Genomic DNA, 69,844 nt, shown 5'->3' with positions numbered 1-69,844 from the left:
AGCACAGGTGAAGAAGAGATCTCCTATGAGTTGTTTTGTCCTCAATCCCAGAGGTCTTGCAGCAATAGCACATCTTGTGTAACAGGACATTTGTTGGAGATGGTATACATGTTATCCAACCGGTGAGCTGGGATCGGCAACGGCTATGACAAGGTTGATTTGGGCGGTCGTTGAATCACCAATTTGGTAATGGACTGGAGTGTTGATCAAATTGGGTGATGGATTATTCGTGAGTTGTGTCATTTCGATTGCCGAATTGATCAGGTGGTGGTTTTGCTGGATTCTAAAGCGGTTATCTAATAGAATAAGAAAAAAAACTCTAGTTTGGGCTTCCATGTTTCTTGTTTTTCTCTTTAAGCCTCTATGCTATTTATACCGATCATGGATTTCAGGATTTCCAAGAACTTTCTCCTAGATTGATTGACTCCATGGTTGATCTCCTATTAATTGATAGTCATAGGAAGCCCTGGTTGCTTGCTCTTAGTGTGAGAAGGAATTCCAGTCCAAATAGAATGACTTGTTGAGTCCCAGTCCAAGTAATCAATTCGTTTTGAAAGCTTTATTCATGAAGAGTGGAGGTCATTCAACAATAATAGGAGGACAACGTTTGCTAGAAATTTCTTGAATGGTGATTTAATAGTTGAGTCATTCCTCAATCTTAGTAAAGATGGATCATAGATGGGATGGATAAAATTTCTGACTCAATCACAATGGGTATATCAATGGAAGAGCTCTGTGATAGATTAGATGAGCTGACAAGGTTGCAATGATACCACTCGAAAAATCAAAAAATTCTCAGATGGTGTCAGCAACGTTAATATTTTTTTACGATATAGAGATGTGTTGAAGCATGACAATGAAGCTATAAAATAATTATGTAGTAGTTGCTCTGATACCATGTATAATGAAAATAATTTTAGTCTTTAACACCAAAAGACTTAAGTTGAATGTTGACAAAAAATATTCAAAAGAGAGGAACATTTACCGGTTCTTCTATGCTAAGGGTTGCTGCAACCCTTCTTTTTGAACCCTAAAACAAAACAAACTGTCAATGGAGTTCTATTTAGTATCTGCTTTTCAAGTTAGATTCTTTCCTAAAGTAGGAACTAAGAAATTTAAGTTTACAGTTTTTATTTCTTTAGAAGTTCTTAACTAGAATTCTTCTTCTAGTTTTAGTGTGAGAAGGAATTTCAATCCAAATAGAGTGACTTGTTGAGTCCTAGACCAAGTATAATCAATTTGTTTTGGAAGCTTTATTCATGAAGAGTGGATGTCATTAAACAATAATAGGAGGACAACGTTTGCTAGAAATTTCTTGAATGGTGATTTAATAGTTGAGTCATTCCTCAATCTTAGTAAAGATGGATCATAGATAGGATGGAAAAAAATTTCGACTCAATCACAATTGGTATAATCAATTCATTTTGGAAGCTTTATTCATGAAGAGTGGAGGTCATTCAACAATAATAGGAGGACAACGTTTGCCAGAAATTTCTTGAATGGTGATTTAATAGTTGAGTCATTCCTCAATCTTAGTAAAAATGGATCATAGATAGGATGGATAAAATTTTCAACTCAGTGGAAGAGCTCTGCGACAGATTAGATGAGCTGACAATGTTGCATTGATACTACTTGATAAATCAGAAAATTCTCAAATGGTGTCAGCAATGTTAATACTTTTTTGCGATATAGAGATCTGTGTTGAAGCATGACAACAAAGCTATAAAATAATTATGTAGTAGTTGCTTTGATACTATGTCCAACGTTAAAACTAAAATTATTTTCATTGTACATGGTATCAGAGCAACTACTACATAATTATTTTATAACTTAGTTGTCATGCTTCAACACAGATTTCTATGTCGCAAAAAAGTATTAACGTTGCTGACCCCATCTGAGAATTTTCTGATTTATCGAGTGGTATCAATGCAACCTTGTCAACTCATCTAATCTTGTCCAAAGCTCTTCCACTGATATACCCATTGTGATATAGTCTAAAATTTTCTCCATCCCATCCATGATCCATTCTTTACTAAGATTGAGGAATGACTCAACTATTAAATCACCATTCAGGAAATTTCTGGCAAACGCTGTCTCCTATTATTGTTGAACGACCTTCACTCTTCATGAATAAAGCTTCCAAAACGAATTGACTTGTTTAAGGCGATATGACTTGTTAAGACTTGTTCCAAATAAGATTGTTGAAATCAAGCTCACATAAAAATATGTGTTGAAGGATGACAATTAAAATAATTATGTAGTAGTTACTCTGATACCATGTATAATGAAAATAATTTATAGCTTTTAACAGCATAAGACTCAAGTTGAATGTTGACAAAAAATATTCAACACACAATGATTCTCAATTAAATTTCATTTCATTTCAAAGAAAGTGTTACAAAACAATCATTATAGCTCTAGTTAATCTTTAGATCTTAAAATGAATAGATTTGGATTGATGTTTATGCAAACCTCGTTCAACAACGCGGTAAATCATCGGATGGCGCGGCATCGATAAATGCACAATTTTTTTTTCTCCGATTGTTCTACATCTCACTAGAGGGAAAAGAGAATAAATTGCAAGAAGGTGCGCTGTTTCGGGGATAACAAACATGAAAGCATGCTTAATAGTAAATATAAAAAGCAAACAGCAATGATTGTTCTCAATGTGAAGACTAATTAAAAGATCAAAACAAAAACAGTAGATTTAAGGAAATCCAAAATTGTGTCAAATGTTTTAAGTCATGAAATAAAGAAATACTAGTATTTGCACTAGGAAGAAACAAATCCATGGTGTTAGAGATTGGGTGGACTGGGGCGGGATGAAATATTGGAAGACGGATAACGTTAGGGAAGCTAGTTTTTTTGTCATACATATTATGTAGGCCCTTATAACATTCATTTGAGGTCTCACCTCTAAATTATTTTATTATATTAAAGAATAGACCCACATAAATTTTGTGGGGCCCACACATATTTGAAAAAAAAGGGGTAAATTATTGATAATGATTTTTTTTTCGACAAAAAATAGGTAAAATTAAAGCAACAATATAGAAAAAAAATATATACACATGACTTCAACCCTAAAAAGTTAGATGCAAGCCAATATTTTCTTTGGTAGAATATATAAACCAAATTATTTTTAGGTAAGAGATGCAAACCAATGGCAATTAGTTACCTACTAACTATAGATATTTTATTCACAATTCAAAATCAAATAACAAAAATTGCAGAAGAAATAAAGAAGGGATAATTACTGTTACCCCCTTGTACTTTGATTTTATTACTACTTTATCCCCAGTACTTTTTAAAATTACTATTCCAACCTTTAACTTTGTCAACAATTATTAATGCCCCCTACCGTTAAGCTCCGTCAGTTTCTTGATGATGTAGCATCTATATATTTTTTCCAAAATCCCAAAAATAACCCTACAATTATCTTTTTACTTATTTGCTCTTTTTTTTAAGTTATAATACTACCCTTAATAGGAAAAAAATTAACTTTAATTTCACTTTTCTTTTTTAAAAAGAAACCACCAAATAAAGGAAAGATGTGATTTTTTTTTCTCTAAAAATAAATCACCAAATAAAGGAAAGATGTAATTAAATATAAACTAAAATATTAAGAAATATCAAATTTAATTCAAAGCTGAAAATTGAAAATCACCTCTAATATATGCTGACATTATGTATGTTACCAAATTTTTTATCAATTAGATCTTATATACTAATTGTTTGTAAAACTTCCATCATGGTGATTATGAAAAATTTAAGTGGAATATGAAAGTTTCAACAATCATAAATATGTGGTCCCACCAAATCCAAAACTAATTATAAAATATAAGATTTTAAGGATATAATTGACATGCAATATAGTTTTTATAAATGAGGGTAATGCCATATTTTTTACTTCTTAATTTTAAGGGCAAAATAAACATTTTATATTTGATGTTAATAACCACTTAACATCTTTAGAAGTGAGGGGGGCAATAGTAATTTCACAAAGAAGGGGGTTTGATTAGTAATAAAACCAAAGTATAAGGGGACAATAGTAATTATCCCAATAAAGAAACATATAATATAAAATTAAATAAAAAGAATAAAATAAAGGAGAAAAAGATAAACGATAAATAAATTGAGAAAGAGAAAAAGTACCTAATTGTGGAGTAGATTTTTTTTCTTCCAAATTTTCTTAACCCACGCTTATAGAAAACGAAGAGAATATATAAAAAGAAAGAAAAAGAAGAGAATAAATAAGAAGAAAAGAGGAGAGAGGAGAAATTATATAGAAGAGAATAAATAGGGATTGAAGAATTACTTTCTAATTATGAATGACATTTTGATTTTTGAATACATAATAAGATGTTTTTTCAAAAATTTCCTTTAACTAGATTTATAGAAATATAAAAGAATAAATAGGAAGAAAAGATAAGAGAGAATATTAGGGAGAATAAATAGGGATTGAGAAATTAGTTTTTAATTAGGAATGAAAATATCTCATGATATCATACGATATTAGCTGATATGTATTCATATTTGACCCAACTGATACGATACATCTCGATATGTCTCTCCATTGAATTACACTAAAATACATTAGTCAGAGTGATATAATATTCAATACATGACGATACGTCTCTTAAAATCACCTAACCGATACGATACTTGATACCGATACTTTAAACCTTAAATCCAATCTAACTTTACTAAAGAATAAGAGAGGCTATTTATAGTCAAAAATTACAAATTCATTCTTAAACTAAGAAACTTGGAAAGCAAGCAACCTAAAGTAACTGGCCAAAAACTAGGACTCTTAATTAGTAAAACTTCCTTCATAAATTACAACTCAATGACTCTTAAAAAGGAAACGAAGACAGACTTACTCACTAAGACTGTAAATTAAAATTTAAAAACACAATTAAAAGCCAATGCAAAGCTGTTTTTTGTTGAAACCAACACTTCTTAGTGAAGAAAATAGTGGGTTCGACTCTCGCTAAGGCATGTTAGTATCCCATCCCCTGGCTTAATAAAGCCCCGTTGAACAAAAAAAACATAATTAAAAATTCAGAAATAATTTTGACCTAACCATACTCGAATTAAGGGGCGAAAATGACCATAAGGGGCAAAAATGACCATGTTGCCCCTTTGGTTAGTTTCGCCCCCTGTTTGGCCCTTGTTTCAAATGGGCGTAACCCCCTTCTAGGCTCTTTTGGGGCTGCCTGGGGGCTCGATACATCATACATCATGTCCCTTATCAAGCTCAACAACAATGAACCCAACAGCCCATAAAACCCCCTTAGCCTTAAGACACTTTACACATTCAAAAGTGTGATTTATTTTCTGAATAATTTGAAGAAGTATTATAACATTTAATTTATTTTCCCGAATTATTCGTAGAAGTTATTTATAAGATATTCTTGACATGGCTTGCAAAACATGGATACTTGTAAAACAATAAATATGATCTTTAATTGAACTGGATTTTCATAAATCAATAAATCAAGTTGAATAACCTGCAATTTGATGGATGTACTAATTCATCAAGTTGAATAACTTGCAATTTGACTAGTTTCTAGGTTTTGAATAATTCGACTTTCAAAAGGACTAGTTAAAACAAGAGAATGAGAAATTCACTGGGTTTTCAGAAATGCAGGACAAAACTTCCAATAGAAATAATTCTGGAATTTAACACACTAAATTCAATGGCTGATGAGCTTGCAGCAGGGTCACAGGTATAGGGAAAGTATCAGGTTTCAGAGAAAAGCAAATAATTTTCATTGGCCTAAATTACCAGTTGATGAACAATGCAAGGAGTTAATTGTCTTTTGATTTGAATCTGATGAACTGATTTGAGATAATGAGAGAATCTTTGAGAGGATAAGATTCTTAAAACCCAGAAAGGCAGAAGAAAGGAAACTTCTTCTTAACCGATCTTCAGATTTTGAAGACTGGCTTCCTTCCATTGTCTCTTGTGATGAATTCCTGGAACCTCTTGGTGCATTTGAAGAAATCAATGGTTGGAAATTATCACGTTTGTTTCTCAGATATATTTTTCTTCTATTCTGTGTTGTGCCGTAACTTATTGTCAATGTTTTTGCCTTTGATCTTCTTAAAAGTCATTTTCTCTGTCTGAATACCACCTACTCAGCTCCGAAAGACTCATCATAAGCATCTCCCAGTGGACTGCATTCCTCCTCGTTTTAGTTCTTTGACCAAAGGTTTCGGTTGATAAGGAAATGGCCGCCCAAGAACATAATTGAAGACACTAGTTCCTTTGGTTTTGATAGTTCAATCTATCTGTTAGACAATTCTGTATTTTGAGGACTATAACTCTTGTGTAATTATATCAAGATAGTGTATGTTGCATCATATAATCAAAGTTTGTGTTTGCCATCTATTTCTATATTTGATGTTTCCGATGTTTCATCGTGACATCGATCTTTGTTGTTTTCGACACAAGGATAAATGAATTAACTACTAGTAGGGTCTTGATGTCATGGACCCCACCTTGCCCTAGTAAATGGGGAGCATGACAAGTGACGATTCTGCGGATTCACATCCTCTCTAATTCCTTTCCTTACAATTCCCTGTAATTCTTTCTTAGGATTGTGCTATTTGGCATTTAAGTAATTCAATAAAATTCAAATTTATGAGTGGGTTTAAATAAAATTTGAATTTAGTTTAAATTGAGTAACCGTTGGATCACTTAAATGCCACATGGCACAATCCTATGAGGGAATTACAGGGAATTGTAGGGAAAGGAATTACAGAGGATGTGAATCCCGATTCTGCTATGTATAGAAGTATGGTTCATAGGATCCACATCCTCTGTAATTCCTTTCCCTACAATTCCCTCCTAGGATTGTGCCATGTAGCATTTAAGTAATCCAACGGTTACCCAATTCAAACTAAATTTGAATTGTATTTAAACGGATCCACATCCTCTGTAATTCCCTTCCCAAATTTCGCAATTTTGCTTGTGGCATTTAAACAATTCAAAGGTTATCCAATGACTAGATTTAAATAAATTCAAATTTATGGGTGGATTTAAAAAATTCAAATTTAGTTTAAATTGGATGCCGTTGGATTACTTAAATACCACATGGTACAATCCTACGAGGGAATTGTAGGGAATTGTAGGGAAGGGAATTACATAGGATGTGGATCCATTTAAACCCACCCATAAATTTGAATTTTATTTAAACTCTAGTTTGTTGGGTGATTGTTGGATTACTTAAATGCCACATGGCACAATCCTGAGGGAATTGCAGGGAAAGGAATTATAGAGGTGTCACATGATCAAAAACACATGCTATTGGTGTCACATGATCAAAAACACATCCTTCCTACAATTGCTTTCCTTCACACAAAAAGACTTCTGAATTGGTGTTACGTGATCAAAATTATATTATTATTATTACGAACCTTGTCAGCTATTCTAATCTCTCGCAGAGCTCCCATTGAGATTGAATCGAAAATTTTTTCTATTCTATCCATGATCCATCCCTACTGATATTGAGGAATGACTCGACTATTAAATTACCGTTCAGGAAATTTCTGACAAAAGCTGTCCTCCTTATATTGTTGAATGACCTCTACTTTCATGAATAAAACTTTTAAAACGAATTGATTACTTAGACTAGGACTCAACAACTCATTCTATTTAGACTGAAATTCCTACTCATACTAAGACTCGAAGAGGAATTCTAGTTTACAACTCTTAAACAAATAAAAACTAAAAACTTGAATTTCCTAATTCCTATTTTAGGAAGGAATCCAACTTGAAAAGTAGATATTAAATAGATTCTATTAACCGTTTGTTTTGTTTTTAAGGTTCAAAAAGCAGGGCTGCAGCAGAACTTAGGCGTAGAGGAACTGGTAAGTTTGGGTTTGGGGTTTGAATGGCTTGGGAAACGCGTGTGTTCAATTGGGTTATTCGGCCCAGGGGCTTGCTTTCAGTCTCTAAATTGTAAGTTGTAACTCGCACCGGACTCACAACACGGATCGGTGAGAAAGCGTTGATTCGGCTCAGGGGCTTGTCTTCTTCTTTCTGGTCACCTCATCCACAGGTAAGGTATCCGAGTCTCCTAATTCTACCAATCGTGTTTTTGTTTATTGTGCCATTGATTTTGCTGCGGTGACATCACTGTTTATTAAATTTTAGAATTATTTTTTATGATTCCGAGAAGGGTTTCTCCTAGATTTTAGCTATTCATATTACACCAATCGTATCGCTAAGTAAAAATTGAGTCTCTGCTGTTAATAATGTTACTATGTTAGAGGGTGCGCTACATGGTCAAGCTTTAACTCGTCAGCTTACTTTTGGACAAAAAAAAAAAAAAAAAAAAAATGTTGAAAGGTTACTATTCCACTACAAAAAGGAAAGTCTTGTTCATTAAGTTATAATGCACTCTAAAAATTCCTGTCAAAAACATGGAAAGAATGAGTCTTTGCATACTTGAATATTTTAATTCCTAATTAGGACTTGACCAAAGAAGGAAAAACTAGGGGGAAAAAAATCATATTCAAAGAAGGAAGAGAGAAAAATCCAGTTTTTGAGTATCTCTGTCCAATTTTGATTAAGTCTTTCATCGGATGGTTTTTTGGTGTCGGATTGAGCTGATTATTGGAAGAGAGCTTCATGACTTCTTGATATTCAAATCCAACGGTGGAATTGAGAATTTGATGTCTTTAAGTCAGTACGATTTGTATGCCCAAAACCCTCTTTGGTTGAGTCAAATTAGGAACTCTGAGTTTGATTCAAACTATGTTAAGAATCATATCCCATGTAATATAAGAAATTACTCTATAAAAAGAGAGCATACTCCAATAAGAGAAAACGTTTTTGGAGCTTTGGAGGAGTATAGAGTACGAATTTTGGAGACCTTGGTTAGTTTTGGAGACTTGGAGCTTGGGAATAAGTTTTTCCTCATCTTCTTTCAATGTTCTCAAACTCTTGAGATATTTTTATTTTCTAGAATGAACTAATTTAATTTTTCTAGCCTATCTTTGAATTTTCACTCTTGAATTCATCAATATAATTCTGAATAAAAGACCCAATAAACTTTGTGAAGAGAATATGCAAGACATGAATGATATTTATTAGGACTATAACTCAATTTCCATTGAAAGACCTTGGACTTCTTTGTAGGTAGAGGATCATAAGGAAGGATATGTGGATTGCCTAAGTGAAGAAAGATGAGATGGAATCTCAGCTTATTTTATTTTATTTTATTTTATTCAAATCATATGGCCGCGTGGTGAATGGAAAAATGCAGCCCCATGAGTCATGAAAATCATTAGCTTGATTCATATTCTTTTTTCATTTTATTTTATTTTATTCTTTGAATATCACAACTCTGGTTTGAATTGTGAAGTGTTTACTGACCATTGCAGGATGGAAATGACTCCCAATCCAACTCAAGACAGGTTGAGTAATCTGCCAGATGGTATTCTAGAAAACATATTTTCAAGTTTGTCAACTAAAGATGTGGTGAAGACTAGTATTTTATCAACTACTTGGAGATACAAATGGATCTCAAGTCCATATCTTGTATTCAATGATGAATGTTTACCAGATTCATTTGGTGGGTTTGGTCATAGTAAACTTGTTGAAATTGTCAATCATGTTCTTCTAACTCATAGGGGCCGAATCCTCACATTTAAAATCTCTAGTTCAAAATTGGAAACTTGTCCGCCAGAGATAAATAGCTGGATCTTGCGCCTTCCATCAGTTTCTTTGACAGAACTTGAAATTCTATTTACTGGGTACTTCTGTCCTTATAGTGTTCCTCCATCTTTTTTCTCCTTTAAGCACCTGACTGATCTAACACTCAGTGACTGCATCATCCCAGTTCCTCCATTGACGTTTGAAGGCTTTAGATGTCTTCAAAGTTTGTTTCTAAAATATGTTAAGCTTTCTGATGCAACATTGAAATGTTTGCTTTCTTTCTGCCCGGAGCTAGATGACTTGACATTGTTTGAAATCAATGGTCCTACTCATATTCAACTTAGCAATCCAAAACTCAAATACTTATACATCCGTACAGCAGAACCATCATCTTTCATTACACCAGTTTGCTGCAAGTTTGCACTTCCTGATCCGTTGGGGTTTAGATGTCTCACAATTTTGATATTCATAAATGTTACACTCTCTGATGAAACATTGGCAAGTTTGCTTTCTTCCTGCCCTGAACTAGAAAAGTTGACATTGGTTGAAATTGAGGATCTTACTTATATTAAACTTTTCAATCCAAAACTCAAGTACTTGGACATCTGGGGAAACTTATTCATTAATACATGCCATGAGGATTTAAAAAATGTAGTTTCTGCAACTTTTGTACCAAAAGATATAATTCATCCAGACGGGGTGGAGCACTGCAATTTCGGTCATGTTCTTTGCTTTCTGCTTGGTGTCGAAGAGCTTTGCTTGGGAGACTATTTTCTACAGGTAACATATCTTTATGATCTTGGTATTTATTTCACCAATTGCACAAAGTCATTAATGCTTACTTCTCTTTGCATTTTCTTACAGTCCTTGCCCTTTCTTGGTGTGCCAAGGAGGCTTCCATCTACTTTCTATCAGTTGACAACAATTGATGTAACAATAAATGTGAACGACAGGAAAGAGATTTTAGGTGCTATTTGTTTGCTTAATAGCTCCCCTAATCTGCAAGAGCTTTTCATCCAGGTATCTTATGGAACCATCTATTTCCTCTTTAGCTTTCCCGTTATTCTTTTCTCTAATAAACTTATTTGATCTTCCAGCTCCGACATAATAGGCTATTTCCACTTCATCCTTCAGTAGATCTGCAAGAAGTAGAGGATCACTTTGAGTCTTCATTCGACGAACTCTTGGTTGTTACTATTAATAATTTTGTTGGAACAGAAGTTGATTTGGCAATCACTAAATTTATTCTTGCTAATTCTTCAGTGCTTGAGCGAATGCAAATCAATCATAGTTTTGAAGACACTATTAAATTTGTGACTTTGTCGAGAGAGTTGTTGCGGTTCAAAAGAGCTTCACCACAAGCTGAAGTTGAATTTTAAGTTAAAACTTGATGCAAGTTATCTAAGCTGATTATCGCTTAAGTTCTGTTCAAGCCTCTCTTTTTTTTTGAAGTGTAGTCTATATATTATGTCCTGTGAAGCAATTGAATCCAGAAAAGTAGTTGTAAAAATGGTTTTTTTTTTAATTGATTTTAGTGAAGACGAAACCTTTGAGGGAAATCTCTGAAGGTGGTTATAAAGTCATCATGGTAACGTTGGGGCTTGAGAAAGCCTGCCTCGGATGAACAAATATGTGCGTGGTGGTTCCATGTAAATTTCTGCTTAGAAGCTTATTCTCAATGATTGTATTTACTGTTAATCTATCAATAGTTGATCAATATTGTTATGAATGTAATTTGCTAGTCTTCTTAGTCTCCCAACTCTATAAGGAGACTAGCAGAGAGGGGGAGTTAAGAGTTTAATTTCTTGTAAAACTCTTACTCTTTTCTATTTAAAGATAATGAAACCACACCCCAGAAGTAAGTTGATTGGAATTTTCTTGCCGTGGATGTAGGCTTCACAATGAATGCCGAACCACGTTAATTCTTGAGTTCTTGTGTAAATGTTGATGATAAATTCAACAAATACCATGATGCAAATCAGGTATATTTTTGTTGCTGAGTCTAACACATCTTTGCTTCCAAAATGTTTTGCTTGATGGATCAATTTCGCTTTCTATTTACAGAAAAAAAATGCAGGCTTCAAGTCAGGAACCCCAGAGAACACCAACAAGATATAGTGAACGACTGGAGTTCTTTAAATTATTTGAGTGCTAAAAGCCATCTGGTATGGTAGAGATGACAATTTTGTTGTTCTATGGATCTTGACAAATGCCAAACTCTTGGAATTGTTGCAGTAGATATTTGACCAACCAATGATTAATCAACAAAAACCCTTACCTCAGATTTTCTTTTTCTTTTTGTGAAGTTACCTGATGGCTATTTAAGTGTGGTCAAACAAGTTTCTCATCTAACTAGGGAGTCTCTCTTTCTAAGTAAAAGGTTATTAGGCTAATTGACCATTAAAAATTTTAGATTTTGATTAATGTTGCTGCAGAACTCAGTGAGAAATCAAAGGTTAGAAAGGTTCTGATCTTGGTCTATTAGGGAGAAATTAAAGGTCATATCCCCTTCTGTGTTTTATTTTCTCTTTAGGTACTCACTCATTCTATAGATATTCTCTTTATTTTCTTCACCATACTTTAATAGAACTAATATCACTCAAAGAGGGATCAACTTGCATGATCTCATATAGTACACTACCATAAGGTAAGCATGGCGGTTTGTGGTTAGATTGGAGAGTTGTGGGGAGGGGGTGAGGAAATCAAACCCAGTTGCTGGAGAGTGAAAAGTTACGAAATCTAAATAACAGTTTCTGTTTCCTGTAAACTCAGGCCCATTACCGTGGATGCTGTTCTCAGTTGGAGTCTGTGCAAGCTGATCTTCAGGAGGTAAAGACAGTATTTGACTCTCATTTGAGAATTGATACAAGTGAACTCCAATCAATCAAACCAAGTGAAGGTAGAGGGGTTTCACAAGAGCATCAAACCGACTTCTCAGCAGTACTGAAGCAGGTCAGGAATTGGGTGAAAGCATTTTGTGATGCTGTGTGGGACTCTACTACGGAATAAGGAGGTTGTAGTAGTGTAATTTGGGATTCTGGGGGCATGTTCATTCAGGCAAAGGCGACGGCATCTTTTGGCTATTCAACGCTTATCTTTAGAATTTAACATTAGATAAGTGGTGTTATTTTCTGATTGCTTAGTTGGTGTGTCGACTCTTAAGGGCCAGGTCCAATCTCTTCATTAGCTTAGTTCCAGCTTTTTAAAAGAGATTTTCAAGATTTTTGTTAGATTCCATTCAGTTGTGTTTCATTTTGTGTCCAAGTCAAACAATGCTCGAGCAGATTTTATAGCTAAAGGGTCCAAGAAATTTAGGTCAAGCAGAATTTGGTGGTAGTCTCTACCACTCTTCTTTGTAGACAATAATTTTTCTGTCTCTAGCATTTCTCTAGAGAACTAATGTGAATCACTTCTTGACCAGAATTTGGTGGTAGTCTTGTTATCTCAAGACTTTCTGTTTTGAAACTCTTGAGATAACAAGAAATTTAGATGCACTTATTTTTTTATTTATTTTTTTTTGGTATCTGAGGTTCATCCGGGTCAGTTTGTGCGCACCTTGATTTTATCCTTAGGGGATGCTTGTCGTCCGCAAGGGTCAAACCCATGACCTCTCTGTGAAGTATGAATCTTACCACTCTACCAACCCTGTATTGACAATTTTAGAAGCACTTATTGCCTCTCTATGAAGATCCTCTCAGTCTTGATTGAGTTGATGGCTTGATGCTAGCTAGCTCATTATTTTCATCATTAACAACCGAAGGAATGTAGAATCCCTGCCCATCATCATATATAATAAGTATAAGAACAATATATGAAAGGCCAAAGTACACGAATTTCCAGTTAGAGGTCATATATATTTCTTTCTATATATATATATGTATATGACCCATTAATACACTTTTTTAATTGTAAGAGAATGAGCTAAAGGGGGTTAAGATCTCTAATATACAACAATTAAAGCTCTTCTTTATGATTAACTGCAAACCCAACCTTTGTGTCACATTCCTTTAGATCAATCTCTAATGCATGCTCTCCTCCAATAGGAGCTAGCATGCTAGAGACTTAACTGCTCTCACCAAGCCAATGTCTACTCCGTGGTAATCTTCAAACCCTTTACAAGAAAAGCAAAATAAAATAAATTAAAAAAGAATGTAATATTCAAACCCATAGAGGCTGACATTTGCAAGATTTTAAAGGTCAGAAAATGGCCAATGTATTTTTTGGCCATTATGAACTTGTCAAAGTGACGGAGGCCCCATAGGCCGGTGGGGGGGGGGGGAGTGGGAAGAGAATGTGAATGGTAGTGTGGTAGGGACAGATGTTTGAACCCATAACCTTCTTGGACTTACTGCATCCATAAATGAAGCTGCACCATTGTGTGAGAAGCATATCTACTTTGTGCTAGATCTCTGGAGAGACTGCTTCAGCAACTCTCAACTTTGAGATCTACCACATGAATAATGAGTCTTGATTCTTCCCTTGGTTATAGGCCTTTTAGAACACCCACTTATGTTTTTCAAAATAGTGGACATGCTCAATAAAGTTAGTTATCATTGGTAAAATACTGAAATCTATTTGAAACTTCTTGATTTTTTTTTTTCATTTTGAATGTTCATTAGATTTATGTGGACCTTGTTGGCATGAAAAGAATCATGAAGCAAGTGTGTCCTCGATGCCATTGTATCGTGAAGCAACTAACCACCCTAGCTCTTCATGAACCTATAGATCCAAAATATTGCCTTTTAAATTGTTGAGAGAAAAGGCTAAATAGTTAATCTTATGGTTTGTCTCAATTTATCTTAATGGATTTTGTCCAACAGTAATCCAACAGATCTTATCAAAAAATCCAGAAGTTTATTAAGGACATTATATTTCTGCAACCAAGGTTCCCCTGAAAAATTAATTTCAATAAAATTGTCTTCCCACTGTTGTTGCAACAACTGCTTTGAAGGCTCATAGCCGAGGTTTAAAGTATCAGTATCGAGTAGTGTATCATAAATCGAATTCGCACTATTTACCGTACATGGGTGAATTTCATGTGGATACCATATGCCGTTACCAAAATCTAAAAAGACATCAAGCCCATCACTAACATCATTCAAAGACCTGAACCTGCAAATTATGTCGGTCTCTTTTCTCCTGAAAAACCGATATCAACAATTTCATTTGTTTTTCTACGGTAGTTTTTAAGGGGTTGTATGGTACATTCACAGTATATACTTATTTTGTGTTGTCAAAATCTTGAATGACAAATCGGTTTAAAAAAATATAGTGAACCGGACGTTTGGAACACATTTTGCTTGTGCAATGCGGGCCACGAGGAACACTTGACGGGGAGTGGGGTATTGATGTAATTTGACCTAATGACATTAAAAAGACAAAAACAGCCTTCCCAAATCACTCTTCCTTATGCAACCTCGCGGTTGCGAAGCCGTAAGCCCTGACCAAGGACTCTCTCGTATCTCTCCTTCACTCTCGCCGTCTATCTCTCTGCAAACGAAGTCGTGAGCTCCAACGAAAGCCGTCTATCTCTCTGCAACCGAAGCCGTAAGCTACCTCATTCGTTGAGTACAGAGAAGTCTTCACCAATTTCAGGTTCGTTATCCACTCGTTCGAGTTCCATTTTAATTTTATTTGGATGCTCGTTGGAGAAATTAGATCATGGACTTGAATCGTGTGATTGTTTTCATGTTTTGATTTTAACTCTGGTTTGTCTCATCAGCGACTCTCTGGTTTCCACTTCTTCATCTTCTTCACCCACGACTTGAGGTAATTCTGATTTTTTGGCTCTGCTTACACTTTTTTTTTGTGTGAAGCACCAGCTATATTTTTAGCTAAATTTTGCTTCTTTCTATTTCTGTTATTTGTTTCTTTGGCATATGGTTCGTTTCAGTTACTAATTGTTTATTTATTAGATTCTCAGTTGGTTCTATCATTCGTTTTCTCTAATATCTGGTTTATATCTTCTCTTTTGTTTTTCACTGACTAAACCCAGCAAAAGTGTATGTTTACTGAACTTTTCTCTTTCCTGGTTGGAGTCTGGTATAGAGTCATAAGCTTAGAATCCATGTGCAACCGTTTATGCACTTCCCATCCTTGACCTTTTGTTGGATTCTCTCTGTGGCTACAATATTATCGTGGAGCTGTCAACTGTTGTTGCTGTGCTGTGGCAGCAACAATCAGCCTCTTCTGATTATCAAAACCATATTGATGAAATGTATGAAACTTTGGGACTATTCATTCATGAAGGGCACATGAGAAAAGGGAGACAGGCAGCAGGTGATAGGGGGACAACCAATATGCATATGGCAGCAGCCCTTACTTGGGCAGGGAATGTTGGGCAGGTGTAAGGCCAGGATTGAGGGAGTGAGTAGAGTTGATCAGAGAGGACTGTTTTAGGGAAGAGAGGAAGGAAGAATAAGGGAGTTTTTGCTGTGTAAGTTTTAGGGCTAGAAGGTCTTGCAGGGGAGGGGAGCTCTCGGGTGATGTTCTCAGGGATTAAGCTGTAGTTGCTGTTGATTGGTTTTGGATACAATGGAATGCGGTGCTTTGTTTTATTGTTTATCAAGGAAATGAATGAAATTCAGGCATTGTTTCTATTGAAATCTGCTGTTTCGGGTGTATGAATATTAAGTATTGCTGCTGTTTTATCTTGCCATTGCCTGGTGTTGATGTGTGTTTCTGTGATCGAATAGGTTGCTGTAATCCAGGGTCAGGGTCTTAATAACCTTCAACTTTCTTGATATGTGAGTAAACCCGATTGAAAAGAGGATTATTCATGTTTGTTTACTTCACTTGTTTATTAGTTTCGACAATCATAAAAACAATGAATTTTGTTTTCTTTGAATTTGGTAGTGCTCTAAGATGGGGAGAGTTTCAAAGAAAGCTAAACAAGCAGATGGTTTACCTGAGAAAAAAAGACGACTGGAGCACAATATCTCTGTTTCAGAGGATGAAAGTATTTCAGAAGTTGAAATGGTTGTTTTGACATACATAATTTTTTTAGCTGTATTTGTGTCATTGCATCCTCTCGTGGATTTTACCAATTTGAAGCTGTGTTATGTAGGAGGAGGAACAGGAACAGGAAGAACCAAACAATCTACAGGATGCTGAAATGAATGGATTTTCAGATGATGAGGGTGACTCGGAATATGAAACTGTTGTTTTCCTTATCTGAAGTGGCTTCTTCCTATTATTGTTATTGTTTTCACTTCAATGCTGACCAATTCTGGTTTTCCCATATTGAAGGCAGAGGATGAGGAGCAAGAACAAGAGGAAGAAGGCGAGCAGGAGGAAGACCATGGGAGCCAGCAGAATGCTGAGATGGAAGAACTTGAAAATGAGTATTCAAATCTTCGTAACCAGCAGCTGTAAGATTTCTTACTGATTGAATATCATTATTTTGAAGAAGGTAACAGATACTCGTTGTACAGGAGCATCCATAGGCTGTTCATTATTTTAGCCTTGTAGATATGCTACTATAGTGCAGTAACATGTAATATTAATGCTTTTGTACCAGAACCATAATAGGTTTAATCCAAGGCAGGATAAAATTAAAATCCTCTGGTGAACAAGAAAGAGAACAATGGAATCTCTAATTGGTAGGAAGAGGATGATAAGGTCTCAAAGTTAACATTGAAGAAAGGGAGCAATGGGACTCAAGACTAGGAGACAATAACCTTCTGAAGTACCAAATGGGTCGAAGACTTTTCTTGCGAATGGATTGTACACTTTTCTTGAATGTAGGATAGATACCAAACACAAGACACAATCAGAAACAAGAAAAAAGAGATTGGTCAGCCTTTAGTGTTTTAAACACCCTAGATTTTCCTCAGAACGATGATGGGTCTCCTCTTGCAGGTGCTGCTGTTGATGATGTGCACGTGCGGCAATGAATGTGATGCTGCAATCTTGAGAAATCAATGTGAACAATCTTTTGGAAGTCCCAGCAACCTTGTAGAATTTTTGAGATTGATTGGAGTGAACTAGGGTTTGGAACCAATAAACAACAGAAGGGGATGGGGAATGTGTTAAGTACCTGAATGAGGTTACTTAACAAGGTGGAATAACTCAAGAAGAAAAACGAGACTTTGAATAAAAGTTGAATAAGAAACAATATAATCTACCAGCAGTAGGTGATTCCTACGGCTACCCAAGAGCAATGGCTCTCACATAAACTTCTCTCTATATCCTTTCTACTCATCCTCCCCCCTATTTATAGCAATTACATTCCTATCGAATTAATTAACAAAATCAGCCTACTTCGAGTAGGACTCTTCAAAAGAAACCTAACTGTAATGTAACTCTAACCTAGATGTATTATGACTCTTGACTCTCTAAATCTAATTCTAATAACCTTAACGCAGAAGGACTCTTCATGCTTCAAATTTGCCGATCGCTTGAATGCACTAGGACTCTGCTGAAAATGACAGGACTCTCTTCACTCTTCAAACTGTTAATCGTTTCCTTGGGAGTGCTTTCCTTGTCGAATATAGACTCTTGATATCAGGGGCTTATCAATACTCCCCTCCAAAAGTTTCACCTTGTCCTCAAGGTGAAAATCTGGAAAGTGGGACCGTATTTCAGCATAAGATTCCCAAGTATTTTCACAAGGCGGCAAATCCTTTCCATTGAATCAAAACCTCCAAAGAACCCTTGAGTAGAGAAACGAATGTTGAGCAAGGCTTCGGGTGTGAGCTGCAACTCGCCATTTCCCCGCAAACAAGTTGGAAGCGGCTGCGGCTTAATGTGCTGCCCAAAGGCTCGCTTCAACTCGTGAAACGTGAAACACCGGGTGGATCCGTGAATCATCGTGAAACGTAGACGATAGGCGACTGGGTCCCACCGGCTCAATGATCCGGTACGGCCCATAGTAGCGATGGCTGAGTTTCTCATTGGGCCGTTTGGCGAGTTTCTGGAAGCGATAAGGTTGTAGCTTAAGAAAAACTTCATCCCCCACTTGATAATGCACTTCCCTACGCTTTGAATCCGCGGAATTGCACATCCTATCTTGGGCCACCCGCAGATTTGTTTTGAGATCCTCCAACACCTGATTGCGCTTTCGGAGGAACACATCAACCTCATCCACTTTAGATCGACCATCCTCCCAACACAGAAGAGAGGGGGGGTCTCGTCCATACACAACCTGAAAGGGAGTCATTTTTGTGGCTGAATGAAACGTCGTATTGAACCAATATTCGGCCCACGGTAACCAATTAATCCAGTCTTTCGGTTGGCGAGCGCAAAAACATCGTAGGTAAATTTCAAGGCTGCGATTTACCACCTCTGTTTGACCATACGTTTGAGGATGGTAGGCACTGCTGAACTTGAGGTTGGTACCCGCTAATTTAAAAAGCTCCATCCAAAAATTACTAAGGAAGACAGGATCTCGATCGGAGACGATGGTTCGAGGGAACCCATGCAAGTGGATAACCTCCTTGCTGAACGAGATAGCCACATCCTTGGCGGAATAAGGGTGTGAAAGAGCGATGAAATGCGCGTATTTGGATAGCCGGTCAACTACAACAAGCACGGTATCTCCACTCTTAGTCCTGGGTAACCCACCAATAAAATCCATGCTAATGTCTTCCCAAATGCGATCTGGAATTGGTAGTGGTTGAAGGAGTCCAGCGGGTTTCATGGCTTGATATTTACTGCGCTGACAAGCATCACAACTAGCCACAAATTCGAGGACAAGCAGCCTTCATTCCTACCCAAGATACCACAAATGCTAATCGCTGTAAGTCCTCAAAAACCCCGAATGCCCACCGAATGGGGTAGAATGATACTCGAAAGTAATTTGGGAATTAATGGTGACCCATCGGGGATGACTAACCGATTCTTATAGAGTAAGGTGCCCTTTTGAAGCCGGTAGTCGGGGTAGTCCTGGGATCCCTTCAAAGAAGGCTTGAACGATCTTCCGGTAACGGTCCGAGGCGTGTACCGCTGTATCTAGTCCCTCACTTTCCCCGCCAAGTTGCTGTTGTCATCGAATAAAGTCGCTTATCATCCTCGCGACCTTCGCGAGAGAGCATCGGCGGCTTTGTTTTCGCTACCCTGACGATACAATATCTCAAAATCAAATCCCAAAAGTTTCAAGACCCACTTTTGTTGATCAAGAGCCACAATGCGTTGTTCCAAAGAAATATTTCAGACTTTTCTGATCCGTTCGTACTTTGAAATGTCTCCCCATCAAGTAATGACGCCATTTTTGAATGGCAAGTACTATTGCCATTAGTTCTTTCTCATAGACAGACTTGGTTTGTGCGCGAGGGGACAACACTTGGCTCCAAAGAGGCAATGGGATGGCCCTCTTGCATCAAAACCGCACCCAGCCCAAAACCCGAAGCATCGCTCTCTACCAAAAACTCTTTCGTGAAATCTGGCGTCACCAATACTGGAACGGTTGTCATGGCTGTCTTGAGGGCATTAAACGCCGTCATTGCCTCGTTACCCCACTGAAATGCATCTTTCTTCAATAAGTTTGTGAGTGGAGCGGCAATTTTACCATAATTTCGGACGAATCTGCGGTAATATCCGGTTAATCCTAAAAACCCTCGCAAGGCTTTAAGATTGGCGAGTTGGGGCCACTCCACCATGCACTTAATCTTCCGTGGGTCCGCCGTGACTCCGTCTTTAGATATGATATGTCCTAAATACTCCAAAGTAGCAACCCCAAACATGCATTTTTTTCGGTTGACTACAAGGTGGTGCTGTGTGAGAAGTATAAAGGTGGTTCGCAAATGGGCCACATGTTCCTCCATGGTCTTGCTATACACCAAAATATCGTCAAAGAACACCAAAATAAATTTTCGCAAGTGTTCTCGAAATACCTCATGCATTAGTGATTGAAATGTGGCTGGAGCATTCGAGAGCCCAAACGGCATCACCAGGAACTCGTAATGCCCATTATGTGTACGAAAAGCCGTCTTTTCTTCATCACCTTCCGTCATTCTAATTTGGTGGTATCTTGCTTTCAAATCAAGCTTGGTAAACACTGTGGCTCCGCCTAGCTCATCCAACAGTTCGTCAATTGCAGGAATGGGAAACTTGTCAGGAACTGTGAGTTTATTCAGGGCACGATAGTCCACGCGTAAACGCCATCCGCCATCCTTCTTTCGAACCAACAAGATCTGGATCAAGTAAGGACTCACTAGGTCGTACCAATCCTGCTGTTAACATTTCCTGTACCAATCTTTCGACCTCGTTCTTTTGAGAATGTGGGTAACGATAGGGTCGAATATTAGGTGGGTTACTCCTCTCGGCTAACCGTATCTGGTGGTCTTGCTTCCTTCTTTGCGGCAGTTCAGTTGGTTCAGCAAATAATTGAGCAAAGTCGGTTAATAAATGTGACACCTGTCGTACTCTCTTGTACCTCTATATCGTCTCCGACGGGATGCCGAGGTTGTAGCCGTATCCATCACCACCGCTTGAACCGATCGTAGCACACTCTTCAATGTTGTTTCTAATCGCAGCAAGGTTGGATCCCCATTTAGTTTCACGGGTCGTCCCTGCCACTCAAAGCTCATGGTTCTCAAGCGCCAATTACTGCGTACTTCCCCTAGTGTCTGCAGCCATTCTACGCCCAAGATTATATCAATGCTACCCAAATTGAAAGGGTAAAAATTTTGCACAAAGACCTCGCCGCCTAGCTGAATCGGAATCTGTCGACAAATCCCCGTACCTTTGCTAATCGTCCCATCGCCCAAAGCAACCTGAAATTTTGTTTTCTGGATTTCCAATCCCAACGGCTCCACCAACTCTTGAGCGACGAAATTGTGCGTTGCTCCACAATCGATCAGAATGATGACTTCATAGCCATTTATTTGTCCCGTTAGTTTCAGTGTGTGTGGTGAATCGATCCCCACCAAAGAGGTATGCGAGAGTTCCGTCTCAAGCACCGGCTCCATATCGTCATCATTGATCACTCCTTCCGCTGCTGCAACTTCTGGACTATCATCGTCGTGGAGTAACAGCAACCTTAGTTGCTTCAGAGGGCATCGATGGCCTTTGGAGTATGGGCCGTCACACCTGAAACATACCCCTTTGTCCATTTTATCTTTGATTTCTTCCTGGGATAACCAACGTGAGCGTCCTGAGCTCCCCGTCGCAGCTGTAGTTGCAGGTCGAGATTGTGAAGAGGAAGACGCGGGTTCACTTATTTGGTTTGGCCGAACTGAACCGTTAAAGCTTTGGTTCATTCCGGTTCCCTGAACCGTATTGGTTCCTTTAATATTGGTGTTGGGTGGGCTGAAGTTAATAACACGTGAGGTTAGATTTTGGGCTGATTGAGTGGGCTGGGCCAAAAGAGGTTTCTTATTTTTCCCCACTCCATTTTTGTCCTCCACGGCTTGGGCCAGGTCCATTATTTGGCCCAAATTGGTGAGCCCAAATAATCGAACTTCAGCCCTTACTTCTTCATTTAAACCAGCGAAAAACACCCCCTTCAACCATTCTCCATCTACCGCTCCGGCTGCTGCTGCTAATTTCTCAAACCCTTCTCTATATGCTGCAAACGTTCCACTTTGCTTGTGATTAATCAATGCTTCTTGGGGAGTCTTCAGCTGTGCTGAGTTAAATCGATAGATCATTGATTCTTTCAAGTTTCTCCATGATGACAATGGCTGCTGCAGTTCTCGGAAGCGTATCCATCCTAGTGCTGCACCTTCAAAACAAAGGGTTGCAGTTCTGAGTTTCTCTTCATCGCTGAGTTTGTACAGATCAAAGTACCTTTCAGCTCGTGCGATCCATCCCATCGGATCTTCCCCCGTGAAAATTGGCATCTCAAGATGTCTAGGAAGGAAGTCTCTCGGTTTCTCTGGTTCGATCGTACGCTTGCTGTAATCTGGAACTCCATCGGTTCTAGTCACCTCCGGCATTAAGGTATGCATCTCTGCTGATTTTCCTTGCGATAACATGAACCTTAATTCATCTCTAAACTCATCATTGGCCTTTTCTCCTTTCTCTATGTTTTGTGCTAGGAGTCCCACTTGACCTTGAATCTCTTTCACGATACTTTCCAATTCCTCTACCCTCTGCTCCATTCGACTCTTGACCATTCCCCTAGAATCGATGGCTCTGATGCCAATTTGTTAAGTACCTGAATGAGGTTACTTAACAAGGTGGAATAACTCAAGAAGAAAAACGAGACTTTGAATAAAAGTTGAATAAGAAACAATATAATCTACCAGCAGTAGGTGATTCCTACGGCTACCCAAGAGCAATGGCTCTCACATAAACTTCTCTCTATATCCTTTCTACTCATCCTCCCCCCTATTTATAGCAATTACATTCCTATCGAATTAATTAACAAAATCAGCCTACTTCGAGTAGGACTCTTCAAAAGAAACCTAACTGTAATGTAACTCTAACCTAGATGTATTATGACTCTTGACTCTCTAAATCTAATTCTAATAACCTTAACGCAGAAGGACTCTTCATGCTTCAAATTTGCCAGTCGCCTGAATGCACTAGGACTCTGCTGAAAATGACAGGACTCTCTTCACTCTTCAAACTGTCAATCGTTTCCTTGGGAGTGCTTTCCTTGTCGAATATAGACTCTTGATATCAGGGGCTTATCAGAATGGAATGGGTATCTCACCCATCCTCTCTCAGGATTTCAACAATACTTTCAATGAATTTTCATTCATTCATGTGTGGAAAAAGCTGTTACATTTACATAGCCTTAATGGCTGAGTAAATTAGTAACTAAATTTTAACTAAGACTCTCAACGAATCTTGGATTCCCCAATTAGGATGACTACTCGGTTAAGAAATTAATTGAATTACTACTTAAAATAGAAACTATCATCAACAACCACGATTTTACTGCTGATTTATGGTAATCTGTACATTTACTGTGCTTCTTGTCTGTGTCATTATTGTTTCTTGTTTCGAGTACAGCCTAGATACATACAGTAGCATTGCTTAAAATTTTGACTTGCATTGTTGAGGCTTGGTCTTGAGGTAATGATTGACAACCAGCTTCGTAGAATGGGATTGTACAAAGCAAAAACAGTAGCTTCCTTTGCGGGAATATTTTAATGCATGAATGTATAAGTGCATGATTTCTAGGTTGTCAAATATTTAAAGTTTCAAACCCTGGTAGTTGACACCTTGATGCTCAGCTCAAGTAAGTGACATCTGTACAATTTTTTATATTTATAATAAACAATCATTGTGGTTCGTAATAATGAACTGAGTGAGTTTCAAAGGCAACTATACCAACAGATGTTACTCAATATGTTCATACCCACTTTCTAAATTCTTTTCTTCAAATAGGTCAACGATATACTAGAAGTGCTGTAGTTGGGATTTAGTTCCCTTTTTCGACTGATGAGTTGATCACTTTTGATTCTCATAATACAAATCATGTTCCTTTTAAGTGTATGTATTTTCTTCCTATTTTTTTTATTCAGGGATCTTTTGAAGAATTTGAAGCACCATAAGGATGATGATCTTCTGAAAGGCCAGGCTGTGAAGAATCAGAAGGTGTGGATCAACCTAGCCAACTGATAGTTACTCATCAAATTTACTCTTAATCATGATGTAACATGATATTTTTCAATGATGTACATCTTTGCCTTTCAAATGCTTTTATGCATTTGTTGGCTACTCGCTATAATTTGGTTTGTGGTTCTTGATTAGTAGTTTCATTTATTTGTATTATTACAGATTGTGTAGCCACTGACATCAATCTATACTTACATGCTTTTTTTTTTTTTTTGGTAGAAATTATGCTTGCTGCTTTGCTAATATTATTCTACTTGTTTCTTTCTCCCAAGATTCTCTGGGACAAAGCACTCGAGTTAAGGTTTTTGCTGCAGAAAGCATTCTCAAGTTCAAATAAACTCCCACAGGTTTGCCTTGGTTGCTACCTGTAAACTTAGGACTTCCAACATTGATTTTGTATTAAATGATTGCTTTATATTGTAACATTGTTGTTATTGAATGATTGAAAACTTCTTAGGAGCCTCTTAGATCTTCATTCATTGCAACAAATAAAGCAGTCGACGAAGCATATTCAGAACTTATAACGTCATCAAACCAGACTTTGGATTCTTTGCTGCAACTCCAGGAGGTAGGACTCTTTCAGGCATTGATGTCAGTTGCTTCTTCATAGATTTTGAGTATTTTTGTGGTCAGTAGATGCACCTACTATTATGTAAAGTTATCATCAGCATTGCCAATTTAGAGATTCGACAACCAGGGGTCTTGGCCTGTTTGTGCGATGGCTGAACCCCAAAAGCATGTTTAATTTTATTTAGGATAAGTGGTGTTACATGAATGTGTATTGAATCTATTGATAATGATTAAGACTGCAAATGCAATGAAAATGGATATTGTTAAATCCTAACAAAAGCCAAGTGAGGCAATATTTGTTTGTTTAAGTAGTGATATAAAAGGAGTCAAAGGACATGGTAAAACAAAAATTCTGAGGCTGAAGGACCAAGGAAGTGCAAAATTTTATGTTTGAAGACTTGAATGAGTTCTGTTTTTGGAAGAGAATCTCATAAAATATAATAATATGATAGAATAGAAGGGCATACCCAGTTCATAAGGCTTTCACAATTGTGGGTTCTAGGAATAGTGCATGTAGCCTTGCCCCTCTTTTGCGAAGAGACTTTAAAAAATGTGGACTCAAAACCTGTGACTGCTTGATCAGAATGGAGCGACCTTATCATTGCTACCAAGCTTTCTATAATATACTATAGTTTCTTTTTTTATTCCTTTTAGTAATTTGTCAAGACATCACTTAGGTTCCACCTTGGGGACAAGAGATTTTTTTTGGGGGGGGGGGGTTGGAAAGGAAACTAAATGCCTACTCTTTTTGTGTTGGTGATATCTAGTGAAATTTCTTTGAGTCTTTCCTGTTCATATTTTGCTGCTATCTTGATGGCTTTCCTTTTATTTGTTTATTTTTACAGGCATTACTTGAGAAGAATCCTGCCATTGGTGAAGGTGCAAATGGTATGGCATCATGTATTTCTTGTATGATGCTTAATGTTTTGTGTTTATGAGTCTTTCCGTAATTCCAGGCTAATTGATGCAGTACAGCCTTGGACTGTCTGAGGAGACATGAATGAATCTAGTTTTATTTCCTACTTTGTAATTATAATTGATGACAAATCCACATCTTCAATTTGTTGGTTTTTCATACTAAATCTTTATGTTACGGTAGACACACAATCAGGAACCAGTGGCTACGATCCAAGCCAGCGCAACATTGGTCTTGTTATGTTCCCCTATTTGGCAGTAACTGTTGGAAACATTTTCTGTGGATTTTTAGAGGATGGGATCCGTGATTTTAGATATGACAGTGTACCCCCACCCACCACCACGAAAAAAGAAAAAGAAAAACCACCCCACGTACAAACGTTATTGTGGTCCGGTTGTTTTTATCCTCAATGAGAGTTTGCTTTATCATCTGTGAGAAACATTATTGTGGTCTGTTTGTTCTATCCTGTAGGAGAAAAGTAGTGTTCTATATTTTATAAGTTCTATGTATGCAGAAATGCTGATATTATCTGTTTCTACATGGGGATATTGAAATTATGTGTTCTTTATCAAGGGAACATCAAGGGTTCTTCAAAAGATAATGCTGAAGCATCTAAGAATTTGGATCTGGAGAAGGACGCCGAATGGTCGCAGATATATCAAATGCATTTGAGGTAATGTGCTCACTTACTGGATGCTTATTCTTCCAATCTTTCATTTTGTGCTTATCTAAGCCATTTTGTTAATCACAACTTTTAGGGAGGAACGTATACAAAGTCTAGCATTCCTCTTTTGATTTGGAAGTTGGTTTCAATTTGTTGGTTCAACTAGCTTTAGATGGGTTGACTGGCAAAATAGGATTCATGTAGTCAATCGCATTTAGATTGGAGAAGGCTTGGTCTAGTTGGCCTGAGTTATATTTTGGTTGTCCATTACTACCACAAACCTTGTCTATTTTAGTTGCAGTAGTACAAATGCATCAGTGATTCTTCCTAGCTTATTTCTAGTGCTATTTACACTGTTTCACTCCTGCACACCTTCATCATACTATATTATTTGTTTTTTGTGACTTGCAGAATAGCTCCATTTAGAAACAAGTCAATAGATAAATGGCAGAGAAAGACTGAAGTTGCAACTGGTGCGGCTGCTTTTAAAGGGAACCTAAAAGCTTTTAATCAGGTACATCTCAAAGGCTGGCTTATGCATGGTATTCATGAACTGCAAGACTTACCCTTTTACTGAACTAGAAGACTTAACCTTTTACTATACCTGGGTGCAGAATATTAGCGAACAGGTTGCTGATTATATAAGGAACCCAAGTAAAATGCTAAAGAGCATGCAATTACATAGGTCAACAGTGGGTGTCGTGGGATCTGTAAGTCTTCTATGGTACCAGCTGTTCGTATCATGTTCTACCTTCAAATTTTTAACCATGCGTGATTACTTGATTGTGGCTCTTGCAGGCTCCTGAGGCAGAACCCAATGTTAAGGAAAAGGTTGACTCATCTTACTTCAGTGTACTTAAGTTCTTTTTTTTTTTTTTTTTTTTTTTTTTTTTTTTAAATTTAATTTGGTGCCTCTTATGATTTGAGGTTGTTCTAAAGAGTAGATGAAAGGATAGCTTCTGTTAAAAAAGAGAGAGAGATCAACCTGCGCCTTTGATTTTAGACCACCGGCAGCGCAGAACGAACTAATCTGTGACCGGCAAGTTTTCCAAAACGGAACTGAATTGAATTGTTAGTTAAAAAAAAATGCTTGCCAGAGAAAGAATGTCGATTTTCCCACGTAGTTCGTCGGTCAAACCCACGATTCTATTCTCATAGTACAAACCGACGATTCTATTCTTAGAGTAAAAAAAGAGGAAAGAAAGAAAGAAGAGGGATAGCTTGTGCAGTTGTATAAGTGAGTTGTCAGTTTTGTTTGTCTATAAACATTCTGACATTGAGGGGAAATTGAGAAGCTTGAACTTCGCAAAATGGTCAATGCTCAGTGGTGTTAGAACAAAAACTGAAATTGGGGTAGCAACGCTAACTTTTAGCCATTTATCCATTCATGATGGCATCCTGATCCCGGAGTCCAAAAGAAGATGAAATACTTGAGGCAACCAACTGACATTCCCAGGCATTTCATATTGAGTTCCAATTTCCCTTTAAGAACTCATAATGCTTGAATGTATTTTTATGTTGCTCTATTTTTGTTCTGCTTTTATTTATGGTTTATAGATTTGCATAAATTGATGAATACTCTTGTCGTCCTATCTTGTGCAACCATGACATTTGTTTATTTTAATTTTTACCGTCTTTAGGATGTAACTGTGGATGGAGACCCTGAGCTTTTGGATGATTCTGAGTTCTATCAGCAGCTCCTAAAGGAATTCTTTGAGTCAGTCGATGAGAACTCATCTGGTATGCCTTTTCTCTTGCTACTTTCCTTTCTTTGAGAATTCTTTCCCCATGTACCAGTTATGTTGGTTTGAGTAATAATGTGGCTGGGGGAAGGTCTCCTACAACAGTGTGAGAAGCCATTTTCAGAATATCTCCCATGCTCTGTTAAAAGCCGTTGTGTATATGGGAACTTTTTAATATGTAACCGAGAGACAATTCAATGAAATTGAGTCAATTCAGTGAAACTATTGAATTGTGGAAGTATCATAAGTTCAGTTGTTGAATGGTCTCCTATAAAATCTCGAGGTTGGGATGTCTGGATGTTTCCTCGGGGGTTGTTTCAGACATGTCCAGAATTGATGATGTGTTGCCATAATAGATAGTTGGTCAAGGCACGAATGAAGCACTAGTTTGAAAACTACAATTGTTTTTACTTTTCTACAGAGACTGCTTTCTATGCTTTGAAGAGATTGCAAACCAAGAAGCGCAAGATTGTAGATAGGCGTGCTTCAAAGAGTCGTAAGATCAGGTTATCACGCTGCTGACTATGCTGGCTTCACCACATGGATACCTTAATAAGTTTTTTTCAAGTCTTTTCAGGGAGTTTCTAAAATATTCTATTGTTTTTTCCAATGATGTAGGTATCAGGTTCATGAAAAGATTCTCAACTTCATGGCTCCTGAACCTATCAACCAGCCCGCAATGGCACCAAAATTGTTTGAGAACTTGTTTGGCTTGAAAAGCCAACAGAGTGCATCTGTGGCCTAGTCTGCTTGTCTGGGGTGGATGAAGTGAAGCTGATCAATTTTGGGTTTTGTAACCTTACAATGTTATCCGAATCGAGCTCGAAGCATGCTGGAGGTCTCTAGAGCAGTTGACTATTTTACAGCAAAAGCTGGTGCTATGGCTGATGGAAGATGCTTCTGCTCACTACAGAGATACTACCTGCCAAATTATTGATGCATGGATTTCTGTTTTTAGATGTATTTCGTGCCATCAGTAACTAGGGTTTAAATTTGTAACACTAGTCAATCTTACCCTTTGGATGCAATGTATTATGTGACTGATCACTGATCAGTTTCTTTTCTATCATTTTGCCTGGTCTTATAATGTATTCCTATCCTGATTAATATGATATCCATTCAAAATTTTAAGATTTCGTGACATCTTTTATTTATGGGTGACTCAGCAGTTGGCGATTCTGAGGTAAGCTTATGTCTCAGTCTACAGCAGCTACCTGATTTATTATTATTTAAGAAAGGCATAAACAATACCAATATCAGAATAATTTTCTTTTTAAGGGTATTTTTGTCTTTTTGAAAAACTTAACCGAAATTTTTTTTCTATATAAGGGGTTTGATTGATAAATTGGACTTTTGAGTTACAGTTCTGGTTCAGTAGAGCCCAAGGATTCCATTTCAATTTACACTTCAATCTCAGGTTCTGGAAAGCCACTTTCACTTGCCTCTTCCTTCAGATTGATCCATGGTGGCTTTGTTCTAACCCTAATCCCATTGACACTGATCGCATTTGTTGGAAATTTACAGATGAAATCTGGGAATTCTTCTACAACAAGTCACGTTCTTTCAATTTTTTCTAAAAAGGCTGTCACCAATCATTTCGCATCAGGTTGCATCCACTGAAATTGCTTGGAAATGTGCAGTACCTACAGTGAACAATGGTCGAGATTGAAATTTCGACTATTTATTTTCAAAAAGTATGTTTTCACACTTTTGAGAAACGGACGGTCGAGATCGAAATCTTACTCGATCTCGACGGTTTGCGCAGCACTTAAGTCGAGCTTGTGACACAGTCCAGTGCTGGTACTGGACTAGGAGTGAATCCCTCAACAGGAAATGCAAATTTCTCCAAATCATAAGGATACTACATAATTTTAGTTCCTTCTTTACGAAGAGAAGATGAAGCAAGCTGTATTCTTCAGGTGATCGGTGTGAACGTATACGTACAATAAGATGGATTCTGTTCTTTCTATGTGGAACTGATATTCCTTCAAGTTTATCTCATGTTGGAATTTTAATCGAGTTTTAAATGATGAGATTAAAAAAAAAAAAAATTTGGTGTTTTATTGATGCATTTGTGAGTACTATCTTTAGACGCTCTATGCAAGTAAATTAAGGAGTTGTTATATCTTGGATGTGAGGACACGAAGGTCAAACCCAATTTGTACTATAGGGTACGCCTCAACTCACCCAGTACAAGTTCTTGTTGCTATTATTGTATTGTTTTCTCTCTGACATACGGATGCATAGTGGTGTTATCGATTTCTTCTCCAACTTCTAAAAAAGCATATATTCCACTAAATCAGTTAAGTTTCATTTCATTATTTCTGTCTTATGTCTTAATATTTCCAATATCTCCAAATCACAATCCCAACTCTCCAATCATTGTGGATTAGGAAGAAGAGACAGAGAGGGTAAAACTGGCATTTTGCAAGAATATAAAGGGGGAGTTGCAGTTGACGAAGACATTTTGAATTTTTTTTGGTAACGAGTCTAATGACATCATCTTCGTTTCATAGAAAAAGATGCTATATAATTATCTGGTCCAACTTTGTTTTGATTGAGGACATTGGAATCTTTGGCGTATCTTCAGTTAATTTCAGGCGATGGGTTCTCAGTTGGAGGAGAGATTCCACTTGGAAGAAGATGGGCTTCTAGAGGTCTGTCCAACTCATCTCCTATTTCTGAAGTTCGTTAGTTATCACATATGATCTTCTCATGTAGATTGTCTGAGATTAATCGTCTTAACAATCCCTCAAAAAAAGAAATAAAAAAGTTGCTTCTGTAATATACCTGTGAACCCAGAAAGAAAAGCTGTCCAAGATGAGCTGAAGCAGAAATGAGATCTGATTAACATCAGCTTCTAAAGAAAAAAAAAATTGTGGCTTCTCCGCCCCCTTAATACTTTCTGATTTAACTTACTGAATCAACAACTAGGAATTTGTTAGATTGTGAAACAGTTTTAATTCTCAGAGGCCCTTTATCCAATATTGTTGCCCTCTCAAAGAAAATTGTTCATTAAGCCACAGCAGATTCTTGATGGAAGGCTTAATTAGTAGGCAGTGTTTCCAGTACCAAATAGAACTACGAGTTCTTCAATTAGACATGCTCATTCTAATGAGATTCATGCATCATTCTATTTAGAAGGCTTTGTTGGACCTTCTCTGTCAATAATTCTAGAGAAACAATTGATTTTGAAACTTTTTATTTGCTCTCATGAGCAGAAATGGATTTGCGGCATTTCGATCAAAATAGTGAAAACTCGGATTTTGGGGCAAGAAGCATGAGAAACATGATAAGTCATGAATTTGATCAGACTTTATTGATTAAAATTAACTTAAGGAAATTGAGAAATTATAAAGGGATTGATGCTTCAGGTCAGATTGTTCTATGTGGACATCCTTTTTACTCTCCCACTCATTGGCATGTGTGTTGTCTTTCAATTAATACAAAACCATACTTTTGCATCAAGAAATACTATTTTTCTGTAGGAACTGAGTACCTCTAATTCACAAATCTTCAGTCAACTAGAAATATTTATACCATACATAAGAAACAAGGTTTTACTGTATGTTGCTCATGATAAAAGAATTCTGAGTACTACTTTTACAAACGAAAAGCCGAAGTTAATCCATACACAGAAAAAGAAGGGTTATAAATATCGATCAACTGAGCCATCTAAATTAGATTCTGTTAGGTGGCAAGATGAGGGAAAGTTAATTAAGATGGTTTGAGATGAAATACTTTACTGGTGAGGTGTCTTATGGTGGAGGATGTAAATATGAAAAAGGCACTTGAAAGGCTGGCTGATAACTTGGATTGAATTAGTAGGAATCTGAATGCTTCTGAGTTACAATAGATATGCTCCTCGACAGACTGGAATAATGAAAAGGTTTCATCAATCTGATCCAAATCTACCTTTAGGCTTGATTAGTTGACTTGGACCATAAGTATTCTATAATTTGATAGTCAAAGAATCTGTAGAAATACTGACTCCAAATTATGATATCCTATTTCCTTTTATTACATCCTGATCATGGCTATAGTCCTTGCCTTATGACTACTGTGCAATAATACATGGCAGTTGCTACTGACTCTTTATATCGCTTGATCTATCCATAATTACTGTGTTCATAAGATTATTTCCTATGCGTGTTGGTATTTTTTCGGTTACTTTTGAATTTCTGCAAGATTTTCAATGCTTGAATATGCTTTTCATGGTTTTTGTGATTTCTAATGTATTAAAGAAAATTTATAACCTTCCACATCATAGGTATAGAACTTGCATTGAAAGAGAAGGTAAAGCCTGCAGTCATATTCCTATCTGAACTAGTTTTTGTACTTTTATAATATTTTTATGGGAATTATAACACTTCTCATATATTTTCCTTGACTGTTGTATACTTTCCATAATCATTATGATTTTCATCAGTATTATTGTCATATATTTGCCTGTATGCATCAATGTAAAACTTTGTTCTGTATAACAGAATCAAAATAAAGGGTTGTACACAGGAGATGGATCAGTTGATATCAATGGAAATCGAATTCTAAAAACAAACACTGGAGACTGGAAGCATGCCCCTTCATCCTAGGTAATCCAAAACTTCAAACTGCTTTTGTTCTTGAACTATTTTTGTTTGTGATTATTGTAAAATAAAATACAGGTATTGAATGCTGTGAGCTACTAGCTTACTACAGTAGGAGGGCCTAATTTTTCATTAACAATTAAGGCTTAACAAAATGTTAGGCGGAATAGCAGCTGCAACCTCCAACCAAGAATTTAGATGGACCTTCACAACCAGAAATGGATTTTCATTGAGGTTGTCAGTGGTGCATTGATACGATCTAATAATATCAGCACTTCAAAGAACCAGAAAAGAAATAAGAGGAAGAGATAGGTGATGGAGATAAGAGGATGATGAGAAACAAAGGGAAGAGAAAAGACTGGATAATGGACTATATATGTTCTATAGTACAAGCTAGTATACCTTTATATTAAAGCTAAAACAGAATTACAAAGTAAATAAAATTCTTACCCAGCTAACTAAATTACAATAGGAGGAAACAATAAGAATCTGATCTAAATTGCTTAGCTAAGAACATAATCCCAACATGTAGGTCCATGGACCTCCACCCTAAATACATGCACTCAAACATGACTATGTTGAAATAAATTACAGGTGCTGAATGCTGTGAGCGCTTGGCCTACTATGGAATTGCTAAAAATCTCGTTACCTATCTCACCCACAAACTACATGAAGGAAATGTCTCTGCTGCAAGAAATGTTAATACTTGGCAAGGCACTTGCTACATCACACCCCTCATTGGAGCCTTTCTGGCTGATGCTTACTGGGGAAGATATTGGACGGTTGCAGTTTTCTCCACAATCTACTTCCTTGTATGTATAAATGCTATTTCATTTAACTACATGAACTGGTCTAAAAGATTCTGTTGTTCAGAGCAAATACATAGGATAGGAGGGTCGGTGGGTTGAGGGCCACTCCAGCCCTACCTAATTTGAATGTCAACCTTTTTTAACTCTATCTGCATCCAGCACAAGGAGTTCCTAATCAAAACATAACTCTGAGTTTGTCAGGTCAAGTTAGGCGTGATTACAATATGTTAGTAATAACATGATGTCCACCCTGGTAAGTCCCAAACTTCAAATTTCCAGAATGGCCAAGGACAATAACTTATTTTAAAGGCAAAAGGCACTGGGCATCGTCTATCTTTTGAAGATCTTCATGATAAATTCTCTTCCCATCTTTCCTTAAGTGGCTCTTCAATTTATTGAAAGTAAAGGTCTGCCCCATGACCATCAATTTGTGATGGATAAAATATGTACCATTCGACTTGGGGGTTTTGGATTGCTTTCCAGAACTCAACCCAAGTCCAATCCGACATGATGTGAGGTTAGGGTTCTTTCACAACACTTGGGCTTCTAAAGTGTGTAATTGGGTTGCGTCTGTCAGGTTTAAAGGAGTTTGGCTATACTCCTACAACGAACCTTAAGTGATCTTCCTCAACAGGATATACTTATGTGCACAAATAAGTTTGTCATCCTTAACACAGGTATCAGCTCACCTGTCAATTCAACAGTGTAGCTTGATGGTTAAGTAAAATGGTTTCATTCTTCATTGATATTTTCCATCTGAAATTGTTTATGTTGTTCCTTTATAACAATATGATTTTCATCATAAGTGCCACCCCTTGTACTGTGCTTGGTCATAGCTGCTGCCTACTTGAATAAGTTTTAACAGTTATAAAACATTGACTAGTTTTTCCCTGAAAAAGTTATCAGTACCCTCTGATAAATGGAATGTGCCCAAAAAATGAGTTGTTAGACCCTGCGAGGTTTACTAAAGATGATATTCATTTAATTCATAGTGAATTTCTCGTGTTCTGTTTGTTTGTCGTATTCATTTCATAGAACTGTATGTGATTAGTGTGTTTTTTTTGGTGTATTCTCCTTCCCCATTGCAAGGGAATGGGTACATTGACTCTGTCAGCATCAGTTTTCAAGCCTCCTGCTTGTGTGGGGTTTGTTTGCCCACCTGCAAATCCAGCTCGGGAGGCAATATTCTTTTTTGGTCTCTATCTGATTGCACTAGGCACTGGTGGCATAAAACCTTGTGTTTCATCATTTGGAGCAGATCAATTTGATGAAACTGATCCAGTGGAAAGAATAAAGAAGGGATCTTTCTTCAATTGGTTTTATTTTTCTATCAACATTGGTTCTCTGATATCAAGTAGTTTCATTGTGTGGATTCAAGATAATGCAGGGTGGGGTTTGGGATTTGGCATTCCCACTTTGTTTATGGCCATTGCAATTGCAAGCTTCTTTTTGGGCACTCCACTTTACAGATTCCAGAAACCAGGGGGAAGTCCTTTAGTGAGAATGTGCCAGGTCTTAGTCGCATCATTACGGAAGTGGAATTTGGAGATCCCTTGTGACAGTAGTCTCCTGTATGAGTTGCCAGACAAAACCTCTGCTATTGAAGGGAGTCGGAAACTTGAGCATAGTCATGAACTGAAGTAATTTTCCCTTTTAAAAACTTGTGTCTTAACTATTTATCTATTAAAAAGAGATTATCATGTTTATTTGTGTCTAAATAACTTTATTTTCATCGAACATACTATTACTTACCTCACAAACAAACTCCAGAAAAAGAAGAAGAAGAAGAAGAAGAACGAACATAATATTACTTAAAATAGCCATTTTAATGATACGATTCCATTTTTTCTCTTGGATTCCATTTCTTTCCTTGGCAGCAAAGTTTTTCATAAATAAATGACTTCTTGTTTGCTGCAGGTTTCTTGATAAAGCTGCTGTGCTGTCAGACAGAAATTTTAACAATGAGGACTTCTCAAATCCATGGAGACTCTGCACGGTTACACAAGTGGAGGAACTGAAGCTACTGATACACATATTTCCTATTTGGGCTACTGGCATAGTCTTTTCCTCTGTTTATGCTCAGATGTCCACCATGTTTGTGGAACAAGGGATGGTTATGGATAGAACTCTTGGTTCCTTTATCATTCCTGCTGCCTCTTTATCAACTTCAGATGTTGTCAGTGTGATCATATGGGTTCCCATCTATGAAAAATTCCTCGTGCCAATCGCACGAAGAGTCACAGGCAAGGAAAGAGGCTTCTCTGAATTGCAGCGGATGGGTATTGGCCTCTTCTTGTCAATATTAGCCATGACAACAGCTGCCATGGTTGAGCACAAGAGGTTGGAGGTTGCCATGGCATATGATTTGGTTGATCAGAAAGTTCCTGTACCTGTTAGCATTTTCTGGCAAATTCCGCAATATTTCTTGGTGGGGGCAGAAGAAGTGTTTACCTTCATTGGACAGCTTGAGTTCTTCTATGATCAATCACCTGATGCCATGCGGAGTTTATGTAGCGCCTTGTCGCTTCTTACCACTGCAATGGGAAATTACCTGAGCTCCCTAATTTTGACCATTGTGACTGCTGTAACTACTAGAGGTGGAAAGCCTGGATGGATACCTGATAACTTAAATCAGGGGCATCTCGATTATTTCTTCTGGCTTTTGGCTTGTCTTAGCTTTTTAAACCTTCTACTTTATATCTTTTGTGCTTCAAGATATAAATCCAAGAAAGCATCCTAGTTGTTTACCTTCTCAGGACTTTGGAGATCATTCTGAAATTTCTAAAGCATGCCTAATGAATGAATAGTCTTTATCAATTTCAATGTCCATTCAGCTGAAATTTTTAACTATTATTATTATTCAAGTTATGACTTATGCAAGTGATTTCCTGATTTTGTTTGTTAGTGGTTCTAATAGTATGTGTTTCAGTATGATTATTTGTTGCTATCGTCAATGCAGCTGCTTGTGCATTCTGGGATTCCACATCTCCCATTGCTTGAAACTGAATCAGATGCATGGCCTGGTGGCTATTCACAGGCAAAATAGGAGTTTATGTATTACTCAAACACAGTTGAGGATCGTAGTTCGAATTTCAAGATTCGTAGTTGGAACTCCTCTCTTGGAAGGCTATTTTTTTTTTGGCCAAACACAGAAAAAGAAATGCATTCAAAGAAACAAGTCTGGGGAAATCCATCAACAGTGCATTCTCAAGAACTTGATTTTAGGGATTTTGCCATTTTACGGCTAGCCTAGGAAATCAACTTGCGACAGGATAAGTGGTAACAACTGAAACCGGGTTTTCAACAATTTTAATGGACATCAGCTCCTGTATAGATGTCTATCTGAGCTAAAAACTAGTATCGATCATTCAATTTGGTCTTCCTTGATAGGGATTGTGCGAGAGTAATTGAATTCATATGGAATAACGGGATGTTTACGAATGAAGGTGTCTCCATACACCTGCAATTTTCACCATTACAGAGCTTCAACTGGGGTTATAATAATTAAGCAATTCTGGATCATTTGATGAATCAATGGTCTATATATCCAACTGTGCCCAATATAGTTAAACTGGTGACTTGACATGAGGTATATAGATGGTCATCTACCTCCATCTATCAAAATAACAAATCTGCACAGACCATATACAAGCTGAAGTGACTCAGAAGATGCTTCTAAGACTCTAAAATCAAAAGAATCACCTACAAAACCTTTTCCCTTTGCAGAGACAGTAACAGCCGAACGAAGATACAAGTCAATAGCAGTGTTACTGCGATCTCCAGGGCTATTCAAGGATCAGATAACATCTAACCATAATTCCAATACAGTATCTATTGAACCAACATTAGCAAACAAAGGTCAATTGTCATCCACACTAGTATGTTCAGTCCTCTACAACTGGCATTCTGTTTATGGATGTTCATCTCAAATTTATAACATTCAACCACTATTTACAAGAAAAAATTATGTAGCTTAAAGAGCAATAGTTCCAACAACTAGACAACTAGTATTCTTAACTAATCAACGAAATAGAACATTAATACATGTTGAGACTAAAACATACAAACAGTAGAATAACATTCAGCAATGGGGGGAAACGATATTCTACACACCATCAACAAGCTGAACAACAATAACTGAAGATTCTACCTGACAGTAAATTTGAAATTGCATAATAATATGTACAGTACGTGTATTTCTCTTGTTCTCTAATGGTAACACATCTTGTTCAGAGGATCCTAAGTTGCCTTCTTGCATTTGTACCTTCTGGCACAGAAGACATAAGCCACCAGGTTCAAGAAGCTCAGACCAGCTAGGAGCCAAAAGTAGTAATCAAGGTGACCCTCGTTCAAATTATTGGGTATCCACCCAGGCTTTCCACCGTTAGTTGTTATGGTTGTCACAATGGTTAAAATAAAGGAGCTGAGGTAATTCCCTAATGCAGTTGTGAGAAGTGACAAAGCACTACACAAACTACGCATGGCATCAGGGGATTGGTCATAAAAGAACTCGAGCTGTCCAATGAAGGTGAATATTTCAGCAGCACCCACCAGAAAATACTGCGGTATCTGCCATAAAATACTCATAGGTACAGCCACTTTTTGGTCCACCAAGTCAAGAGATTTTGCAATTTCTAACCGCTTGATCTCTACAACTGCAGCCGCGACCATTGATAGAATGGATATAACAAGACCAATGCCCATCCTTTGCAACTCTGAGAATCCTCTTTCCTTACTTGTGATCTTTCTAGCAAATGGAACAAGGAGTTTGTCATACATTGGGACCCACATGATGACACTTAGTACATCAAATGTAGACAATGATGCCGGCGGAATGGAGAAGGATCCAATAGTCGTGTTCATAACCATCCCTTGCTCCACAAACATGGTGGACATCTGAGCATAAACAGCAGAAAACACAATTCCGGTAGCCCAAATTGGAAACATACGTATCAATATTTTCAGTTCTTCCACTTGTGTTACAGTGCAGATCTTCCATGGATTGGAGAAGTCCCCTCGTTTAACATTGAGATCTGACACAACGGCAGCTTTGTCAAGGCATCTGTGGAATAACAAAGTTTGTCAAGATCTTGCAGAAAAGATCAATATCAGTCAAGAGTCATGAAATTCAAAAAAACTATAACCTTCCAAAATGTTGGATGGAGTATCTTTAAGATATTAATAATATTTATCCATATATGTTCACCATACACTATAGGGTTTAAGACTTCAAGTATTACATTCAACAACCTAGTTTTTTTTTTTTGGGGGGGTTGGGGGGGGGTGGGGTGGAGGCTGGCGCTAGGTGATGTTCAACATTAGGTATGCACTTCCCTACCAAAAGTGCTCAATAGACACGATCCTACTTTTCTTTTTAATAAACACAAAGACCCAATTTGCATGACAACAGTTCTTTTCTTTTTTGGTCAAAGACTCTACAGTTAATGTAACAAAAATATTTTCGACTTCTCATCAGGTGGTGCTACTTCAGTCTGTAGACTGAAGCTAGACCTTCTTGATTCCATCCAAATCCAATAAGTAAATTTAATAATTCGATAACCATAGATTATCCCAATTCAAATCCAACAAGGACTCAGAAATACAATTCAAATATGAATATCTGAATAATCTAATTATTAATACCATACAATTGGTTATGCTTTTGCCAGATCTACAATGTTTCCAATTTTGTGTTACAAGATAAACTTCTCACAGATAGTAAAGTAAAACACTCGAAAGAGTCTTCTCGGTCCACACAAGAAATAAGCTCCCCATAAAAATCCAACAACAAACAAACAAATTGAGAAATAATGCAAGGTAAGAAGGCTATACTTGAGTTCATCACTATGCTCCAATTTCCGGCTCCCCTTGATAGCTGAGGTTTTGTCTGATACTTCATAAAGCAGTGAATTATCTTGAGGTACCTCCAAATTCCACTTCCGGATGGATGCAACCACCACCTGGCACATTCTTGTAAGAGGGCTTCCTCCTGGTTTCTGAAATCTATATAAGGGTGTGCCTGAAAAGAAACTTATAATAGCAAGGCCCATGAACAGTGTAGGAATTCCAAAACCTAGTCCCCAACCAGCATTGTCTTGAATCCAAACAAGAAAACTACTGGATATAAGAGCTCCAATATTGATAGAGAAGTAAAACCAATTGAAGAAAGACCCTTTCTTCACTCTCTCTCTTGGATCAGTATCATCAAATTGATCTGCTCCGAAGGATGAGACACATGGTTTGATTCCACCAGTCCCAAGAGCAATCAGGTATAGACCGCAAAAGAAAACAGCATACTGAACTGGTGTAGCAGCTGGGCAAAAAGAACCAATACAGGGAGAAGGTTTGAGGGCAGGAACTGAAGCTGACAATGTCAGAGTACCCATTCCCTGCACAGAAGTGCATGCAGTAAGCAGTCTAAATATACAAAGTGTGGAAAATAGAAATGCGTAAATTGTGAAAACTGAAAATAAATGAAGATGTTTCATATGTTACTGGAGGTATATCAGACTCAATGAGCTTCAAAAATTTACAAAAATCACTAGTGCATCATTCAAGTGGTTGACCCCCTCAGGGAAATAATATTGTCCAGCATAAGATATTTCTAGCAGTTCAATGAATGTACTATTTGCTGATTGTAAAGTTTTCCTCCTTTACTTTTTAAATTAAGTATAACTTCGACCTAATACCTTGTAAGTTGCAACTATCGGAGCAAAATCTCAAAACAGGAAGGATAATAAAATTTGACCTTTCTGGCTTGCAGGTGGTGGAAGTCAGGTAAAGTTCATTCTAGATTACAAATCTACTTTTAGCAAAGACATTCCATGCAAGAAATCAACATCCCACAACATTAAAGCAACAAAATTCTAATATATACTTACAATGACATAGATTGTGGAGAACATTGCAATAGTCCAGTATCTTCCCCAGTATGAATCTGCTAAGACAGCCCCTATGAGAGGTGCAAGGTAGCAAGTGCCAGCCCAAGTGGAAACATTTCTTGCAGCAGAAACATTTCCTTCATGTAGTTTCTTTGTGAGGTATGTAACAAGATTTGTTCCAATTCCATAGTATGCCAAACGCTCGCAGCATTCAGTACCTGCAAATTGTTTCCAAGTGTCACACTCAAAGCTATGATGGATTCTATCAGATGTTCAGATATGGTAAGCAGAGTACCCAAAATGAAGGGGCATGCTCTCCAGTTCCCAGTGTTCTGTTTCAACACAGGCCTTCCATTAATGTCAACCGAGCCATCTCCAGTGTATGGTCCCCTGCTACCAGTCTGAAGTATACAGAAAAAAAGTAAGATGCAGTTTTAGTAATAAAAAGCTCCATAACAGTCTCATTTTGGTGGTGGTGGGATGACTATCTCCTCCCAGACACACCCCAAAAATAATAAAAAATTCATAGGTTTTTTGTTTGGGCCTTGGGGGTTGGTTTTTTCTTTTTCACCTGCCAGTTGGGCAGGTGGGTTTGGGGTTTTTCAATGGAATAGAAAAGTTGTAAAACAAAACTTTAAAGTTATGGTAATCTAAAGAATATAAATGGATAACAAGCATATAGGCTCTACACATTGAGTACATCTCCACTTTTGGCCTTATGGCTCTATCAAGGGTAAAATACCGACTCAGGCTTTTGGGATGACCAGGTTTACAAAGGTGTATTGAGTGTGATCAGCCACACATTTTGGGCTAGGTTCTGCTTATGTTTCTTCCCTGCAAATATGCAGCACCTTACAACAACAATGACAATTCAGCTAATTTTCTTTTTTTTTCAGGTAGCAACAATTCAGTTTTACCCCAACTAAATGGGGTAGGCTAGATGGACCCTTACCATCGGACATGGTTCCTGTTCATTAGGTTCACTTAGGAGGACAACCCTTGCTTTAAACTATTTGAGGCAGCATGGTCCTGATTAAAGATAAGTTCAAATCGAGCCTGCAAACAGCCAGGTTTTATTATACAAAAGGATGAATAATGGCAGGTCCTAGGGATATCTAGAGACAGTAGAAGCATCGAAATAGTGTAAAACTTTTTAAGTTTTTTATAGAAATGCTATACAGTTGTGTATGGCACACTGATCTCATGCACGTAAACAAACTCTTGCCATGATTTGATATATATTTGAAACTCAGTGATCACTGGGTTGCCTATTGCCACTGATCCACGCAACTTCAGAAAGATGATCGTGGTGAAAAATCTCAGTTCGTTGTAGTCTAGAATATAGAAAGATCGAGTTCCTAATATAACTCTGTCATCACTTGAGCTGATAGGACTAATCATTCATGATAAAGTTAACATCTCAATCTCTAAGAAGTGTATAAGGTGTTAAGTTGCTTGAACGGGAAGAAATTCCCACTCCACCACTCCCACCCTCCATTGAAGAGCACATGTACAGAAAAATCCAAAGATACAGGCATCTAAAACGTAATCCATTAGATTTAAAAAAACATCAACACCCATAATCATTCTTCAACCCAGTGACTTTGATTGAGAAACGGATACCCAGGTTCTAGGATTTTCATTTACTTCCAATGAACAATTGTTTATACAGGAACACGGGAAAAAAAATTCCTGAAAAGCAGAGATGGGTTGATCAACACCCATAATCATTCTTCAACCCAGTGACTTTGATTGAGAAACGGATACCCAGGTTCTAGGATTTTCATTTACTTCCAATGAACAATTGTTTATACAGGAACACGGGAAAAAAAATTCCTGAAAAGCAGAGATGGGTTGAAAAGGGGGGGAAAACGCAAACAGAAAAACATGGTCGGATAAATTCACAATTGGAATACAGTGAAGACCCAGACTCCCAATCACTTCCTTCAAGGAAAAAAAAATCCTAGCGCAAAGAACCTGAAGAAATTAATCAACAAGAAGTTGTTGTTAAGCAGACAAATCGGGCTGACCTCTGTGAGCCCTTCTTCCAGGAGCACTCTTTCTTCCTCCACAGAACCCATATAGCCTAAAGCGGTCGGAAAACAAGGGGAATGGGTAAGGAATCCTTCTATCCGTTACTACATAGATTCAATGATAGTATCTGTATCTATATTGATATATTGAAGAATCTTGCTGATGTAACAACTAGAAAAGTTTTAACCACTTCCCCATGTTGACCAAAGATTTCATTCAGAATTTGTACAGTTCCCCAGATATTTCTTCTTGTCTCCCAAGAAAATTTTGTTTCTTGGGTTGTTATTATCCTGGAAAAAAAATCCGAAAGGCTATCCAGTAGACAGTCGATGGGCATTTAAGAAACCTCTTATTTTTACTTTTTTTTCAATGATAGAAGAGAGCTTGATAACTGTTTAGCAGTAATACAATGAGATTTTTTTTTGGGGTGACAATACAGTGAGGAATAGTTTACCAGAATATTGGCATTTATTTATCTATTTATCTATTTATTTATTTATTTATTTATTATTATTATTAGTGTTTCGAGCATTTTTTGCTCTCTCTTACATCTTCTGCCCCCTCTTCTGAAGATATATCTCACTTTCATTTTTTGTTTTTTTGCCCCTTTAGTAAACCGTTATGACTGAGTCATTGCTTCCATTTGTCTGATCTCTGTGCATCCCTGTCCTTCGAGACTGAGTACCACTGAATTGCCACCACCCTCAAAGGCCCCTTCCTAACAGACTTTGTTAGGAAGCTCATATTTAGTGCTTGTAACTCACAAATCTGGATTGAACCCAACTTGTCTAGATGGAACACAAAATCCAAATCTCCTCACTAGATTTGAAATGCTATCTACAGTGATGCTACTTCTAGATTAGCCCACCTCTCCTATAGATCCTTCGCTGATGCCCCCAACAAACCGGCACATTTTTGTTCTCTCTTTTCTTTCCCTCACTTTTGTTCTTTTCCCTTTTGGGGTGCTTTCAATATATTTTTACTCACTTAACAAGAATGACGACAACAACAACAAAAAGTGAAATAAATCAACACATTTGCGTAAATAAAAAAGAATTATGTTATGACCTATAAAATGATTCTCTCTTTGTTTCTTACTTCTCATCATCCATGACTTGGAGATAGAAGAGGTGAGCATGGATCATGTGGTTCGTACATCATCTTCAAACCAATGAGAGCATTTTTCTATAGGCTTCAATATGGATGAAATTTAGCTTCCCCTGTTTTTACATTAAAAGCTACATGATCAGATACCTTTGTTTCCCATAAGAATTTTCTTTACTTCTTGCACATAGCTAATTCAGATTAGAATCCATGGAGACTAGTCCTTTAAAGTGGATTTTTAAGTTCCACAAATAAACTTAACCTCATAGCTTTCAACAAACAGCCACTATCCCTGTCTGTGTTTGTGCCCAGAGAACAAAAAGTTTTAAGTGAAATCAGCTTGCGACAGGATAAGTGGTAACGACTGAAACCGGGTTTTCAACAATTTTAATGGACATCAGCTCCTGTATAGATGTCTGTCTGAGCTAAAAACTAGCATCGATAATTAAATTTGGTCTTCCTTGATAGGGATTGGGCGAGAGTAACTGAAATCATATGGAGTAATGGGATGATTAGGAATGAAGGTGTCGCCATACACCTGCAATTTTCACCATTACAGAGCTTCAACTGGGGTTATAATAATTAAGCAATTCTGGATCATTTGATGAATCAATGGTCTATATATCCAACTGTGCCCAATATAGTTAAACTGGTGACTTGACATGAGATATACAGATGATCATCTATCTTCATCTATCTGATTAACAAATCTGCACAGACCATAAAGATGCTTCAAAGACTCTAAAATCAAAAGAACAACCTACAAAACCTTTTCCCTTTGCAGAGACAGTAACAGATACAAAGTCTATAGTAGTGTTACCACGATCTCCAGGGCTATTCAAGGATCAGATAACATCTAACCATAATTCCGATACAGTATCTATTGAACCAACATTAGCAAACAAATGTCAATTGTCATCCACACTAGTATGTTCAGTCCTCTAAAACTGGCATTCTGTTTATGGATGTTCATCTCAAATTTATAACATTCAACCACTATTTACCAAAAAACTTATGTTGCTTAAAGAGCAATAGTTCCGACAACTAGACAACTAGTATTCTTAACTAATCAACGAAATAGAACATTAATACATGTTGAGACTAAAACATACAAACAATAGAATAACATTCAGGAATGGGGGAAACGATATTCTACAGACCATTGACAAGCTGAACAACAATAACTGAAGATTCTACCTGACTGTAAATTTGAAATTGCATAATAATATGTACAGTATGTGTATTTCTCTTGTTCTCTAATGGTAACACATCTTGTTCAGAGGATCCTAAGTTGCCTTCTTGTATTTGTACCTTCTGGCACAGAAGACATAAACCACCAGGTTCAAGAAGCTCAGACCAGCTAGGAGCCAGAAGTAGTAATCAAGGTGGCCCTCGTTCAGGTTATTGGGTATCCACCCAGGCTTTCCGCTGTTGGTTGTTATGGTTGTCACAATGGTTAAAATAAAAGAGCTGAGGTAATTCCCTAATGCAGTTGTGAGAAGCGACAAAGCGCTACATAAACTACGCATGGCATCGGGGGATTGGTCATAAAAGAACTCGAGCTGTCCAATGAAGGTGAATATTTCAGCAGCACCCACCAGAAGATACTGCGGTATCTGCCATAAAATACTCATAGGTACAGCCACATTTTGGTCCACCAAGTCAAGAGACTTTGCAATTTCTAACCGCTTGATCTCTACAACTGCAGCAGAGGCCATTGCTAGAATTGATATAACAAGGCCAATTCCCATCCTTTGCAACTCTGAGAATCCTTTTTCCTTACCTGTGATCTTTCTTGCAAATGGAACAAGGAGTTTGTCATACATTGGGACCCACATGATGACACTTAGTACATCAAATGTAGACAATGATGCCGGAGGAATGGCGAAAGAACCAATAGTTGTGTCCATAACCATCCCTTGCTCCACAAACAAGGACATCTGAGCATAAACAGAAGAAAACACAATTACCGTAGCCCAAATTGGAAACATACGTATTAAAATTTTCAGTTCTTCCACTTGTGTGACAGTGCAGATCTTCCATGGATTGGAGAAGTCCCCTCGCTTGACATTGATATCTGACACAATGGCAGCTTTGTCAAGGCATCTGTGGAATAACAAAGTTTGTCAAGATCTTGCAGAAAAGATCAATTTGCATCACAATGGTATGCACTTTCTATGTAACTTGGATGTCCAACCAAAGGTGCTCAATAGACAATCTATTTTTCTTTTTAATCAAAACAAAGACCCAATTTGCATCACAACAGTTTCTTTTTTGGGTCAAAGAGACTACAGTTAATGTAACAAATATTTTTGACTTCTCATCAGGTGGAGCTACTTCAGGTCTGTCAACAGGACAGACTTAAGCTGGACCTTTCTTGATCCCATCCAAATCCAGTAAGTAAATTTTATAATTTGATCACCATAGATTATCCCAATTCAAATCCAACAAGGACTCAGAAATAAAATTCAGATATGAATACTGGTACAATCCAGTTATTAATACCATACAAAAGGTTATGGTTTTCCCAGATGTACAATGTTTCCAATTTTGTGTTACAAGATAAACTTCTCACAGATAGTAAAGTAAAACACTGGAAAGAATATTCTCGGTCCACATGAGAAATAAGCTCCCCATAAAAATCCAACAACAAACAAACAAATTGAGAAATAATGCAGGGTAAGAAAGGCTATACTTGAGTTCATCACTATGCTCCAATTTCCGGCTCCCCTTGATAGCTGAGGTTTTGTCTGGTACTTCATAAAGCAGTGAATTATCTTGAGGGACCTCCAAGTTCCACTTCCAGATAGATGCAACCACCACCTGGCACATTCTTGTAAGAGGGCTTCCTCCTGGTTTCTGAAATCTATATAAGGGTGTGCCTGAAAAGAAACTTGTAATGGCAAGGCCCATGAACAGTGTAGGAATGCCAAAACCTAGTCCCCAACCAGCATTGTCTTGAATCCAAACAAGAAAACTACTGGATATAAGAGCTCCAATATTGATAGACAAGTAAAACCAATTGAAGAAAGACCCTTTCTTCACTCTCTCTCTTGGATCAGTATCATCAAACTGATCTGCTCCAAAGGATGAGACACATGGTTTGATTCCACCAGTCCCAAGAGCAATCAGATATAGACCACAAAAGAAAACAGCATACTGAACTGGTGTAGCAGCTGGGCAAAAAGAACCAATACAGGGAGAAGGTTTGAGGGCAGGAACTGAAGCTGACAAGGTCAGAGTACCCATTCCCTGCACAGAAATGCATGCAGTAAGCTGTCTAAATATACAAAGAATGGAAAATAGAAATGCGTAGATTGTGAAAACTGAAAAATAAATGAAGATGTTTCATATGTTAATGGAGGTATATCAGACTCAATGAGCTTCAAAAAATTTGCAAAAATCACTAGTGCATCATTCAAGTGATTGACACCCTCAGGGAAATAACACTGTCCAGCATAAGATATTTCTAGCAGTTCAATGAATGTACTATTTTCTGATTGCTAATTTTTCCTCCATTACTTTTCAAATTAAGTAAAACTTCGACCTAATACCTTCTTGTTAAATCTCAAAACAGGAAGGATAAAAAATTTGGCCTTTCTGGCTTGCAGGGGGTGGAAGTCAGGTAGAGTTCATTCTAGATTACAAATCTACTTTTAGCAAAGACATTCCATGAAAGAAATCAACATCCCACAACATTAAAGCAACAAAATTCTAATATATACTTACAATGACATAGATTGTGGAGAAAATTGCAATTGTCCAGTATCTTCCCCAGTATGAATCTGCTAAGACGGCCCCTATGAGAGGTGCAAGGTAGCAAGTGCCAGCCCAAGTGGAAACATTTCTTGCAGCAGAAACATTTCCTTCATGTAGTTTCTTCGTGAGATATGTAACAAGATTTGTTCCAATTCCATAGTATGCCAAACGCTCGCAGCATTCAGTACCTGCAATTTGTTTCCAAGTGTCAAAGACTCAAAGCTATGATGGATTCTATCAGATATTCAGATATGGTAAGCAGTCAGTACCCAAAATGAAGGTGCATGCTCTCCAGTTCCCAGTGTTCTCTTTCAACACAGGCCTTCCATTAATGTCAACCGATCCATCTCCAGTGTATGGTCCTCCGCTACCAGTCTGAAGTATACAGAGAAAAAGTAAAATGCAGGTTTAGTAATAAAAAAACTCCATAACAGTCTCATTTTGTTTGTGGTGGGATCACTATCTCCTCCCAGCCACAGCCAAAAATAAAAAATAAAAAAAATTCATAGGCATCTTTATTTGGGTCCTGGGGTTGGTTTTTTCATTTTTACCTGCCAGTTGGGAAGGTGGGTTTGTGGATTCTCAATGGAATAGAAAAGTTGTAAAACGAAACTTTAAGGTTATGGTAATCTAAAGAATATAAAAGGATAATAAGCATATAAGCTCCACACATTGAGTACATCTCAACTTATGGTTCTATTAAGTGTAAAATATCAACTTAGGCTTTTTGGATGACCAGGTTTACAATGGTACATTGAGTGTGATAAGCCACACATTTAGGGCTAGATTCTGCTTATGTTTCTTTCCCTGCAAATATGCAGCACCTTACAACAACAACCACAATTTAGCTTTTTCCTTTTTCTTTTTTTTTTGGTAAAAACAATTCAGCTTTACCCCAACTAAATGGGGTAAGCTAGTTGAATCCTTACCATCCAATCAGCTCTATTCTAGGTTATTCTTGACACAACGTCTATGGTAAGTATGTCTGTCCTCTCTAAACAGTTATGTGGTACTGCTCATCTAAATCATTAAATCCTAAGGGACATGATTTCTGTTCATTAGGTTCATTTAGGAGGACAACCCTTGTTTTAAAATATTTGAGGCAGAATGGTCCTGATTAAAGATAAGTTCAAATCAAACCTGATAACAGCCATGTTTTATTATCCAAGAGGATGAATTAGGAATTCCAGAAACAGTTGAGGCATCAAAATAGATGTAAAACTTTTAAGTTTTTTAGAGAAATGCTCTAAAGTTGTACATAACACACTGATCTCATGCACCTGGAGAAACAACGAAGTTAACAAGATTGTTAATCCTTTCAAAATCTCAGTTTGTTGTAGTCTAGAATATAAAAAGATCAAGTTCCTAATGTAAGACAACTCTGTCATCACTTGAGCTGATAGGACTAATCATGCATGATGAAGTTAACATCTCAATCTCTAAGAAGTGTATAAGGTGTCTTTACGTTGCTTGAATTTTTTACACTCCACCACTCCAACCCCTCATTGAAGAGCACATGTACACAAAAATCCAAAGATACAGGCATCTAAAACGTAATCCATAATATAAAAAATATCAAAACCCAAAATCATTCTTCAAGCCAGTGACTTGATTGAGAAACGGATATCCAGGTTCTAGGATTTTGATTTACTTCCAATGAACACTTGTTTATACAGAAACACGAAGAACAAAACAAATCCTGAAAAGCAGAGATGGGTTGAAAAGGGTGGCAAACGCAACAGGCAACATGGTCGGATAAATTCACAATTGGGTTACAGTGAAGACCCAGACTCCCAATCACTTCCTTCAACGGGGGAAAAAATCCTAGCGCAAAGAACCTGAAGAAATTAATCAACAAGAAGTTGTTGTTAAGCAGACAAATCAGGCTGACCTGTGTGAGCCCTTCTTCCAGGAGCACTCTTTCTTCCTCCAGAGAACCCATATAGCCTAAAGCGGTCGGAAAACAGGGGAATGGGTAAGGAATCCTTCTATCCGTTACTACATAGATTCAATGATAGTATCTGTATATATATCGATATATTGAAGAATCTTGCTGATGTAACTAACAACTAGAAAAGTTTTACACACTTTCTCAAGTTGAAAAACGATTCTATCTTCGTTCAGAATTTGTACAGTTCCCCAGATTTTTCTTCCATCTCCGAAGAAAATTTTGTTTCTCAGGGAATGGCTAACCAGTAGTCTGTCGATGGGCCGTTAAGAAACGTCTTTTTTTTATGTTTTTTCAAATGATAGACCATAACTTGTTAATTGTTTAGCAGTAGTACAATGAGAATTTTTTTTTTTTTGTGAAACAATACAATGAGGAATAGTTTACCAGAATATTGGCATTTATTTATCTATCTATTTATTTATTTATTATTATTATTATTTCGATCAGTAGGTCTCCCATACACAGTATTTAGAGAGTTTTCAGAAAAGAAAACTATAGAAAAGGATTTTCTGAGCATGTAAAGGAGAGGATAAGAGGTTTTTTTTTAAGAGGTTTGTATCTTATTCCTTATTTGGATAATTTTTCTTTGCAATTGAAATATGAAAATTTAGACTTATAATTAAACACTCGAGGAAGCAACTATAGTCCATTTATGTGGGTGGACTTTTACCACTGATGTGATCAATGAATAAAGAGATGTTCTATAGATACATTTCGTGCTATTTTTGGTTCAAAGAACCCTCAACCTTTGACTTCTCCCCAAAAAACCCAAGCTCTTCTTCATATTCATTCTGCTCTCTCTTGTATCTTCTGCCGCCTCCTCTGAAGTTATACTTGAGTTTTTTTTGTTTTTTTTTTTTTTGATTTTTGATTTTTGATTTTTTTTTTTTTTTTTGTTTTTTTTTTTGTTTGTTTGTTTGTTTGTTTGTTTGTTTGTTTGTATACCGATATGGCTAAGTCATTGCTTCCATTTAGCCGATCTCTAGGCATCCCTGTCTCTCAAGACTGAGTACCACTAAATTGCCGCAACCCTCAAAGTATGGTGTAAACGAACTAGATTCAGATTGGATAGTGGTAATACCATTTCTACATCCTATTATATTCGGATAATAATCTATCGGTTTTCGAACGAATTCAGTATGATTGGGATGGATAATCGGATAGTTATTTTCTTAAGTAGATTCTTCTAAATGGGCATGAATACAAGTTTTTTTACTACTTATTTACATCTTTACCATTTTATTTGTGAGGGCTAGGCTTAAAATTTAAGAATTTAACAACGTTGGTAGCTATTTTAGTAGAAAATCTAGAAAAATAATCACATATCGCAAGTGAAAACTAATCCTTAGCTGATGCCCCCAAGAAACCACACATTTTTGTTCTCTCTTTTCTTTCCCTCCCTTTTGTTCTTTTCCCCTTTGGGTATTTCCAATATATTTTTACTCACTTTAACTACAACAACAACCATGACGACAACAACAACAAAAAAAAATGAAATGAATCAACACATTTGCGTAAAAAAAAAAATTGTGTTATGACCTATAAAGTGATTCTCTTTGTTTCTTACTTCTCATCATATCCATGGCTAGGAGATAGAAGTCGTGACTCAGGTGAGCATGGATCATGTGGTTCGTACATATCTTGAAACCACTGAGAGCATTTTTCTATAGGCTTCAATATGGATGAAATTTAGCTTCCCCTGTTTTTACATTAAAAGCTACATGATCAGATACTTTGTTTCCCATAAGAATTTTCTTTACTTCTTTCACATAGCTAATTCAGATTAGAATCCATCGAGACTAGTCCTTTAAAGTGGATTTTCAAGTTCCACAAATAAACTTAACCTCATATCTGCTCTGCAATGCAAACTGAAAATGCTAATATGATCACCAAAGCAACCAACAATTTTGAAACCTGCCTTAACAGGTCGTCCAATTCTGAACCACTCTTCAGGAGACAATTAACAAGTTCAATTTCTTGTAGGCAGCTTCAGTTGACAAACTTTCTGAATTCAAATGGCTACAGAGACCCCATTTACATGAGTTAACAAGTTACTTGTACAAAGGTGTATTGATGTATAAGCCATTTCACCACTACAGAGGTCCAAGAAAGGTTTCAATACCAATGAATAATTTGTCAAGATAAAAGCCCACTAAGTAATAAAAGAATAAAAAGAAAATCTGTACCAAGCGTATAGCTGCTGATTTTCCTGAAATGAATTTTCATAGATCCACATAATCAAAACAATTCAAATATAAAATCTCTCCCCTATGCAGACATTTTTACAAGTCAAAAAAAGATACCAGTTGAAAGCCTTCATCCCCCATATTCCATTGTGAGGATAAAGCTTTTCTTTGTACTAAATTATCATGATCTCCAGGGACACCAACATGAACTTCTTTAATATGTTAACCAACCCACAGATGAAATGACATTCAACCATTAAATCTAGTTTCTTTCTTTCGATATTGTATCAAGCTATCAATACTGTTCAAAATAAGCCAGTTTTTATTCTGACTAGAGTGTGAAAGCCTATTCATTACCATTCTGTTTATCAAATAGATGGTCATCCCAAATTTATACCAATCAGCAACAGTTTTATATCTATCTTTCTTATTAGTTGGAAAAAGAGTAAGGGTTTCAAAATAGAGACTACCATCTTAGTGCATCTAAAGAAAACAATTGACAGTAATGAGATACATACAGTAGTAATACACCTTTATCTCACCATCAACAAGATGAAGAGTAATAATTGCAGACTCTACCTGGATGTCACTTTCTGATTGCATGAACATCTATGCAGTACATATATAGGTTTTTTCTGTAGTAGTAACTAGTAATACATCCAATTTAAGGATCCTATGGTGCCTTCTTGCATTTGTACCTTCTAGCAAAAAAGACATAAACCACCAGGTTCAGGCAGCCGAGACCAGCCAGAAGCCAAAAGAAGTAATCAAGGTGCCCCTCATTTAAGTTATTGGGTATCCACCCAGGATTTCCCCCTTTAGTTGTTATAATTGTCACAACAGTCAGGATGAAGGAGCTAAGGTAATTTCCCAATGCAGCTGCAAGAAGTGATAAAGCACTACATAAACTGCGCATGGTATCAGGAGACTGTTCATAGAAAAACTCAAGCTGTCCAATGCAGGTGAATACTTCAGCAGCCCCCACTAGAAAATACTGAGGTATCAGCCATAAAATAGTCATAGGTACTGCCACCTTATGATCCACCAAGTCAAGTGACTTTGCAATTTCTAAGCGCTTAATCTCTACAATTGCAGCAGTAGCCATGGACAGAATTGATATGAAGAGGCCGATGCCTATCCTTTGCAACTCTGAGAATCCTCGTTCCTTACCTGTGAACTTTCTTGACAGTGGAACAAGGAATCTGTCATATATTGGAACCCACACAATGACACTGATTATGTCAAATGATAACAATGATGCCGGGGGAATGGAGAAGGAACCAACAGTTGTATCCATGACCATCCCTTGCAACACAAACATGGTGAACATCTGAGCAAAAATAGCAGAGAAGACTATTCCGGTAGCCCAAATAGGAAACATCCGTAACAAAATCTTCAGTTCTTCCACCTTTGTTACAGTGCTGAGCCTCCACCTGTTGGAGAAGTTCCCTTGTTTAACATCTAGATCTGACACCACAGCAGCTTTGTCTAGGAACCTGTGGAATAAAATTGTTAAGGTCATGCAGGTAAATAAAACGAATGCATTAGTCAATGAGACATCAAAACTCAAAGAGGTAAAACCTTCCAAAATTTTGCATTGGGCATTCTTAATATTCTCTTAGTGAAGATTTAACATAATTTGTATAGTGTATCACATTCCTGGCAAATGTTCAACTACAGAACAAATTTTCTTCTTCTTTGTCTTTTTTTGGGCGGGGAGGGGGGTGTTTGTGGGGAAGAAATTTGCACCCCTAATGATAAAACTAAAGAGGTAATTGAATAGCATTTTAGAACTGGTGACTTGGGGTTCTAAAACTTTCTTAAATTGAGAAGATTTCTGAATGTTTTCAGGACAGGAGTAGAATAAGCATCATAAGTGAACAGGGACATACTTGAGTTCATCAGTGTGCTCCAATTTCCGGCTCCCTTCGATTGCTAAGGTATCATCTGGTAGTTCATACAGCAGAGAACCATCTTGAGGGACATCCAAGTTCCACTTGCTGATAGCTGCAACTACAACCTGGCACATTCTTGTAAGAGGGCTTCCCCCTGCTTTCTGAAATCTATAAAATGGTGTGCCTGAAAAGAAAATTATAATGGCAAGGCCCATAAAAACTGTAGAAATGCCAAAACCTAGTCCCCAGCCACCATTGTCTTGAACCCAAACAAGAAAAGTGCTTGATATAAGACCCCCAGCATTAGAAGACCAGTAAAACCAATTGAAGAATGATCCTTTCTTCACTGTCTCTCTTGAATCAGTATTATCAAATTGATCTGCCCCAAAAGACGAGATGCAAGGTTTACTTCCACCAGAAGCAATAGCAATCAGGTATAGACTGCAAAAGAAAATAGCATATTGAGCCGGAGTAGCAACTGGGCAAACAGAACAATCACAAGGAGGAGGTCTCAAGGCAGGAACTAAAGCTGACAGAGTCAAAGTCCCCATTCCCTGTACAGAAGTGGATGCAATCAATCATTTAGAAAATACAAAGAGAAAAACATTGAAGAAAAGAGTAAACCAAGGGAGAAGAATTTGGAGATGTGTTATTCACTAATGGAGGTAAACCACCCTCAGAGAATCTTAGTTCCAGACAAATCATAAAGAGCCCAAAGTTTCAAGTGGTGGCCCTCCATGGACAAAATATGGACCTAAGGATAAGATGGAGATCTCTAGCAGTTAAAGGGATGTGTTGATTTCTTTGTATTAATTTTTCTCTTTTTTCATAGAAATGTACTGATTTCTGACTAGTAATCCTTGCTCCCTTTCTTTATAAACTATGTACAACTTTGAGCTAATTCTTTGTAGCCATCCATGCTTAATCTTCAAACAGGAATAACAAGAAAATTTGTAGTTTGAAATGTCAGGTAGTATTCTGGATTATATATCTCATTTTATCATTTACAGTCTATGAGAACATGCCAGATCCAGGAGAAATTAATGATTAATTAACCAAATAGGAACCAAATTCCAATATATACCTACAATGAAGTATACTGTGTAGAGAATTGCAATTGTCCAATATCTTCCCCAGTATGAATCTGCCAACACAGCCCCTATTAGAGGTGCAAGGGAGTAAGTGCCAGACCAAGTAGTAATGTTCCTTGCAGCAGAGGCATTTCCTTCATGTAGTTCACTTGTGAGATAAGTAACAAGATTTGCTCCAATTCCACAGAATGCGAAACTCTCAATGGATCTGGTACCTGCGTTTTGTTCTACACGTCAAATCCACGATGGACTCTAGAAGACATGAAAATGCAGTATGAACAATAAGTACCCAGAATGAAGGGGCATGCTCTCCATCTCCCAGTGTTGTGCTTCATCACTGGCTTCCCGTTAATGTCAACGGACCCATCTCCTGAGTATGATCCTCTGTTACCATTCTGGAGCACAAAGAAGAAAAAATACAGAAAGCTATGGTCATAAAAAGCTCCATAACCAGCTCTCCTCTTTTTCCTTTACTCTTTATTATTCTTTCCCCTGTTTTTGGGGGTCATCTCAATGAAGAATAAAGGAAATTAGGAGACACAAACTCCTGAAACAGCAGAAATAGGTGGAGAAAATAACTGAAGAACAACATCCTCACTTAAATTGAATGAATAAAATTTCGAACTGGGTTGACTGAAGTTGCAATTACCCATTTCATCAAAATCAAAAGCAAAAAGTTTTAATACAAAGAATCTGAAGTTAATCAAAATAAAGAAGATGAATCCAACTGACCTCTATGAGCCCAAGAAAAATCTCCTCTTCCTGAGAACCCATTCAAGTAACTATCAACAAAATTTGAGCAAGTTCCCTAGAGAGAGTTTGCGTTGTAGTGGGTAAGGTAACAAGTACAAAAGGCCCTCTTAGCTTACAAGTTACAACAAAACTCACTTTCCCTCCTACCCAAAAAAAAAAAACTCACTTTCCCTATCTGTGTTTGTGTCCAGAGGACAAAAAAAATTTAACCTCCACAGAAGATAACAAGAGGAGATATTAATTCTGGACCTTTATGAGGTAACAATTACCCAATAAAAAAGGAGGTAACATGAATGGAGTCATTTAAATTCCATATCGTAGTGCTTTATAGAGGGACAGGAATGGAGCAACGACATTTCCAATTAAAATAAGTTTTTGTGGATCAGAATTTCAGTATTATATAGAACACGTTTTAAGATTCGTGACTGATTAGTGGTGGGTGGATTGATAAGAACATCCCAACTGTTAACCGTAAGATGAATATATGGTGCTTTCTCCATTAATGCTAAATAATTTACAAAAATTTATCCAAAAAAATTTACTGTGCTGTTTCCCTAGTATATTCTACACTGTCCCCTTATGGCTGCTACTGATCTGGGGTTTTTTTATATATATATTTTTTTATATATTTTGGGAGTAACCAATTGTTTTTATGCTGTTGCTCTGTGAAGTTTAATAGTATATACATTGGCCACTTGATGATCGAAATGGTTCCTCTTTTGCTGTTGGTGATTCTACCATTACATCAAGTTTTTTGTTTTTTTGTTTTTCTTTTTTGCGAAAAATGTGTGAGAACATGACATCGTCCAACCATTGAGTGGATAATGGCTAAATTGTCACACACGACTATGACAAGGCCTCCTTTGGTAATTAACCACCATATTAGCTTGCCTAAGAACAAATCTAAACTCCAATCAAGAAAATTAGAAAATATATCTCAAAGATCAATGGTTGAGCCCCAAGAGCTACTGATCTTTTGCATCATCCAGCACCTGACCAGCTCCAAGTTGTGAGACTCCACCACAATATAATCATAGCCTTGCTGTAGTAATATCCTCAACCCCTCACGTACCACTAAGCCTCTCCTTCAAAAATATCTTCAAAATTAGAAGGAATAGACACTGCAAGAATAGGCTGCCCTTCCTCATCTCTAAGGATAAAACCCACTCCAGCTTTGCCACTCCCTCGATCTCTGGCTGTATCACAGTTGAGTTTGTGCATGCCATTGTTAGGAGTCCTCCCAACTTTGTAGCTCAACATCAGTTTGCGTCTCTACCATGTAGCTTGAGCAGTGGTCCTGCTGTCCCTTGGTTGAAAGGTATAATATGTTTACTCTGAGCTAAACTGGAATCCACCTAGAGTTCCACACTTCCAACTTGTCCCCCTTTCCAACCTCCCATTGTAGCCCCTCTTCAATCACCTTCCTCCCCTCCAAGATACTTCTCCATCCCCACGAAGGGTCACTCCCCAATCTAGGAGAAGGTTTTTGCTAATGAATCGATATTCAAAATCCTTTGTTGTATCAAAGCGTCGGACTTCTAAATTTTCATAGTCTTCCTGGAATGTTTTCTAAATTCCAATGGTGGAACCGCCAGAACTCCGTGTGTTGCCTGAAATAGCCCAAATGAAATTGGAGCACAAATGTTGCATTCTGGATTTCAATGACCATCTGAAATCGACTTTATTGATGGAAAGAAATCCACCTTTGATATTTCTTTTCAATGATCATCTGAAATCAACTTTATGATAGAAAGAAATCCACCTATGACATTTCTCTCCCCCTGGGTGATGGTGAAGCATTATTTGCCAACAAGAAAGAGATTCATATGATACCCTAACAATGAGATAGGGATCCTACCAAATTCTATGCACCTTAATCTTCTCCATGAAATCAACCTTTCATTTACTTTATATTTGTCGAATAACAAATTCTGCAGAATGAAACCTTTCTGGGTGAATACAAATGTACTAAAAACAGCTCAAAAGGGAGAAATGCATGGTGAAAGTGGGGGAGGAAAAGCTAGGAGGTATGGTCCCAGGTAACAACAATATACATGTTCTTCGGAGAGTGTATCAGAGACTTCTGCACAAGAACAGAGAGCTTTGAGCAGACATCCCTATAGATAGCCTTCCGTACCTACTCAGAAGATCTGGACTTGAAGATCCATCAACAAAAATCGCTCCATCCAAATGTGAGTACCACAAGCGTCAAAGAGAAACTTTCCCACTGTATCAGCAATGGAAGATCCTCCCAATGAAATTTTAGTTTCAAATTTGATAAATACATTGACGTCAGTTCCTACAAAAAAAAAAAAAATAGAGAGATCATCTTTGTCAAGTTTAGCACACATGCAATATGTTCTCATGCTGGAGGATACATTGTAAAGTACATGTACATAAGTTGTTTGCAGTAGTAACACAACTACTTAATTTGGGGCCTTCTTGCATTTGAACTTTCTGGCACAGAAGACATAAACAACCAGGTTCAAGAAGCTGAGACCAGCAAGGAGCCAAAAGTAGTAATCAAGGTGCCCATTGTTCAAGTTATCGGGTATCCATCCAGGCTTTCCACCTCTAGTTGTTAGGGTTGTCACAATGGTCAGGATAAAGGAGCTCAAGTAATTTCCAAATGCAGTTGTGAGAAGTGACAAAGCACTACATAAACTTCGCATGGCATCGGGAGATTGTTCATAAAAGAACTCGAGTTGTCCAATGCAGATGAATATTTCAGCAGCACCCACCAAAAAATACTGAGGTATCTGCCACAAAACACTCATAGGTACTGCCACATTACGATTCACCAAGTCAAGTGATTTTGCAATTTCTAGCCGCTTGACCTCTACAATTGCAGCAGTAGACATTGCTAAAATTGATATGAAGAGACCAATGCCCATCCTTTGCAACTCTGAGAATCCTCTTTGTTTACCAGTGAACTTTCTCACAAGTGGAACAAGAAACCTGTCATACATAGGGACCCAAACAATCACACTGATTATGTCAAATGTTAAGAGTGATGCTGGAGGAATGGTGAAGGAACCAATAGTCGTATCCATAACCATCGCTTGCTCCACAAACATAGTGAACATCTGAGAATAAACTGCAGAAAACACAATTCCAGTAGCCCAAATAGGAATCATGCGTATCAGAATCTTCATTTCTTCAACCTGTGTCACAGTGCAAAGCCTCCATGGATTGGAAAGTTCCCCTTGTTTAACATCTAGATCTGACAGCACGGCAGCTTTGTCAAGGCACCTGTGGATAAATATCAAGTTTGCAGATGAAATTATCAATGTCAATAACAGATACGTCAAATTAAAGAAAGATACACCTACAAAATTGTCAATTCGCACATTTTTAATATTCTATTAGTACATATTGAACATATATTTCAGAGTAGCAAGTATCAAATTTAAGGGGAAATATCCAAAGAAAATAAAAAAAAATTTAAAAAAATTTGGGGAGAAGCAATTAGTTGATGTTAATTTAGAGATTCAATTTACTCTTATGATCTGTAAACTGACATATCAACCAAAGACACTCAAGGAATGCCACTATATATCAGTGTAAGCTTGAATCCCAACTTGCATGACTTTACAGTCAAAAACTAAAGCTGTCATGTGATCAGATACACATTAACCACCTTGGGTAATATACATGTTCTCAAATCTTTGAGGCAAGGCTCAAAACTTAACCTATAAAAAGTTACAAGTCCAAAAGGGAAGGAAAAAAACACTATAGGTATGAAGAAAACAGACAAAATTAAGTCCTCAATTAAGATAAAGACTGATATCAAGGTCCAGAAAATTCTTTACTGACCAGTTAAGTCGCTCATATGTGATTATAAAACTAAAATGTAAACAGAGTAGCATAACTTAGGGGTGGAATTTAAGTTAAGAGGGGTATACTTGAGTTCATCAGTGTGTTCCAATTTCCGGCTCCCTTCAATTGATGTCCCATCTTGTAGTTCATACAGGAGGAACCCATCTTTAGAGGCCTCCAAGTTCCACTTCCTGATAGATGCAACAAAAACCTGGCACATTCTTGTAAGAGGGCTTCCTCCTGGTTTCTGAAATCTATATAAGGGTGTGCCTGAAAAGAAAATTATAACGGAAAGGCCCATAAACAGGGTAGGAATACCAAAACCAAGTCCCCAACCAGCATTGTCTTGAATCCAGACGAGAAAACTACTGGATATAAGAGCTCCAATATTGATAGACAAGTAAAACCAATTGAAGAAAGACCCTTTCTTCACTCTCTCTCTTGGATCAGTGTCATCAAATTGATCTGCTCCAAAAGATGAGACACAAGGTTTGATTCCACCAGTCCCAAGAGCTATCAGATATAGACTGCAAAAGAAAATAGCATATTGAGCAGGAGAAGCTGCTGGGCAAACAGCACCACTGCAGGGAGGAGGCCTGAAGGCAGAAACTGAAGCTGACAGGGTCAAAGTACCCATTCCCTATACAGAAGTGCATCCAGTCAGCTATCTAGAAAACACAAAGAGAAGAAAATTGAATAACCAAGTAAATTACGTGGAAAAGAAAATTGAAGAGGCATTATATGATGACTGGATGCACATCACATTCACACTCAACCTTCCACACAAATAATAAGAAGCCAAATATTTTTGAGGTTGCTCCCCTCAAAGAAAAAGTAAGGCCCAGAGTAAGACACAGATATCTAGCAGTTCAATGTCAAGAACCGCGTTCTAACTTCTAAACTTTCCTCATTTCCTTCTGAAACTAGGTATTACTTTGACCAAATTCTTTGTAGTTTACAAGCCTAATCTCTATACAAGAACGATAAGAACTTTTTAAAATTTCGAGCTTGAAGGTAATGGATGCCTACAGGTAGAGTTCATTTTGGATTATAAATCTCATCTCCATCATAAATGTTCTATGCAAGAAATTAAGATCCCACAGAAAATAATAATCAAATTAACCAAAATGGAACAATTTCCAGCATGTACCTACAATGAAGTAGATTGTGGAGAAAACTGCAATTGTCCAATATCTTCCCCAATATGAATCAGCCAAAACAGCCCCTATGAGAGGTGCAAGGGCACAAGTGCCGGACCAGGTGGTAACATTTCTTGCAGCAGAGACATTTCCTTCATGTAGTTTGTTTGTGAGGTAAGTAACAAGATTTGCTGCAATTCCACAGTATGCCAAGCGCTCACAGCCTTCAGTACCTGCATTATGTTTTCCAAGTGTCAAAAACGCCTACTAGATATTGCAAACACAAAATGAAAAGTGAATACCCAGGATGAAGGGGCAAGCTTTCCAGTTCCCAGTGTTCTGCTTCAACACAGGCTTCCCATTAATGTCAACAGATCCATCTCCTGTGTATGGTCCACTGCTACCATCCTGAAGCTGTGAAAGAAAATGTAAATGAAGGTACTGTTAAAAAAAGTTCCATAACCCTCTCCCAGTAGGAAAGTTCCTAAAGGAAATGGAGGAGTTGTGGTAGTATAAAGAAGACAAATGGATGATAAACAAAATAAGATGTACACATTCTGAAATGCAACCATAATCGTAGATTACATGGTTCGCTTATTGTACAAGAATGATAGTGGTTAGTATACAGTTTACGGATTGAGCATATCGCAGCAGCGGGGGCCTTGTGCACAATGTAAACCTCCTTTTTTTATATTTTAAGGTAGGTTTTTTTTCTGGAGGATTATATATAAAGTTCAAGTGGCTTGCTTAATTTATATACCAGAAATATAGTCAATGCTCTTTCTTGCAGGTCTTGGAGGCAATTCATGCTACAAGACAAGAGGTCAATACCAGGAAATCCTACCCACCTAGAAGGGAATTCCTGGATTTCTATACATCAGCCAGGGAAAGACAGGTCAGGTCGGATAGAAATAGATTAAATCAAATCTAAACAAGTCCAGAACCAATACATCATAGGGTAGCCACCTTATGATTAGAGTATCTGTGAAAATTCTTATAATTGTACAGTCTTCTATGAACCCAAGCTTAAACAATTAGACTAGAATATCAGAACCCAAAAATCTTCAATCTAGTGTCTTGGTTGGGAAAGCCTTAGTATAATCAATCTGAACCAGTAATAAATAACTAAGAACATGAAAGTGCAGTTGAACTCTAGATGAACTTCAGCTCAACTCCAAGCATGTTTTGCGGGAGTGGGGTATGGGAGTATGAAATGCAGGGCAAAGATAGCCATTGATTATAGAGTGAAATCAGAAAATAAAATGGGAAATCGCAATTCTCTCAATAATAAGTATTGGGTTTTTTTTCCTTTCCTGTTTTTTATCAGAGATTGTTTTTACTTCAAATGAACAATTTCTGAAACCGACCCACAAAAAAAAACAGTGAAACTCGCAAAACAGAGGAAATGGGAAACAACAGAACGGAAACAATACCCTCAATTAATCGAACACATAAAATCAAGAACTGGAATACAATTAAGTCCCAAGCACTTTTGATTCAAAGTTTGTAATAGGAAGTTTTCAAGAACAAAAACTAAAGAAGTAATCGATGAAACAGCGTGACCTCGATGAGCCCATCTTCCATGAGCAACCTCTCCTCCTCCATGGAACCCATGCAGTTAACTATCAACAAAATTTTCTGTGAGTGGGTAAGGGTAGGCAGTGGGAAGGGACGAACAAATCCATCTGCCGGTATAAGAGCAGCACTACATAGAGCAGAGGACAATTCATGGATAACATTCAAGACATCTGCTGATATAAGGACTGGACATTGAACGATGACCTTTCCAACTAAAATTATACCTCCCCTTCAGAATAATGGGCCCAATTTAGCATATGTGTACCAGAATACACCACTTGATATAGAATAGGTTAAAAAAATTTCACAGAAGCCGTTTCATTAGTTTTGGAGCTTTTTACTACAGTGATGAAATACCTAATATTTGCTATTAAAGTTGGCATCACCTGCAAATCTTGAAAATGGTAATTAGGAAAAGGGTTACTTGGAATAGAGTGGAAGCTGTCAATAAAAATCTACTTAGAGTGAGAGCAGTAATCCTCGATGACTGCGGGATTGTATGTTATGTGCCTAATAGGGCCAATTTGGTGTACAAGCATTAGATTGGATCGACGTAATATGTGATAGATTAAAGAAATTGACTCAACTTGTTTTATTAGTTTTGAATCTTTTGCACACTAGTCAAAGTACCTGCATCTTGCTTCCAAGATTTATCTTCAAATTTAATTCTCCAATTATTATTATTATTGTTGTTATTGTTGCTATTATCATCATTTTCTAAAATAAGTTTTAATTTATTAATGGGATCCCAAGTCATGCCTCTAAACTAGGTTGGTGCCTATAACAAGGGGGTTCTTTTACACAAACTCTGTTAAATCTCAACTGCACAAAGATAGGTACAAATTATATCAAATTTAAATTGAAATAAATCGAATTTTTTTATTTGAATCGAGTCATTATTTTGTATGTCAACGTTATGCACCACAAGCATCACACGTCACCTACTCGTATCATCATGGGTGTGCCGTGTACTCAAGTTCATATATTTAAAATAATAATAATTTTTTTTCTTCCTTTTTTGGTAGAAATAGATAATAAGTCCCAGAAAGGCCCATACCGTGTATATCCTTAATGGACTAATTGCCATGTGCTGGAGATACTGGGTCGTTTTCATTTTTTTTTAAGATTATTTTTTAAACCATTTATTTCAATATACAAATAATTGGGCTTCATCATGGGCTTGGAGGCTTGGTCATTTATGCTGTAATTTAACTTCGATATACGAATAATTTGACCTAATTATGGGCTTGGGCTCTTGATCATTTAGAGGCTTCAACCAAACCTTAAAGCTCATTATGGCCAAGCTTTGGTGTTATGTGTTTGGGCCATATTATGGGCTTGGGCCTCATTAAAATTTAACTCTCAGGTTCATACCATTCAAACACGTATTGGACATTGGCACCAGCGGAGTGGTATATGGGCTTGTTATAGGGTTTGTCTTGGGCCTCTTCTCTTGTTCTATCATGTCCTCTTGAAAGCCCATCTGACCTTTTTGGGAAAATTACGTGATTAGTTGCTTTTAGGTTTTCTCTTACAAAAATAGTCACTCAATGTTTCACTTTACAAAATTAGTCAAAACTGAGTTTGCATTTACAAAACTAGCCAAAATATTGATTTTTCACCTCTTTGGATTTTTTTACTCATAAACTAATCACATTGAGCGAGAAAATCACTATTTTGTCAAAAAGGAAAAAGTCATTATTTTTTTAGACCCTTTGGACATTTGCACCCCTATGTCGATATGGTCAACTTTAGGGGTAAAAATGTACAAAAAAGTGAAAAAACACTATTTTGGCTAGTTTTGTAATTGCAAACTTAGTAAGTTTTGTAAAGTAAAACAATGAGGGGCTATTTTTGTAATAGGAAACCTAAAAGCAGCTAATCATGTAATTTTTCCCACCTTTTTCTGTTTTGCCCTTTTCAATAATTGCTTCTGATAGATAAGAAATGAAAGTGACACATGGAGTGAACAATTAAAAGGAAAGTTCTATAAACCGAAATTGCTTTAATCATGTGCATTATTAAATGTCTGTAACGATCAAATGAGATTTCGGATCTGACTAGATTTCGGATCTGACGAGATTTCATTCACCACTAACTTTTCACATTAGGATTTCATTAATGTCATGGTAGGTTTTACTTAATTTGTGCCTAGAGCTCTACTAGTGGTGATGGCTTGCTTATCCAAATCCATCTCTTTCATTTTTTAAGAAATGCTTGCAAGAAAGCTACTTGTCTTTGCTAAAGCCATTTCTTAACTGACAAGAAATCAACTTCTCTTTAAGCTACGTGGGTTATTGAATGCCATGGAGCACCCCCAATGGCCCAAATCATGACAAGGTGGGTCAGCCCACAAAGGTGGATGAGCATCTCGTATTACCCAATTGTGATCCCAAGTACTTTTTGTAATTGCATTGGGACCTAACAGGTTCTCAAGAATTGAGATCTGCTCTCCCAACCGCGCCCCCCCTTTATAACTCCATAGATTTGACATCTTTGTCTTCAGTATTGTACATTTAATGCGCCAGACTGTTCAGCAGACCATTGGACTGATGTCTTTGCACCACATACTCAAAAGAAGGCTCACTTTTGAATATTGATAAACTAGGCCCCCTTGAATGTGGCTAACATCAAAGTGATGTTATCTTCTACCCACTAGGGTAGACGAATTGAACTTAGTCCTTTAAAAATGTTTGGGCCTTTTGTGAGCGAGCTAAGTTATCAATTGACAAAATGAAATCACCACCATGGCCACATTAAGGAAAATCAATACTTGCCCGATCTTGAATCAGTATCGATATTCTGATAACAACGAATCTTAGAATACCATTTTTCTGAAGATGTTCTCTAGCTTCAATAGAAACTAGGCTACAACAACATTAGGTTAAATTGTGCACTGTAAAACCTTGACCCTAACTTTGACCTACGTAATCCTAAACCTAGCTTTCACGTTGCCAGGCCAAGTTAGTTCAAACACTCAACTCTTACTTGATGTTGTTTTAACCTCAATCTAACTTGACCCAATTTAGGTTTAGAGTATTCCAAATCACCACAATTATGATATCTCGATGTGGAACCCCCACTTTATACCTGGTATTGAATTTTCACTTTCAACGAAGTGTTTTGATCCTATTGGCTGGATAGTCCAAAAAAAAAACCTCCCTAAAAAATGTAGACATTTTCTTATATACATACAAAGATTCTTTCATCAAATTTACATGAGATTGACTAAACATATTTTAGTCATTCAATAAATTAAAAGTATACTATCATACCATTATTTAATATGAATGATCAAAGAAAAGTTGGAATACATAAAGGGCCTTCTTTTTTTTACCTTTTTTTCTTCCAATCATAAGTTTTCCAACTTACCAATTCCCACTAACATACCTTATATAAGTTTTGGAATAAAAAAAGAATGGTCTTACAACTACTTATTATTAAAATGTTAACTTCATGTAGAAGATTTTTCCCCTTATACCAAATAAGGACATATATAATACTAAATGTAAACAAAGTTAAACTATAATAATGATGTAATAGTAATTTTCCCCCCTTTCATTATTAATAAATACTATAGTGATGAATGTTGCATTTGTTTATTTTGATAGTAATTATAGTTTAATTACAATTGAGATTCTTATACGCTACTAGTCAATACATTAAAAAATATATATATGATGTTTACCAATATATATATATATATATATGGTCTTTTTTTGAAGTCCAATTCAATTGGAAAACAAATTGTTCTCATAAAATAAAATATTTATTTTTATATAAGGGGACAGTTCTTCACGATCATTGTAATCTCACATGACTTAGGGAAGACAGAGAGAATATTGAAGAGGTGTGAGTGGTTGTGAGAATCTTTTAACTATTGTATTATCCATATGATGTTTGACTTGATATTTCATATACACTTGTTAATTCTCAAGAAAAAACTTAATCTCGATATGTATTAAGGGCCTGTATAGTTACATGAGTCTGGAGATTTTGAATATATAGAGATTTCAAAACTATGGAGTCATAATTCATAAGATTAACTATTTTGTTTACTTAAATATGTGGAATGAAATATGTGAATTCATCATGAAAAAACTGTTTGGTCAACGTGATTTTGTGAATGTGCAAATGTTTAGTGCTTTTATAGTAGGGGTGAAATCTTTGGATTTCACTTCATACCCTAATATGGGGAGATTTCTACCCGACTGAGTTAAGCCCGGGTATGACTGGTCATGATTCTAGGTCAGGACTGTTGCCGACCGGCTAAGTTAAAGCGTAATGTATGCTGGACTTATTTGGCAATGACACCCAAGATGGAAGGTCAACTCAGGGATGATTGTACGGGATCAGGGACAAGGGAGCACAATCTCAGGAGAGACAACAGCCCTCGTCGGGAAAACTTACCAAATACATAAAAGGTAATACGTACAGTATAAAAACAAGGACACATCCCTCCAATAAGCATCCAATACATTATGAACATAGTCTTGTGTAGCTTTTGCACGAGATCTTAACATGTTCACTGTCTGACTTAGCCATCGAAGGCAACTGCCCGGTACACTAGCCGGCCCGCGTCTAACGTTTCTTGCAGGGCTCATCGTCCCGAGAACGAGAGGAGGCTTAGTTGAAATCAAAGATATAATTGTAACACATCATACCATAAATCTACGGATTCACATTTTTAGTGTGAAATGATGAATCTCTAGATTTCATGAAATCCAAGGATTTCACAACCAAACAGATATAAATATCTCATTCATGAATCTAAAGATTTGAAAATTTTGAATTCATGTAATTAAATGGGCACTAAAAAAATGAAAAATATATACAACCACCAATGAAACAAAAGTCTTTACCCTTACAAACTACAAAGGATTGATCGATCGTATGAAAAATGGGTATACTAATTGCCACAATGCCAAACAAATCCTACATCGTGTCTTCTTATCTTTGATGTTTTCTTTTCAAATATATTTTTTTAAATTCACATATGTAAGTTAAAAATGATGTATTAATTTTAATATTAGTTGGCTGGCCTTACCATGTGGCCAAAGAAACCGCATTCGCCTATAAAATGGAAAGAGACAAAAGTATGAACAATAATTGTGAATATATAATATTTTATTTCATTTTCTATTGGTCTCTCTATTAATGAAAAATAAATTTTTTTTATTGATTAAAATAGCACAATCATAGGTCGAAAGAAGGTCACTAATCCCATGGTCCTTTCTAAGAAATGTTTCTTCAAAATTTTTGGAAAGGGAGGCATTAGTGTTCAGAGAAGGACTATTCTATTCATTGGCGAACTGATTGACTTTGTGCACGGTAAAACTAATAATCAATTTAGTGAAGTTAGTTCAGAGTGGCAATACTAATTGCCCCTCATTAGTGAAGCCCTTGATTGATGATATTCTTACTTCAATTGAGAATTATGTTCTCATTGCATTGCATTTTGTTTAGAAGCAGGACTTCTCCACACACCGACACAGATTCCAAGCTTACTCTCGATCAAATAATGAACCTACATGTAAACAGATGAAATTAAGTGAATGAAATATAAACGGTCTATATGTGGAGTGCTCAAAGCCTACATTGCGTCCTCTTATCTTCTCTTGCAACCAAACAAAACCTTCATGATTTTCTTCCTTTCCAATTTTAAATTTAGTTGATCAGATGTATAAGTTAAAAATGATATACACATTTTTATTATGTTATAAATATATAAATATTATTTGGCAGGCCTGAATGCCTCACTATGGGGACAAAGAAACTGCAGTCGCCTATAAAATGCTAAGATAGAAAAGTCGATACCAAAAAAATATATTTTAAAAAGTATCATCAATAATGTGAATATATAATATTTTATTCATTTTCTATTGGTCCCATATACTACTCCGGAGAAGATTTCTTCTCTCTCTTTTTAATAAAAAAGAAATTTTTTTTATTGATTAAAGATAGCACAATTATGAGTCGACGGAAGGTTGCTGCTTGCATGGTCCATTCTAACAAATGTTTTTCATTTTTGGAAGGGGAGCTATTAGAACTCAAAGAAAGACTATTCTATTTATTGGCGAACTGATTGACTTTGTGCACGGTAAATCTAATAATCGATAATTAGTGAAGTTAGTTCAGAGCCACAATACTAAATGCCCTTTTGGTTGAGAGATTGAAAGATGGGTTAAGTTTTATTGAGTGATTGTTAGAAGTTAGAACTATGTTCTGCCACATCTTTGCTTGACATGAATGAAATACTTGGTTATTCCCCCCTCCCCCCACCCAAAAAGAAAAAAAGACCGATCAAAGAATGAAGTCTCGCCGGAGTTCGCCAGTTTGCTACCTGGCAAACCAAGCGAACAAGCTCCGAGATTTCGCCGACATGTATTTAGCTGGACAGAAGGTCCTCAATTGCTCTGTTTCTTAGAATCCCACCAGCAGGAGAAGCCGCGACGGAGAAGATATGAACTGCTGCAAGTGTTTGGCGAGTAGAGTGGGTCACTTGAGACAGAGAATGTGCAAAAGGAACCGCTTTTGAAATGACAACGGCTAGTATAGTTGCAGAAGTATTGTCGTTCTAGTCGTTGTTGAAGCCTTTCGATTCCAATCAAGATGAAACTGTTTCGGCGAGAATCTCACCACAAAAGTAGATTGACACAATCGTTTCAGATGATCCAAGGCGATGAATCTTGTTCTAGAAACATAAACAATTCTGTAACTTGGTTCGTGATCGTATTGAACAAAAAACTCATCAACAATAAATAAAATCAAAAGAGAGAGAGGGAGAAAGAAAACTGGAAAACACAACTACTTCAAATGAGATCGTTTTGAGCAGATCTTTCTTAAACTTCTCCAAATCACCGGTAAATCGACGATAACAATAAATAAAATCGAGAGAGAGAGAGAGAGAGAGAGAGAGAGAGAGAGAGAGAGAGAGAGAGAGAGAGAGAGAGAGAGAGGGAAAACTGGAAAACACAACTTCAAATGAGATCGTTTTGAGTAGATCTTTCTTAAACTCCGCCGAAGCGCCAGTAAATTGACGACTTTTTGGCGATTTTACAGCAACAGAACAAATTTCGGTTTCAGTGGTGGGTTTCAGTTTGCCTACCACCGAGATGGCCGAACTGTTGTACCGTGAAAACAATAATAGATTAATAATTATATCTTTATTGTAATGCATTTTGTTTGGAAGCAACAATACTCTGCTATACATCATAGATTCTAAGCTTAATAAATGGTTGAGATTAAGAAAATTAATATAAACCGTGCATATGTGAATGCTAGCAAAACTTCTCCTAACTAAAATCCCATTGCATCACACTTCATATATACATGTATATATATAATTTTTTTGAATTTAAAAAAAAAAAAAAAAAAAAAAAAAAGGCATTGAGAGAATTGCGCCTAATCTACTGCAAGCCACAAGCAATCAATCATCCTTTCTAAAAGTTTAACTGAAAGTGTCCTTTCTATCGGGATGAAGCAGAAATTGCCTCTCCAGAAAAGTCCTACAATCCAAACTGTGCTTTGTAGTTGATGAAAAGCAACGTGTACGCGTCTATGTGGTGTTTGGTTGCTTTTCCTCCGCGCCAACCCGTCAATTAAAAAATCAAGGTAGCCCCACACGGAAAATAGATAACGTGCTGTTCCGGTCGGCACACCGAAGGACCCTTTCCCTTCACACTTTCTCTACACACCTCCAAGGCGGTAGTGGGCCCCACAGTTGCTTTATTTTTTTTCTTTTGGGTGGAACAGTTCGTTTCCTTTTTTCAGATATCTAAATAGTTAGAACTTAGAATTCTCAAACTTCACCTACGTAAACAGATTTCAAATAGTTGAACATCACTGCCATGGCCCACTTAAGACGGTTTGACTCGTTCCGATTCCATGACCAACTACAATAAAATAAACCCGCTAGTACTTTAAAGCCAATTCTTTAAGCAACGCTTATAGTATTCTATGATACGGTGTGGTGCATTTCCTAAAATCACTTCACCGATAGATACTCGATAAAATTTTGTCCTTAAAATCAAATTTAGATATTAGAGAATAAAATAATCATTAATTACTTTTCTTTAAATTTTAATTTATGGATACCATAAATTATTTTCATGTTTGTTTCGGTGAACACGGTCAAATGAAATTCCTCCCCCATACAATTCCAGAAAAAGGAGTTATCGGTGGAG

General features: G+C 37.0%; 6 protein-coding genes and 1 pseudogene across 9 annotated transcripts; 3 read left to right on the top strand and 4 right to left on the bottom strand.

Moving 5' to 3' along the window:
• Nucleotides 1-9,400: 9,400 nt before the first annotated feature.
• Nucleotides 9,401-11,049, top strand: LOC149000827 (F-box/FBD/LRR-repeat protein At1g13570-like). The gene is made up of 3 exons (XM_089139224.1): nt 9,401-10,450; nt 10,535-10,690; nt 10,768-11,049. The coding sequence occupies exons 1-3, from the start codon at nt 9,404-9,406 to the stop codon at nt 11,047-11,049; spliced, it is 1,485 nt and encodes a 494-aa protein (XP_088995350.1). The 5' UTR covers nt 9,401-9,403.
• Nucleotides 11,050-15,086: 4,037 nt separating this feature from the next.
• Nucleotides 15,087-29,245, top strand: LOC149000826 (uncharacterized). The gene is made up of 17 exons (XM_089139629.1): nt 15,087-15,265; nt 15,393-15,439; nt 16,366-16,416; nt 16,526-16,648; nt 16,737-16,829; nt 16,919-17,040; nt 24,088-24,160; nt 24,454-24,528; nt 24,639-24,749; nt 25,597-25,639; nt 26,241-26,340; nt 26,743-26,845; nt 26,946-27,041; nt 27,130-27,162; nt 27,972-28,071; nt 28,495-28,579; nt 28,692-29,245. Exons 4-17 carry the CDS (start codon nt 16,535-16,537, stop codon nt 28,816-28,818), a joined length of 1,275 nt encoding a protein of 424 aa, XP_088995755.1. The 5' UTR covers nt 15,087-15,265; nt 15,393-15,439; nt 16,366-16,416; nt 16,526-16,534; the 3' UTR covers nt 28,819-29,245.
• A 1,319-nt stretch (nt 29,246-30,564) lies between these two features.
• On the top strand, nt 30,565-36,593 carry LOC149000825 (protein NRT1/ PTR FAMILY 8.3-like; annotated as a pseudogene). Its single transcript, XR_016170790.1, has 5 exons — nt 30,565-30,730; nt 32,561-32,665; nt 33,254-33,471; nt 34,558-35,108; nt 35,386-36,593. The product of XR_016170790.1 is annotated as a protein NRT1/ PTR FAMILY 8.3-like (transcript).
• A 738-nt stretch (nt 36,594-37,331) lies between these two features.
• Nucleotides 37,332-42,550, bottom strand: LOC149000824 (protein NRT1/ PTR FAMILY 8.3-like). Its single transcript, XM_089140752.1, has 5 exons — nt 42,380-42,550; nt 40,645-40,750; nt 40,350-40,567; nt 39,301-39,857; nt 37,332-38,530 (listed from the first exon to the last, which is right to left on the bottom strand). Exons 1-5 carry the CDS (start codon nt 42,428-42,430, stop codon nt 37,708-37,710), a joined length of 1,755 nt encoding a protein of 584 aa, XP_088996878.1. The 5' UTR covers nt 42,431-42,550; the 3' UTR covers nt 37,332-37,707.
• A 1,916-nt stretch (nt 42,551-44,466) lies between these two features.
• Nucleotides 44,467-49,325, bottom strand: LOC149000823 (protein NRT1/ PTR FAMILY 8.3-like). The gene is made up of 5 exons (XM_089139838.1): nt 49,138-49,325; nt 47,516-47,621; nt 47,217-47,434; nt 46,183-46,739; nt 44,467-45,593 (listed from the first exon to the last, which is right to left on the bottom strand). The coding sequence occupies exons 1-5, from the start codon at nt 49,186-49,188 to the stop codon at nt 44,774-44,776; spliced, it is 1,752 nt and encodes a 583-aa protein (XP_088995964.1). The 5' UTR covers nt 49,189-49,325; the 3' UTR covers nt 44,467-44,773.
• Nucleotides 49,326-51,470: 2,145 nt separating this feature from the next.
• On the bottom strand, nt 51,471-55,232 carry LOC149000822 (protein NRT1/ PTR FAMILY 8.3-like). 2 transcript variants are annotated; one of them, XM_089140776.1, is made up of 5 exons: nt 55,102-55,232; nt 54,659-54,764; nt 54,367-54,584; nt 53,276-53,832; nt 51,471-52,879 (listed from the first exon to the last, which is right to left on the bottom strand). In XM_089140776.1, the coding sequence occupies exons 1-5, from the start codon at nt 55,141-55,143 to the stop codon at nt 52,057-52,059; spliced, it is 1,746 nt and encodes a 581-aa protein (XP_088996902.1). In that variant the 5' UTR covers nt 55,144-55,232; the 3' UTR covers nt 51,471-52,056. The 2 variants fall into 2 exon arrangements, with proteins under 2 accessions (XP_088996902.1, XP_088996903.1); XM_089140777.1 differs by lacking the exon at nt 55,102-55,232 and having other exon boundaries at nt 54,367-54,577; nt 54,659-54,763.
• Nucleotides 55,233-56,557: 1,325 nt separating this feature from the next.
• LOC149000821 (protein NRT1/ PTR FAMILY 8.3-like) lies at nt 56,558-61,871 on the bottom strand. 2 transcript variants are annotated; one of them, XM_089140067.1, is made up of 5 exons: nt 61,644-61,871; nt 60,383-60,494; nt 60,096-60,313; nt 59,028-59,581; nt 56,558-58,374 (listed from the first exon to the last, which is right to left on the bottom strand). In XM_089140067.1, exons 1-5 carry the CDS (start codon nt 61,692-61,694, stop codon nt 57,549-57,551), a joined length of 1,761 nt encoding a protein of 586 aa, XP_088996193.1. In that variant the 5' UTR covers nt 61,695-61,871; the 3' UTR covers nt 56,558-57,548. The 2 variants fall into 2 exon arrangements, with proteins under 2 accessions (XP_088996193.1, XP_088996194.1); XM_089140068.1 differs by having other exon boundaries at nt 56,559-58,374; nt 60,383-60,488.
• Between the last annotated feature and the right edge of the window lie 7,973 nt (nt 61,872-69,844).

This window comes from Hakea prostrata, chromosome 11 (assembly GCF_041222555.1).
Source record: "Hakea prostrata isolate BN-2017 chromosome 11, UWA_Hpros_2, whole genome shotgun sequence".
Classification (NCBI taxonomy): Eukaryota; Viridiplantae; Streptophyta; class Magnoliopsida; order Proteales; family Proteaceae; genus Hakea; species Hakea prostrata.
The sequence above is the reverse complement of the archived record's forward strand: the minus strand, read 5'-3'. Positions and strand labels throughout refer to the sequence as shown.

Excerpts from the sequence above, each read along its gene's own strand:
- LOC149000822 (XM_089140776.1), bottom strand. The coding sequence starts at position 55,143 with ATGGGTTCTCAGGAAGAGGAGATTTTTCTTGGGCTCATAGAG. Across the intron at positions 54,765-55,101 it reads TTTTTCTTGGGCTCATAGAG|AATGGTAACAGAGGATCATA; the intron begins GTCAGTTGGATT and ends TTTGTGCTCCAG. Across the intron at positions 52,880-53,275 it reads GAGCACACTGATGAACTCAA|GTTCCTAGACAAAGCTGCTG; the intron begins GTATGTCCCTGT and ends TTTATTCCACAG.
- LOC149000821 (XM_089140067.1), bottom strand. The coding sequence starts at position 61,694 with ATGGGTTCCATGGAGGAGGAGAGGTTGCTCATGGAAGATGGGCTCATC. Across the intron at positions 60,495-61,643 it reads TGGAAGATGGGCTCATCGAG|CTTCAGGATGGTAGCAGTGG; the intron begins GTCACGCTGTTT and ends TTTCTTTCACAG. Across the intron at positions 60,314-60,382 it reads AGCTTGCCCCTTCATCCTGG|GTACTGAAGGCTGTGAGCGC; the intron begins GTATTCACTTTT and ends AACATAATGCAG.
- LOC149000823 (XM_089139838.1), bottom strand. The coding sequence starts at position 49,188 with ATGGGTTCTCTGGAGGAAGAAAGAGTGCTCCTGGAAGAAGGGCTCACA. Across the intron at positions 47,435-47,515 it reads AGCATGCACCTTCATTTTGG|GTACTGAATGCTGCGAGCGT; the intron begins GTACTGACTGCT and ends AACAAATTGCAG. Across the intron at positions 45,594-46,182 it reads GAGCATAGTGATGAACTCAA|ATGCCTTGACAAAGCTGCCA; the intron begins GTATAGCCTTTC and ends GTTATTCCACAG.
- LOC149000826 (XM_089139629.1), top strand. The coding sequence starts at position 16,535 with ATGGGGAGAGTTTCAAAGAAAGCTAAACAAGCAGATGGTTTACCTGAG. Across the intron at positions 24,529-24,638 it reads GTTCAAATAAACTCCCACAG|GAGCCTCTTAGATCTTCATT; the intron begins GTTTGCCTTGGT and ends AAAACTTCTTAG. Across the intron at positions 27,163-27,971 it reads AACCCAATGTTAAGGAAAAG|GATGTAACTGTGGATGGAGA; the intron begins GTTGACTCATCT and ends TACCGTCTTTAG.
- LOC149000827 (XM_089139224.1), top strand. The coding sequence starts at position 9,404 with ATGACTCCCAATCCAACTCAAGACAGGTTGAGTAATCTGCCAGATGGT. Across the intron at positions 10,451-10,534 it reads TGGGAGACTATTTTCTACAG|TCCTTGCCCTTTCTTGGTGT; the intron begins GTAACATATCTT and ends ATTTTCTTACAG. Across the intron at positions 10,691-10,767 it reads TGCAAGAGCTTTTCATCCAG|CTCCGACATAATAGGCTATT; the intron begins GTATCTTATGGA and ends TTGATCTTCCAG.
- LOC149000824 (XM_089140752.1), bottom strand. The coding sequence starts at position 42,430 with ATGGGTTCTGTGGAGGAAGAAAGAGTGCTCCTGGAAGAAGGGCTCACA. Across the intron at positions 40,751-42,379 it reads TGGAAGAAGGGCTCACAGAG|ACTGGTAGCAGGGGACCATA; the intron begins GTCAGCCCGATT and ends TGTATACTTCAG. Across the intron at positions 39,858-40,349 it reads TCTCCACAATCTATGTCATT|GGAATGGGTACTCTGACATT; the intron begins GTAAGTATATAT and ends ACTTCTGTGCAG.